At 41.1% G+C, this 72,089-nt stretch overlaps 3 protein-coding genes across 3 annotated transcripts; 1 reads left to right on the forward strand and 2 right to left on the reverse strand.

The window, feature by feature from the left end:
* Positions 1-10,933: 10,933 nt before the first annotated feature.
* On the reverse strand, positions 10,934-22,171 carry LOC139479009 (small integral membrane protein 7-like). The gene is made up of 5 exons (XM_071261738.1): positions 22,067-22,171; positions 20,112-20,153; positions 19,568-19,620; positions 15,190-15,280; positions 10,934-11,928 (listed from the first exon to the last, which is right to left on the reverse strand). Exons 1-5 carry the CDS (start codon positions 22,090-22,092, stop codon positions 11,913-11,915), a joined length of 228 nt encoding a protein of 75 aa, XP_071117839.1. The 5' UTR covers positions 22,093-22,171; the 3' UTR covers positions 10,934-11,912.
* Positions 22,172-36,444: 14,273 nt separating this feature from the next.
* On the forward strand, positions 36,445-44,464 carry LOC139478757 (uncharacterized). The gene is made up of 6 exons (XM_071261370.1): positions 36,445-36,727; positions 38,838-39,002; positions 39,969-40,155; positions 41,770-41,907; positions 41,989-42,118; positions 42,682-44,464. Exons 2-6 carry the CDS (start codon positions 38,893-38,895, stop codon positions 42,825-42,827), a joined length of 711 nt encoding a protein of 236 aa, XP_071117471.1. The 5' UTR covers positions 36,445-36,727; positions 38,838-38,892; the 3' UTR covers positions 42,828-44,464.
* Positions 44,465-65,793: 21,329 nt separating this feature from the next.
* LOC139478428 (uncharacterized protein DDB_G0290685-like) lies at positions 65,794-71,360 on the reverse strand. The gene is made up of 6 exons (XM_071260881.1): positions 71,273-71,360; positions 69,623-70,019; positions 69,143-69,434; positions 68,132-68,308; positions 66,942-67,514; positions 65,794-66,261 (listed from the first exon to the last, which is right to left on the reverse strand). The coding sequence occupies exons 1-6, from the start codon at positions 71,358-71,360 to the stop codon at positions 65,794-65,796; spliced, it is 1,995 nt and encodes a 664-aa protein (XP_071116982.1).
* Between the last annotated feature and the right edge of the window lie 729 nt (positions 71,361-72,089).

Raw genomic sequence — 72,089 nt, forward strand, 5'->3', positions numbered from 1 at the left:
CCAGAACAAAACTATGATATCTGTGTCCAATACATCACCATCGAATAACCATTTCTTGTTTGTTTCATATTTAGCCATCATCAAACATGGGTGTCTGCTTTCTTTTTCCCGGCAGTTTACTTTTTTTATATTCGGCATGATTACAATGGCATATAACATATTAATGAAAGGGTTCTACTCTTTCGAAGCGTCATGACGTGTTTATGAGACGCATAATAGATAAACTGACTTCAGATTTACGAGTGCTTCCCGCTATACCTTATTTGGGACTTGGCCAGATATATTTTCAATGCTTCCTTTGTCAATGTTACAGAAATATCAACATGTGTTTACAGAAAATAAGATGTACGAAATATGGCCAGTCGAACCCGACTTAAGTCTACAGGATTCTCCAGTCCGTTCACACAAGATGGCATGGCTTTACTAGGAACATTAAATTGAACTTTAAGGACGGACTTTTCAGGTGAGCTCAAGGCTTCAATATTCAAAACGATCCTATTTTAAATGCTGACGTCATTGTTTTAACTCAAATGAAAATCGTACTTTTGATGGATGGAATATATGTCTGTTGACGCATCTGCTGTTTACAGAGCTTTTAAATAATAATTAAAAACCAACGGACGCTTCGCCGTGGGACTTCGAACATCTACCGTGAAGCAAGGTACGGTAGAGCGCGTGTGCCTTGTAAGCATTTGTCTAGCAAAGATGTTTGTTCATCCCACCTTGATTGCAAGTATCCCCGATGGAATTTTAAAGTTTAATCAGCATTAACATTGCATTTGATGTGACGCTTCAGTGAGCTCTTTGAGACCGAGGTCTCCAAGGTCATGCTTCTGTTAACACCAGGTGGCGACTCTCAATAATATATCGAGACAGCCAACGGTGTGTTCTACCAAGCTGATAGACAGGCGTCTTCTCTTCTGAAGTTAGCATGAAATAGAGGCACGTTACATGCTTAATGGGACCTTGTATCAACAGTACAGTGGCTGGGGATTCACCAGCATCTAAAATTGACATCGCAATCAAATTTGTTTCTAACGTAAACACTGGCGACGTATATCTTATTCATATTAATTATTTGAAGGATTCGTGAATAACTAATACAATAACCCCTCTGTTTGTGTGTGTGGGGATGACGCACCTGCTTATTGGTTTGTGAAGAAGATACATAAAACATGAGTTGGACAACGAATTCCGCACGGATTAGAGGTGTCTCGCGGGATGGCCGGTCATGAACTTAGAGAAGAGGGGAAGGGGCGGGTGGTCTAATGAAATATAGGGAAGGGTGTGAGGGTGTGGGGAGGCAAGGTGACAACGCAATGCGGTGGTAAGTAGAGAGGATGGAGAGTGAGGGAAGAGAGGGGTGATGTGTGCTATGCGGTAGGGGGGTAGAAAGGGACCCCATTAAAGTGGAATGGTTGGAGTGGTAAACGACAAGCCAAGCGTGTGGTGGGGGTCGATGGGCTGATTGATAGCCAGGGGAATATGGGGATCTGTTATTTGGTTCTTGATTTGGAAAAGGGAGAATTCTGAATCTTATAATTACGTAGGACATTCAATTACGCTACACAAGTGGACACCAAACGCATTTAATATATGTCAGCATTATTGACACTATGCTATTATACCAACCATTAACTAGACCCCTGGTACAAAGAGATCGTGTAAAGCCCTATGCTTGAGAGGATATAATATTATATTCTTGTTTTCTTGGGTGTTTCTATCTCGAATATATTGCTAGTGCACGCCAGTGATGATATGACAAGTAGCCTACAGTAAGGTATGTACTGAGCATAACAATGGGATATGACAAGTTGACACAGTGATGGCATGACTAGTAGACCCAGTGATGGTATGAAAAGAAGACAGATATGGTATGACTTGTAGACAGTGATGGTATGACAAGTTGACAGAGTGATGGTATGACAAGTTGACACAGTGATGGTATGACAAGTTGACACAGTGATGGTATGACAAGTAGACGCAGTGATGGTATGACAAGTAGACACAGTGATGGTATGACAAGTAGACACAGTGATGGTATGACAAGAAGACGCAGTGATAGTATGACTAGTAGACACGGTGATGGTATGACAAGTAGACACAGTGATGGTATGACCAGTAGACACAGAGATGGTATGACAAGTAGACGCAGTGATGGTATGACAAGTAGACGCAGTGATGGTATGACAAGTAGACACAGTAATGGTATGACAACTAGACACAGTGATGGTATGACAAGTAGACGCAGTGATGGTATGACAACTAGACACAGTGATGATATGACTAGTAGACACAAAGATGGTATGACAAGTAGACACAGTGATGGTATGACAACTAGACACAGTGATGGTATGACAAGTAGACGCAGTGATGATATGACAAGTAGACACGGTGATGTTATGACAAGTAGACACAGTGATGGTATGACAACTAGACACGGTGATGATATGACTAGTAGACACGGAGATGGTATGAAAAGTAGACGCAGTGATGGTATGACAGGTAGACACAGAGATGGTATGACAAGTAGACACAGTGATGGTATGAAAACTAGACACAGTGATGATATGACTAGTAGACACAGAGATGGTATGACAAGTAGACGCAGTGATGGTATGACAAGTAGACACAGTGGTGGTATGACAAGTAGACGCAGTGATGATATGACAACTAGACACAGTGATGATATGACTAGTAGACACAGAGATGGTTTGACAAGTAGACGCAGTGATGGTATGACAAGTAGACACAATGATGTTATGACAAGTAGACGCAGTGATGGTATGACTAGTAGACACAGTGATGGTATGACAAGTAGACACAGTGATGATATGACAAGTAGACACAGTGATGGTATGACAAGTAGACGCAGTGATGGTATGACAAGTAGACACAGTGATAGTATGACAAGTAGACGCAGTGATGGTATGACTAGTAGACACAGTGATGGTATGACTAGTAGACACAGTGATGGTATGACTAGTAGACACAGTGATGGTATGACCAGTAGACAGAGAGATGGTATGACAAGTAGACGCACTGATGTTATGACAAGTAGACACATTGGTGGTATGACAAGTAGACACAGTAACGGTACGACAAGTAGACCCAGTGGTGATATGACAAGTAGACGCAGTGATGATATGACAACTAGACGCAGTGATGGTATGACCAGTAGACACAGTGATGCTATGAAAAGTAGACACAGAAATGGTATGACAAGTAGACACAGTGATGATATGACAAGTAGACACAGTGATGCTATGACAAGTAGACACAGTGATGATATGACAAGTAGACACAGTGATGATATGACAAGTAGACACAGTGATGGTATGACAAGTAGACACAGTGATGTTATGACAACTAGACGCAGTGATGGTATGACAACTAGACTCAGTGATGTATGAATAGTAGACACAGTGATGATATGACAAGTAGACACGGTGATGTTATGACAAGTAGACACAGTGATGGTATGACAAGTAGACACAGTGATGGTATGACAAGTAGACACAGTGATGGTATGACAAGTAGACACAGTGATGATATGACAAGTAGACACAAAGATGGTATGACAAGTAGACACAGTGATGGTATGACAAGTAGACGCAGTGATGATATGACTAGTAGACACAGAGATGGTATGACAAATAGACACAGTGATGGTATGACAGGTAGACACAGAGATGGTATGACAAGTAGACACAGTGATGGTATGACAACTAGACACAGTGATGATATGACTAGTAGACACAGAGATGATATGACAACTAGACGCAGTGATGATATGACTAGTAGACACAGTGATGGTATGACAAGTTGACACAGTGATGATATGACTAGTAGACACAGAGATGATATGACTAGTAGACACAGAGATGGTATGACAAATAGACACAGTGATGGTATGACAGGTAGACACAGAGATGGTATGACAAGTAGACACAGTGATGGTATGACAACTAGACACAGTGATGGTATGACTAGTAGACACAGTGATGATATGACAACTAGACGCAGTGATGATATGACAAGTAGACACAGTGATGGTATGACAAGTTGACACAGTGATGGTATGACTAGTAGACGCAGTGATGGTATGACTAGTAGACACAGTGATGATATGACAAGTAGACACAGTGATGATATGACAAGTAGACACAGTGATGGTATGACTAGTAGACACAGAGATGGTATGACAAGTAGACACAGTGATGGTATGACTAGTAGACACAGAGATGGTATGACAAGTAGACACAGTCATAATATGCCAAGTAGACACAGTGATGGTATGACAAGTAGACACAGTCATAATATGCCAAGTAGACGCAGTGATGGTATGACAAGTAGACGCAGTGATGGTATGAAAGGTAGATGCAGTGATGGTATGACAAGTTGACACAGTGATGGTATGACCAGTAGACGCAGTGATGGTATGACAAGTAGACAGTGATGATCTGACAAGTAGACGCAGTGATGGTATGAATAGTTGACACAGTGATGGTATGACAAGTAGACAGTGATGATATGACAAGTAGACGCAGTGATGGTATGAATAGTTGACACAGTGATGGTATGACAAGTAGACACAGTGATGATATGACAAGTAGACACAGTGATGGTATGAATAGTTGACACAGTGATGGTATGACAAGTAGACACAGTGATGGTATGACAAGTAGACACAGTGATGGTATGACAACTAGACACAGTGATGGTATGACAAGTAGACACAGAGATGGTATGACATGTATACAAAGTGTGAATGTGGCTAGTCTACTACCGGTTGATATAATAAGTACACAAGGAGGTGAATAGCGCACATTCACACAGGCACATTCGGAGAGGTTCTTGGTCATTAATAAGTTACAACCACAGATGATTATCAGTCATACGAGGCTGTACATCATGAATTATAACGCTCAAATCAAGGTTAATTACGCGTAATCGCCTGATTAATTGCCAGAGGTTCCAGGGTGTCAACCCAACGGGATAAGGCAGCAGAACCATACGGTGTACAATACCAAGCTTCTTTTCAAGTAGTCAGTGGAATTACTCCTCGGGAGGGGCCATGCAACTGTCCAGTGTGCTATTAGCGTGTGTACCCCTCCACGCCACCCCTGCCTATCACGTGGTCGGGTCCTAACCATCGCACTGGCTTGTGGCTGTTGTGCGCTGGTATGTCGTTAATAAATGATATAGCTTCATCGCAGTTTATCAACTTTAAAGGTGGCTTTTGACTGTATCATTCATCTGTTCCCTGGTGTAGATAGTCACAGTCAAGGCTGTTCTGTTGTTTGTTTGTTTGTTTGTTGCCGCACTCAGCAATATTCTAGCTATATGACGGCGGTCTGTAAATAATCGAGTCGACACAAGACAATCCAGTAATTGACACCATGAGCATCAATCCACGCAATTGGGATCGATGACATGCATCAACCAAGTCAGCGAGCCTGACCACCCGATCACGTTAGTTGCCTTTTAATACGGCTAACGTGAGTTGCTAAAGACCTATTCCAACCCTGATCTTCACGGGTCGGAGGCTGTTCTGAAAACCTCAAATAAAAATAGGATTTTTGCCAAAAGGGTCCAAGCCACATCAATATTATTTCACTGAAGAGTGATGCCTTCGAGTTCGATACATTGATTCATGGTGGCTGATCAAGCACCTGGATTTAATAACTTCATCCGCAGACATATTGATTATACTGAAAATATTACTTAATACTGTTATCACTCGAAAGTGTTCAAAATGGAACGTACTACCGTTAGATAAAGCGAGTTTTTTTAACAGCATGCTATCGTCTAGTTCGTAGGAGCTTACATGCACAAACGATGCATCTATCACTTATTTGAAAACCTTTAGGGTTTTTCCCAAATTACTTTGGTTTGTTTCCTGATCAAACAAATCTTCATTCTATCGTTACGAATTCCATCGGCTGTACTTGCAGGTTGGAATCCTAATGAGGACGGCATGATACACGCATGCTCTCACGCCAAATCTTCACTTTGACACTTATCAAAAAAGGCCTGGTCAAACCCACCAGTATGGGTATGATGCTGAAAAACCTAGACATATGATCGGGGAGAAACGGAATTCGAACCACGATCATAGGTTTCTGGCGTAGCCAGGGGACGTAACTCTGCACAGCGAATTGCGGCGCCTAAGACGACTGGGCCACCACGTTCACTACCTTATAAGTAATTTTGAACACTGACCCGACACAAACTGGAAGGGCTGTGGTGTAATATGTTCTCCATCAACTTCTGATTTGTCACTGTCCCAGACCTTGACGTTTCATCCACCGTTGCCTTAAAGGAAGACATCAAGCGATATCCAAAGGCTGGGAGATTCAACCTAACACGTGACCGACAAAAAGGTCACGGTAGAATTAAAAACCTTCAGCACAGGTAACCAGAGCAATAAACGAACGGTTAAAACTTGAATTATGAGTTCAGCTACCAGCTATAACTACAAATCTCAGTTCGCCCAATGAAGCATGATAATCTGAGCCTAATTGTGGGATAAAAAGGCGATTGGAATGAGCGCTCCCGTGACTACCTTTAATGTGCCACAAAATAAACTGATGGAAATATGTACACTGGAGGAACGAATGGTTTGTAGCGCCTGTCGGTAGGCATAGCTGATCAGGTATTCCATGGCGTTAGTGCATTCAGTACATGGTCGTTCCCGTGACAATACAGATATGTAGGATAGTATAGATTCCGCTGCAGATCTACTCAACGGGAGGCTCAGGAGACATGAAATAAACACCGCAAGTGCGTATATGGCATTTACACGGGGGCAACTTATTGATATCACAAATTCGAATTTCAGCTATCAATAACAAAAGATATCAGTAGCAGTTGCAGGTTGGAATACAAATGACATACATGCTTCAGTTAGATTAACACTCATCACACAAGGCCTGGTAAAACCCATGAGCACGGGTATGGTGCTGACAAACATAGAAACATGATCATGACGAACCGGGATTCGAACCCACAATCCTGAGTTTCTGGCGTGCCCAAGGGTCGCAACTCTGCACAGCGATTTGCGTGCCTTGCACGACTAGGCCAACATTGCCCCCCAAACATAATACTTATACAAGATCATATAGACTCGTATGGCAAGATTTGTTTGTTGTGTTACTCGGCGCTCGGCAACTATCCATCAATGGCCGCCTGTAAATAATCGAGTCAGACAAACCAATGGTCGACAGTGTAAGGAACAGCCCGTATACAATGACATGCAATCAATTAAATCAGAGTCATATACTCAGCGTCATTATTAAAGGGTCATTTACATATACTGATGGAAACGAATAAGGGAACAATGAAAAATATAGCGAAAGAAATTTTACTGTCAGTAGATATGAAATCGCGCGCATACAAATTCAACACGTCAGAATGAAATGTTGAGATGAGATTGTGTTCATTTGGTAGACAGTGCATCCGCCATATAGCTGGAATATTTCCGAGTGCGGCGTTAAACAACAAACAAACCATGCTGCATTTTAACATGAATACCCCACTCAGAAACAGTATACTGTTGTTTGTTTTGTTTGTTTGCCTTTCAGCAATATTCCAGCTATATGACGGATATATGTAGATAAGCGAGTCTGGACCAGACAATCCAGTGATTGACATCATGAGCTTCGATCTACACTATTGGGATACGATGACATACATCAACCAAGTCAGCGAGCCTGACCACCCGATCCCGTAATTCGCCTCTTACGACGAGCAGTCACATTTTACTGCAAGCATGGGTTAATCTCTTCTCACCCGAATCTTCACGGGTCTCGTATTGAAGTAAACGTGGGCTCGGGTGAATTATTACAGAAATATACTATAAGATGATATTCACTATAAACACAGCTATCTCACATTGTGATGCTGTTGGACCTACAAAAGGACACCTCTGGGCGAGAGGGTCACGGTGCACTTGCCCTTCCTTATCGATCTGCCTTGTCTCCAAACATAACCTGTTTCCCCTTGGGTCAAAAGAGTTTCCGTTTACAACTAGAAAGCGTTTTCAGTACTTAAACCAGAGCTCCAGTGGCACTGAAGCTCACTTTTATCGGATGAATTGAGTGGGGATGTGCTAAACCTGATTTGGATCCTTAAACTTTATTCTAAAATATCCAATTGTCATGTTTATGCTGATAAAGTGTTTGGTGTCAAATTCCCAAACCAGAAATCCCTGCCATTTCTGTATCATATATGAAATTCATAAATTATGTTGTTCTATCAGTCACAAACTGTCACAGCCTCTAAAATCAACTGACATCGCTAACATCACGCTCTCCATCTGATCGAACTATGATAGTACATCAACTGAGTGCGATCCTGAAAATAATACTTCATTTTTCCTTCCAACACATGATGAAATGGTTTTGTGATCCGAAACTAGCTTCCACGGGAGACGCTGCTTGACTGAAATTTCACCACAACGCGCTGCCGACCACTGGGACATTTTCGGTTAATTTTTTACACAAAAGACTCTCAGGTGAGTTTCTGTATTTATCAGTCCCAACTGGCTTACACAAATATCATTTTGGTGAGATCAAGTCATGTCTCCTGGGTGATATCGCTTCAATGAAACTACATCACGCTGCATTGCAGACCATTGTGACCTCGTCGGTTACCATGACATAACAGTCAAATGACATCACTTATCACTCCCTGCCACCGAAGCTGCATGCTTAGCTGTACTGCTTTAACTAAAGACACTAGTTATTACCATTTACAAGTTAAGAAGGTTGAAAGAATGACTTTGGATGATAAATGAATTCACCCTTGTGTCTTTTGACATCAAGTATATCAACACTCGTGCGCAAAAAGAAACAAGGGTGAGATTTTCTACATCACATCCAACTTACGACATTTGCAAGTCACATAACTGACGTTACATGTATGGGCAGCTAATAATGATATTGAGGTTGAATCTGCTTTTATTTTTTGTGATAAACACACAAATGATCTACAAGTGTCTCGTTTTGACGAAGGTGAAGGTTTGCGATTCACATTACCATTAGAAAAGTCAAAGAAACTGTCCATAAAGTTCAAAGTAGAAGTAGGGTTATCAAAAGACAACTATTTATTATACTTGATAACTGGACAAATAATTAAAGCTTTTATTTTATACTGAACCGCAAAAGAAACGTCACCCCAAGTAACATTGCATGAAAAGTTGTCATTTAAATATCTGGGTATTTGTTGTCCAAGTTTCTAAAATTTAACATTACCTTGTCTAGAAAAATAAAATTGGATCACAAAAAACCGAAAGCAGATGACAATAAAACCGATCGCCCAAACGCATCACGGCAACGGCCATGGTAACCCGATGCACGTGCAAATTGAAATGCACATGCGTTCCCCCATTTCTTGCCTTATAAATATCCACCCAGATCGGATAACATTCATTCGCTGTTGAATTGCTACCACATGCCAAGATTGACAAGAAACCAGCGACACCAAGCCCTTGGACGATTGCAAGCTTGACAAACAGCCCAGCAAGTAGCAAATGCATTTCAAGTCCACGTAAGGACCATATACAGGCTCCAGCAACGGTAACAGACCACCAACACTACAGATGACCGACCACGTAGTGGACGACCAAGGGTCACACAAGATACTGACTTGTCATGCCATTTTCTCAGAGACTGGTGTTGTCTTTCACTTTAAGAACATTTGACACTTTAATTTCAATCTTGATGATCAGTTTTGCCAAGTTTCATCTTTTTAATATGTTTCAAAGTATGTTTACAGTTTTTGGACCCATTGATTTCTCATATATCTATCCATGGTGATGTTTCTTTTGCGGTTCAGTATATTATCATCTTTCAAAATCCGTTCTTCATACTGATGATTTGTTGTCACACTAGATGACAAATGGTACGTTGACAGTCATTTATTTATATGCAAGTGCACATCCACTCATGGTGGGTCAGACACGGTGCACACAAGATGGGGGTTGTTCAAATGATGATACAAGCATGAAACTCTAAGTTTCCCTAAGGTGACTGACAATGCACATTCTGTGCTTCCATCTCCTGGAATGTCCAAAACATCAAACAAGGGCCATAACTCTGGTCCTTAAATTCCCATCCTTGTATTCACAGCACTTTCAGAAAAAAGAACGGGTGGACAGGACGTATAGATTTGGGCTCCTGGTGGGGATTATAACCTTTCTGACGCAACTAATCTTACAGTGTGGCCATGATGTATAGAGCCCCATGGATGCAGAGTGACCATGGTTTCACGCCACTTTTGTCAATATTCCAGCAATATCATAGTGGTGAAACATGAAATAAGCTTCATTTCCAAGGATTTTACACAGAAATGTGCGTCCATTAAACACAAATGTATGGAATGGATGCAGATCCACAATAATATTTATTGTACCAAATTCTTGACAAGAAATATGAAATTAAAATAATTATCACATCTTGCAGTGCAGCACATTATTTAATTACTTTACACCAGCCTCATATTTCCTGAAAGGACCCTACAAATTAAACTGTTGGGGTCCCCTGTACCAATGTGGAGACTTAAACCAGGCCTCGCCATGGGGAGTGAACGGTGTATTCACAGGCCTACCCCTCTGTCCCTATATGCAACCACAGTGGCTCCAATGGCAAACCTAGGTCAGTTTCATCTTTCTTCAGCCATGTTTATTAAAAGTTTGTTTCCAAAGCAAAGCGACTTGATCTACATCATGAATAAATATAAAGACTGGTAGCAAGTGTTATAAACTTTAAAATGTTATAAAAAAAGTTACATAATTAGTGAAAAACATTTTTTAATATTTTTTTTATCTTATTTAGCCCACATGCTCTGTTGGTTGAGGTTGGAGATGACAACACAAAACATATGGATGGCCCAAGATGCCACACAAAGATCAGAAACAAAACCATGTACACAAATGTTATATTTTTAATGATATGTACAAGGAAATGCATGATGGTGTAACATACAGTGTGTGAATCATACATATTTACACATGCCCAGCAGAAGTAGCACAGGAACCCCATCTACCATCTGGCACAACATGACACTTCTTCATCCTGGTGGCAATAGCGCTCACACACTGGGAAGTATTTATCAAAACAATAAAGAATTGGTACAGATGTTCAGAACATTTCATCCATGAGCTATCTAAAAACCTGGCCAATCAGCCACAAACAATGGCCCTCTCTATGTGTCTAATGTGAATGAGTGAGTCAGTCGGTTTTAAGGCTGCTTTTAACAGAATTCCAGTTATATCACAGCGTGTCAGCTTAATTTGGGAGGAAAGCCTGAAGTGATGCAGGTCTTGGACGTTTACCACTTCGGTGAAACCCATGAGCACGGGTATGGTGCTGATAAACCTAAAACCGGGATTCGAACTCACAATTATAGGTTTCTGGTGTGCCAAAGGGACACAACTCTGCACACTGAATCGCAGCGCCTTAGATGAAAGGAGCACGGGACCATCCGTGCCCTCCTATGTATCTAAAGCAATGTCTTTAAGAATAAGTCCCAAATCAATATCATTTTTTATCAAGGCCATGTCACAAATTGTACATACCCTTATGCACCCACCCACCCCAAACACAGTTTTTGTGGCCCTCCATTGATTCCACAGACTTTCCATGGACTCTCAAAGATGCCACTTAAAGATAGTGCCTCTTTCCAGCAATACCCAACTTCTCAAGTTCTTAGTTATACTGCTATTCAGTATTCCACCTGGAATCAAAAGTCTGCTCTTTGAGACTTTGAAAGGCTTCCCATAAGATATGTCAGCTTAATTCTTTAAGTCACAACCCTGTAACCATGAAGGGAGAAAAACTGCAGCTGTCTGGACGGGACTCCTAGTCCAAGGGAGGCAACTCCTGTCAGCAGTCTCTCCTTAATTTTCCTCAATGGCCAAAGAATCTGAAATAAATTACACTGCAAATGAATCAGTCAATACAATGATAGATAGTTTACAGGTTTGAACAATCAACTATTTTGTAAGCCAGGCTACAAGCGATTTTTTTCAACCTCAAACCAACTTTAACTGAAACTGTTTTTTATTAGGGAGTATCTACAGTAAGTAGACAAAGGAAGGCATCATTGGTTTGTTGGCTGGTTGGTTTGTTGTTTAACGCCACACTCAGCAATAGTCCAGCTATATGACGGTGGTCTGTAAATAATCGAGTGTGGACCAGACAATCCAGTGATTGATATCATGAGCATTAATCCACGCAATTGGGATACGATGACATGCTTCAACCAAGTCAGAGAGCCTGACCACCCGATCCTGTTAGTCGCCTCTTACGACAAACAGCATCATTGGACTAGAACAGTATATAAGAGTGCTGATACGTGTTTACAACTAAACAGAAAGAAGCATTCTCATACTCATGGTATAAACATATTAAACATTATAAGAGCTCCTATTTCAGCATTCTGCTCTGTGAAAATATATGATAATATACACGATACACATAAACTTGTAAGATTCAAAAACTGTGAAGATGATTGATGACCTATATGATAATCTTTTCAAGTATATTACTTCTTTATCACGTATGTGAGGTTCTGATTTCATATGTCAGTAAGTAATGTCATATTGTAATATTCAGGGGGGCAGTTGAAGACACAGGCAAAGAAATAAGAATCCTTTCCTAGCTTTTATGTAGTAACCTACTGATACAGTCTGTGACTTAATCCACTAGCGTGACTAGTCTGAAGTAAAAGTCCTGCAAAATCATGAACTGTTTGATTGCCATTTTCTGGAAGTTGGTAAGCAACAATATAGACAAGAAATTGTATGGATGACAACTTCTTTATTGTATTCGGATGCAACGTTTCGGTAAAGATTGAAGTGAAGTAAGACAGCACAGTCCAGGGCTTGATTTAGCTATACAAAACATGCACCAGTGCAACCTGATATTGACAAATGAACCAAATATCTAAGTCTACATGCACCAAGTGCAAGTAGAGCTACAGATAAGCTGCGCATTTGCGTAAAATACCCCCCAAAATGATTCATAACCCAATAACTTTCAATTACCTTGTGTACAGAAACTCATGCATTAAATGAAAAACTCAAATGTATAAAAACAGCACATGTACAACGGAGCTAATTTCCAAAACACAATTACAAACTCATTTACTTTCCAAATCAAGCCTATATTTAGAACCGTTATAAACATCTAAAGCATTTCAAGTTTTTTAAATCTCAAATGTTTACTCATTTTGGGAAAAACCCAATAGAGTAATGAATAGATGAGAGAAAAAATATGGGTTCCCAATGAAAAATATAATAACCCAATTAAACTAGAAACCTTTGAGTGAAAACTCAATTGCTCAAAAAGTTATCTGGAGCTCTGAGCAAGTAAAAAAAAAAAATATGTGTCTGACTCATGCTTAATTGTTCACACAACACTGATCTTTGTACACATTACCTCCAGGCTATACTTACCATACAATGTACTACATAAATAATTGCTCTGTTATGTGTAATTGGTCATGCTTTGGGGCTTGACATCATCAAACTGTGGACACGTCAAGATCATGTTCACATGTTCCAACAACGTTTTACAGCAATATGTCATTAATTTATTGACACTGGTAGCAAATCAGGCCTATGTTTCGACTTTGATAAATTAATGGGACCAGGGTGCAACCTTTTTTTTTGTCTAGAGCGTCTTGGTTTTCATGCCAACATGCACCTGGTGCAAGGTAAATCCAGTTGGGGCGACCAGGAATGGCAGCTGTTTCCACAGATGTCCGACCACACATGAACTGGCGATGCCAGTGTTTAACAACGTCATATGATGGGGCATCTTCCCCATAAGTTGCTTTCATTTCATGGAAAGTTTCTTTTGGTGTGTGACCTTTCAAATATAAAAACCTAATCACTGCTCGGTATTCTACTGGCTCCATTGTCACACCCTACTTGATCATAACACCTGTAAAAGTGGTAAGATTAATAGTTCGGTGCTGCAAATTCAGACATAACCCATAGATACATGTATCATTATACATGTGAAATTTCAACCAAATATGATAACCCTAAGTGGTTTAGGGGAAATCTTTAATGAACACCCCTTGTACATTCTAATAAGGATTAACTTGAGGCCCTATCGCTCACCTGTATATTTACGCAATCATGACAAAATCTACATTTGCATTGTACATGTATATAATACTGCAATACGGTCTGCCCCACCATTTGTACAATTTGGATCCTCACCACCGGAGAATGCTTTTAACCAAATGTGGTTGATATCTATCTCTAGGGAAGAATTTGTTTAAGGCAATAGAGCCAAATTACCCCTATTTGGCCCTGCCCCTCAGCCCCTTGGGGAGTCAGCCTCTCCATTTGTATAATTTCGAATTCCCACCACATAGGGATGATTCCAACCAAATATGGTTGATATCTATCTCTTAGTTCCAGAGAAGAATTTATTTGAAGCAATATAGCCATATTACCCCAATTTGGCCCCACCCCTCAGCCCCTTGGGGATTCAGCCACTCCATTTGTACAATTTTCAATCCTCACCACCGGAGAATGTTTCCAACCTAATATGGTGGATCTGCATCTCTTAGTTCTAGAGAAGAAGTTGTTTAAAGCAATATAGCCATATTACCCCACCCCTCAGCCCCTTGGGGGTTCAGCCTGCCTATTTGTACGATTTTGGACGCCCATGACCTAGGGATGCTCCGGTCAAATTTCGTTAATTTCCAATTAGTGGTTCAGAAGAAGAAGTCGTTTGAAAAATTGTTGACGTACGGACGACGGACGGAAGCAACAGTATGGCATAAGCTCACCTTGGTCCTTCGTACCTGGTGAGCTAACAAAAACAACATGAGAGTATACATGAACGGGATTAACAACAACAGTATAAAGATATACACCGAAACGTTGCATCACATCATAACAGTGGTCATCCATAAAATATCTTGTCTTGACTGCAGCCAAATTATGTTCAGTCTTGTGAGCCCAGATAATATAAGTCCACACACTAAAATTAAAACATAAAAACAATGATCCAAAAAGTCAAATATGGGTGAGAAGACACAAAAGTTTTGGCCCAGACTGCTGATATAATCATGTGTTTTTCAGGATATCCTAAAGAAACAAGTGACTCTCATTTGACATTCCTGTGAAAGGAAACAGGAGACATGAACATTCTCGGGACTCACACTATCATAAGAAACATGATGAAGATGTTCCACATGGCAATGAAGATCCTGAGGTGGCGGAGACTCAGCAGGAAGCTCCGGACCTTGTCTCCTGAAACAAACACAGTTGCCATGGAAACAGTCTAAGGAGAAACACAAGACAACCAATGCAGGACATTGTCTACAATATATTTTAAAGTCCTGATCATTTTGTGAAAATAAATAAACTAAACAAAAAGATATTTCAGAATGTTTTTTTCATATTTCAAAATACTATCTATACATAAATGATGTCACTTGAGCAACTGGTCTTGCAGTTTAATCTACTGTATGCACAATTGTTTTGTTGTGAACTCGCAATACAGCATTAATAAGAACATGAGGATTACGGTTTTAGTGATTTTCAGATCATTAGTGATGTATTAGGGTGTGTCTATCATTGGTGAGAGACAGGAAAGTAGAACTGTGGTTTGGGTTAGACTGAGTCAGGGCATACTGTGTCGTGGGCTAATCAAACTGTGATCGGAATACGTCTGTGACCAGGATCCGGATTGTGTCCGATTGGAGGAGTTTCTGTATCACGTTTTCAGATCATTAGGTTACGGTTGGCAGGGTCCATAAACCAACTAAATAAGTCCACGTAACAGGAGCTGTAGCTGGTCAAATAGGGTTAAATTTGAAGCTGCACTGGCGCCAGATAATCAGTTAAAAAGGAATGTAATATGTGAGCATTTTTTATATTAACCAAAGAGTAACCATGTATTGTAACCAAAGAGGTTATTGAGGTTATAGGAAAGGGGGACCACAACTATCTTGAGAATAAAAGTTTACATTTCCAAAAAGAAGAGAGAGAAAAAAAAGTCGGACCAAAGGTTGACCTGAGTAGCTTGTGTAACCCTGTAAGCAATGTATGGTGTATTGTTTGAGAGACTTGGACATGTGACTGAACTGGGGACCAGGTTGTGTCTACCAAGCTCCAGGCATTTAGAGCTGGGAGAGAGTTTTTGAGTTGGACAACTGAGATGGGTCCAGGACAGTCTCACACTCACTTTGTCCCTGTATTGACCATGTAAGTCTACGACATTCCCACCAGTGGAATCATGTGATGTATTCGGATGTGTCCATCATTTGTGAGAGACAGGAAAGTAGAACTAGAGCTAGACTGAGTCTCTGCATACTGTGTCGCTCACTAATCGAACTGTGATCAGAATATGTTGGTGACCAGGATCCGGATTGTGTCCGATTGGAGGAGTTTCTGTATCACGTTGAGTATTCACCTTTTCAGCTTTGCGATATATATATGTTAGTTTGCCAGATTATAATTGTCAGTTGTGTAAATATTGAGTAATTGTAGATTTTGGTAATAATTAAATATTCTTAATAGCAAAACTTATTTGGTCCTTCCTTTTTGTTACTTGAGGTGAGTGAGTGAGTTTGGTTTTATGCCGCTTTTACCAATATTACAGCAATATCACTGCAGGGGACCACAGAAATGGGTTTCACACGTTGTACCCATGTCGGGAATCGAACCTGTCGGTGTGACGAGCGAACACTTTAACCACTAGGCTACCCTACCACCCGTTACTTGAAGCAGTGTGTCACTCGTAACAGGAACTAGATTCAATGGTTAGTGTTGTTATCGTGTGTTGTTTTCAGTCTGACCATTCAGCGCTCTAATGAATACGTTGAGGATCACAAAGTCATCAGTATCCCCACCCTTTTAAATATGTGCATTAAAATTAAGAAAACAGTTTACAGAGTAACTTGAAAGAATCAAAGGTTGGAAGTATACAATTTGCTTTTTTAACTTGTTTCACAGATAATCCAGTGACTGTTATTTTGAGCAACAAACCAAGCCATCAGAGTGCATATACACACAACCTACCAAGTCTCTGAGCACCCATCCATTGAGTTGCCTCTTACAATGAGCACAGGTTATTAGGAACCAATTCTTGCCTGGATTCCCCATGGGTTTCCTATTCAGCCACTTCTTACTATTAGCAGTGAGGTGTCGGGGACACATTCTACCCAGGTACCAGTGTGTAGGGCTGGGATGGGTAACTCGGGTATCCGGGTTGAGTGAGTACTGAGTAGGACCCGGGTACCCACAAGACTACCCGGACGCGTGGTTAGTCACGTGATATATTGTTTAATGACAAAAATTATCTAGAACTCTATGGTTACACTACACATGCTACAAGTCACTAATGTTCGCATTTCTTTCTGACTGTGCACCCATTCCTTCAGATTTTTCATATGGTTGAATAAAGATATAACTTAATTCAACTTCAGTGTACGAATGACCAGATTGTTTAATATGTGTATCTAAATCGTTTTGACAGGGCTATGCTAAAAATGTTCCCAATCGGACATTTTTAGACATCTCCTGAGGCCTACAGTGGGTACCCAGGTAGGGTCGGGTAATAGGGGAGGTTAGGTACCCGGGTAGTAAATTTGGACTCGTTACAGCCCTACATGTGGGGCAATGTTATTTTCACAAAATTTGTAAAATATTTCACTTAATTGCATTGGCAGAATTGTTTATACAGCTAAGATAACGAGAAAGACTCTTTTCTAGCGTAAGATGCTTCTAGTGACAATCATGTTCAATCACTCAAGCATCACTGGTGAGCCATGAGACCCAGTCGTCTAAGGCCAACAAGTTGCTGTGCAGAGTTATGTCCCTTTGGCTTTCTTGAAACCTTATGTGGGTTGGAATCCAACAATCGCCCACATTACGTTTGTAGGCTTGTCAGCACAACCCACATAAGGTTCACCAAAGTCGTAAGTAAATATCTTAAGACCTGCATCACTTCAGGATTTCCTCCCACATTCACCGAACATGTTGTGACACTGTTCCTTTGTTTGTTGTTTAACAAAACACTCAGCAGTATTCCAGCTATATGACGGTGGTCTGTAAATAATCCAGTCTGGACCAGACAATCCAGTGATTGACATCATGAGCATCGATCCACGCAATTGGGATACGATGACTTGCATCAACCAAGTCGGCGAGCCTGACCACCCGATCCCGTAAGTCGCCTTTTACAGCAAGCATGGGTTACTGAATACCTATTCTACCCTGGATCTTCACGGGTCCGTACACTTAAATACTATTCAAAGCAGAGTTAAACCCAACTCACTCACCCATCCCTGTTCATACAAAACAATAGCCAAGCATGAAACATTCCCAACACTATCCTAGTCTGGGGCCAACCTCTCGACAGACTAGAAACAATGGCTTATAAGAATTGCGCAAATGGCATTGTAAATAAACCATAGTAATGGAGTGTGCAGACAAGTGAAACACTGTATCCATGATCTGAATCATTATTGCTAGGACCGCAGTACTTCCTGAATCTAACCTCTCATTAAGCAATGGAGCATGAGTTTAATATTAATACCTCTGGGGTCTAGCATTAAAGATGCTATCATAGAACATGATTAACTCATACACTGACAAAGCGAAATACACGGCCTTGTAATGACATTATCAAGCTGATTATTATGATTATTCAACCATGAGCAGGTCATTGACCACATTTGTCAACTTAAGTTAGATATGAAACATGAAGAGAACTGTTTTGAAATTCTCTGAACACTACTATATGAGCACATAAAATCAAAGGGAGATAACTTAAAATACATTTGCAATCACAAAACCCATTTACGATGTTTCTATCAATTTTATCCCCCAACATACAAAAACAGAGAGATATGTTTCTTTTCGGTTTCAATCACACTGCAATAATCTAGCTGGTAAGATTTCTAACCTGAACCAAAGTGCATATTCACCGAGAATGCGCCAGATCATTTGCTGATGAGCAAAGCTGGTCAAACATGAAACCCAGAAAAAAAACATATACATGTATATAGTGATTAGAACACCCCTAAACTGTCAGAAATCCTACTATCAGTCCTCAGGATATCTTTACCATTAAATGAATCGGCTAATGCCAATTTCTATCTCTGACAAGGCCATGGTTCAGATATATATGTGTATGCTTCAAAAACTGTTGAGTGTGTGATTATTGATTAACCACACACCAGCTATTTGGCAGATATTCAAGCGAGTCAAAAACAGAGCCACAGAGATGTTGAAAATGTAAAAGTTGACGACACACGGACAGACAATGGGTAATGTGTCTTTCAGACAGATGAGCAAAATTAACTCAAATTCACTGAACTCCTTGGCATATTATGGCCCATTTGAAGTCAGTGAAATATAGCAAGGAGTGATATCAGTTCACCACTCAAAAGACTTTAGAGATGACACAGTTGTTTCATATGACAATAGATAATCTTTAGATCTGACAGACTAACTATAGCCATATGAAAATATCAGGTGTTCTTTAAATTCTTTTGAGTGGTATATCGTCTTATAATCCAAAGCTCTTACCAACTGTTGGATCCCGTTCAGCACCAAATGCTCCCTCTTCTTGCGTCTTTTTTCTGAAAATCAATTCATTAAGTTATCACTTTGGAAGATTTAAATTTATCTGCAGTTTATATCTTAAGCAAAAACATTCCTCACAACTATTTGATAAACTTGGATTATTATTTATTTGTGTGTCCAGTTTTGGGAATTATGAAACAAGATGATATTCCACACAACAAAGGAAGATTTATCAACTGCCACAAGCTTCTTTGTATTTCATATTGTTTTTAATACAATGTTGATGCTGATTATTTGACAATTTGAATGAATATGATAAAAATCCCGAATTGCTGATGTTGTCAAACTTGAAGATCCCAACAACCCCATGCTTAAGCATGTTGAGGAAGTAAGATTTTTATCCCACATCAATCTTTTGAACTTCAACTTGACAAGATGACAAAGCCAAAACGAATGAACAATTCAGAGTGACGTAATGCTACACACATAGGAAATATTTCCATTTAATCGTGTCAGTTCTTTCATTTATCCCTGTGTGTGTACTTACAATTTGAAGTTTAAAACTGCTCCTGCATTCATGAGGAGAGTTCTGGAAAATGAAATCATGAAATCATTCAAAAGTTTTTAATGCATTGGAATGAATACCTCATATGTGAGAATGCAGGAAAACAACTATCTGTGCATCAACCAAGTCAGTGAGCTTGACCACCCGATCCCGTTAGTCGCCTCTTACGACAAGCATGGGTAGCGGAAGACCTATTCTAACCAGAATCTTCACAGGTGCAAAGCATCAGTGAGTGAGGTATGTTATAAAATGCTTTAGACAGCCATGTCATCATGATAGAGCTGCCTTGGACAGTTACGTCGCCATGATAGAGCCTTGGACAGTTTAGTTATGTTGCTATGATAGATAGAGTCATGGACAGTCTTGTTGCCATTATAGAGCCTTGAACAGTCATGTTGCCAAGATAGAGCCTTTGACAGTCATGTCGCAATGATAGAGCCTTTGACAGTCATGTTGCCATGATAAAGCCTTGAACATTCATGTTGCCATGATAGAGCCTTGGAAAGTTATGTCGCCATGATAGAGCCTTGGACAGTTTAGTTATGTTGCTATGATAGATAGAGTCATGGACAGTCATGTTGCCATGATAGAGCCTTGGACAGCCATGTTGCCATGATAGAGCCTTTGACAGTCACGTTGCCATTACAGAGCCTTGAACAGTCATGTTGCCAAGATAGAGCCTTTGACAGTCATGTCGCAATGATAGAGCCTTTGACAGTCATGTTGCCATGATAAAGCCTTGAACATTCATGTTGCCATGATAGAGCCTTGGAAAGTTATGTCGCCATGATAGAGCCTTGGACAGTTTAGTTATGTTGCTATGATAGAGTCATGGACAGTCATGTTGCCATGATAGAGCCTTGGACAGTCATGTCGCCATTATAGAGCCTTGGACAATCATGACGCCAAGATAGAGCCTTTGACAGTCATGTCGCAATGATAGAGCCTTTGACAGTCATGTTGCCATGATAAAGCCTTGAACAGCCATGTTGCCATGATAGAGCCTTTGACAGTCATGTTGCCATTATAGAGCCTTGAACAGTCATGTTGCCAAGATAGAGCCTTTGACAGTCATGTCGCAATGATAGAGCCTTTGACAGTCATGTTGCCATGATAAAGCCTTGAACATTCATGTTGCCATGATAGAGCCTTGGAAAGTTATGTCGCCATGATAGAGCCTTGGACAGTTTAGTTATGTTGCTATGATAGAGTCATGGACAGTCATGTTGCCATGATAGAGCCTTGGACAGTCATGTCGCCATGATAGAGCCTTGGACAATCATGACGCCATGATCACAGAATGTCAGCTTAAGGCGTACAAAAAAATTAAAAATAATATTACCTGACCCACTGTTATATATAAAGTGACGATCCTAACTTTGAACAGACGAAAGGCACACTTGATTATCAGCAGTTGTAGTCATCCAACAATCATAACAAAAAATGTCTACCACAATGACAGGATGTCACAGCTAATTAGGTTAAATTACACGAAGTTGCATAACTTATCAAAGCGATTTGGACAACTATGTCAACAAGGCACCATACAGATAATCAACACTATATCACTAAAACACTGGGTAAAAATAACAGCTCTGGTTTCAGGGGTGGGAGATCTATTTCTTCAACTAAGCCTATATATGAATCTATTGACTGGGGTGATAAATACAATAAATAAAATGTCATTTTCCGGATGATCAGCAGATGTCTACGATGTGTTCAATGGCTGATAATGGTTTCAACCGCTAGCAAGTTTAATTACAGACAGCCTCGGGCTTCAGTTCTGCGGTGTAAATGAGCACTCACTCGCACAGAAACAAACATCAGAAACTTTTCTCAAAATTCTACACCCGTCGATTCATTTAGACATTATCAGCCGCAACAAGCGGCGAGTAAACCTGTGCTGCAAGTGTTAGAATCTGACAATGTTCACATACCCACATATTATCAAGTCTGATATCATTTCTTATCAGTTACGGCGACGAGTTCTAAAACGATTTCACTTTCCAGCTCTTCTGTTTACTCCAGCCACGGTGTACAATTCCCACTGCCACCTACAGTCAAGGTGAGATAACTCTCATATGTATTCCCAAACTGCAGTCCGTTAAGAAAATATTGAAAACACATAACGTTCCGAAATTACCTTATATAAAAAAAGAATTAAGAAAATGTATCTTCCTTTCAAAGTTAATTTCATTTGTACAACTTGATTCTTGTACAAGAGAAACATAGTTTTAGATAAGCGATTTTTATGTATATCATTTACTTCCTGAGATCAGAGTCCACGTAAATATTTTACACTCCCTGTAAAGTAATTTCGTTTTCCCCCCTTTGTACCATACTAGATAACAACAATATACATGTTAGTAGAAAGGTCGCCACAAGTGTTAGCGAAAATTTCATGGACAACGGTATAAGGATCTATACCGAAATGTAAAATACTGTAAAATAACTTTTAAAGAAGTTGTTATCCATAAATTGTGTCTACTTTGTCATCCGCCAACTTCTAAGAAATGCCCATCAAACAATTCACAACAAATATAACAAGTTGTAAATATATGTACTTCCTATCCAATTACCCAAAGGTCCCATGGACATTTCAGAAGACTGCATTACAAATAGAGCACGGTGTTGTAGAATAAAGTTCAATTAATTTAGAAGATGGCTCGAATCAAGGCTGTAGTTTGACAAACTCAATTTGATTCTTGTTGTGTACAATAAAAAGCCTTATCATAACATATCGGTTTACTTGGTCTGTGGACTTTGACTTGTTACCAAAGACTGGAAGCTGTTCAAAACTTTGATCGTGTGCTCAGTAGGGCGTTAACCTATCCGTCATCAAGCGAGCTCACAAAACGTCACCAGGCTGAAAACAGTCGCCGAAACACAGCAAACATAAGGTTAAGAGAACATAGCTGTTGTACTTGTATCAAATACACCACCATCGAATCATTTCTTGTTTGTTTCATTTTTAGCCACCTTCAAACATTGGTGAAAACCTTTGACCATCAGTGTACATTGGTCCACGCAGTTGTATATGAATATATTATTATTAGGAAACATGTGTTGGCTAAATCACCGCCTATCATGTGGGTTAAAGAAAATACTTCTAGACCAAGCACTTAGTGATAAAAACAGTCGACTATATGAAGGTGTATCATATGACCATTCTGGAGTGAGTGAATGAGTAAGGTTTTACGCCGCTTTTAGCAATATTCCGGCAATATCACGGCGGGGGACACCAGAAATGGGCTTCACACATTGTACCCATGTCGGGAATCGAATCCGGGTCTTTGGCGTGACGAGCGAACGTTATAACCACTAGGCTACCCCACCGCCCCTGACCATTCTCGATCTTGACACAGTAATTAGTGTCCCTGTGTGATAAGGAGACGCTTTAATCAGTGTTGTGTGTTATTCCCAGATTGCTTGCATCATAAAACACACCATTAACAGAGTCGAATAAAACATTGTAGGACATGGCGAATAAGGTAGCTTTTTCAAACAGGACGTCTAGTTTAAAGGGAGGCCATGTTGGTTACAGTCTGTTGCACACGTCTCCACAACACCAGACGTCTTGGCAGTGTAATTTGTACCTTGTGTGAGATTTAGACATTGTAATTGGGTAATAGGTTATTGTCATGTACATCTTAAGACGAGAGCTGTTTAATGAAACTTGAATTTGCAGACCACTTGTTTTTTTAATAAAACTTGAGTCAGCAGACGAGTAAAAGGTATGAATAGTTTAATAAAGCCTGAGTTAGCAGACCTTACAAAGTGTTGTTCTATAGGGCGTAGGTTGGCAGAATGACCTGGTTTAACTTGCATGAACTGCGATTGACCCGAACCTGGTCTCGCTGTGTCATGAAGGTTGTAGTGTATTAGTATTGTGTTTCGTGACGTACTTAGTTTGTGGTAGATGTGTGAAGGATATGGTGTGTACTTTGTTTCCATCACAAACATTCAATATCCCTGTCATGACAGATCAACTACAGACATTTGAAAAATAAGGATGTTCTTACACTTTGAGATGTATACATAAAATGACAAATTCAGTTCGTAAATATGAACATATTTTTATTATGCTAAGTTTCACGATGATAATATCAGTCTCAAAGTGGCATGACAATGTTATATGATCATCATGCTATAATGCCAGCAATAAAAGCTTGCAGAAAACAGTCAGCGGGCATAGCGTGCATGTAAAATGAGTATACGCCTCAAGTCAATAAATTAATAAATTAAAAACAAGATAATAAATAAATTAAAATCATGGAATCTCAAATGAGACGTTTTGAAGCAGAGTATATACATGTACAATTATAGATGAACCCATGCATTGCGTTGTACCTGTTTGAAGTAAAAGACTTCTGAATGTACGTATACAATGGTATGAATGCACGCCTGTAAATATCCTTTGTGGTGCTTTATGTTTGGAAATAAATGAATATTGTAATACAACCATTTGCCAAATGCACGTCAAAACATGGCACAGTTTATACAGGCCCTGAAACAGTTCTTAAAGTTAATCGGTAATCCTCCTTTGCACACCTGATACCGTCAAAGTTGACTGTTGTTCGTGTCTTAATCCGTTCTATTTTCATCACTGGGAAACAGCACAGCTGATATTTGTCAATCACTACCTCCTGCTTGGGACGCCCCACCGCCCGGAGTTAACCCAGCCCATTGTGATCACGTTGTATCTCACAAGCCGGAGGCACGCTCTGTTCATCCTCGGCGCACAGAAAGAGATCACTTCCTGTATACAAAGACACCGCCAAGCTGTGCCGTAGGCAAGGATTCACTATCTGTTTAATCAAAATACGTCACATGTATTATGTAACCAGGAAGCCGAATGAACTGGTGTTGCGAAGTCGGCGTGGACTCCACGTGTCCATGTGTGCGACAGGGAACGCACCTGCCTATCCACGTGACATCATGATGGCTGTTCTGTCGATGTCTGAACAATCATTGCCTCGGGAGTATTGTTCTCAATATCCATCTCTTCATCCTCGCTGTCGGTGATGTTGTTGTCAACGAAGTCGGCGACATCGTCCTCCTGCTCTTCCCACTCCGTTCCTAGCTGTTTCCGCAACGCCATCACCTCGTCAGCCTTTGCAGCGGCGTAAATGTGGTACATGTCGCGCATGTTCTCTGCGGACATCAGACGCATGCGCAGAATGTAGCGGTAAGACCGTCTGTGGTCTGCACGTGCTTTGAAGTAGCGCACCTCCAACGAACGAATTTTCCTGTTGATCACAGTAACTTGGTCGCAAGCACGTCGAAACCGAATCTCCGCACACATAACCCTGACCGTCAATTCTTCTTGCGTGAGAGGCAAGTGCCCGGATGATGGAAAAGAGTCGTGAATTTCTGTGGTCTCCATGTTGTTTCTGTTCTACTACCCGAGTGTTGTGAACCTCTCGAAGCATCGGTGTCTTGGTTAATGCAGTCAGGTGGCCACGTGTTCCTTCGTGGAGAATGACCTCTCACCCAATGACATCTGCTCGACCTGGCCAGGATGTTACCTCCTTCACCCTTATTACGTCACGACCCCTGCTGTCAAAACATGTCGCCGGGGTAATAACTTTGGCTCAACTCACTCAATCAACCGGAATCTCATTATGCTAATTTGCATAGTTTCTAATGAGCCGTTAATGAGGCGACGTGTGTACGGGTGACGTACCTTCCCGTCTTGCTCCAGTGACTGCTGGCATCCCAGCCAATCAGCATCATCCCGCTGGACATCAATGGCCTTGGACATTGACAGGCTTGGTTATTGTTTGGTTGTGATGTCGGCGCTCTGATGAAACACCTGTATCTGTTGTCTGTATACAACAGTCAGTACATTGACAGTTTATCTAGTAATGTTAGCATGAGACTGACACTGACGCTTATTAACCACTCCGCTAAAACAACAGTGTGTTTAACAGGTAAGCTATGGCGAAATATTGTTCCACGTTACAATGAGTGTCATTGGTGAAAATGTGTATTTTTTATTACTTGCGGGTGTATTCTTATTAAAACCCGCTTGGCAAAAGAGATCAATTATTACAGTAGACACAATTATAGGTAACAGCTTCTTTAATATGATATTTAATAAAGATGAAAGTATACACTTGGACTTGACAAGAAAATTACAAATGTCATTAAAATGTTACTAGGCTGAAAACAGTGGTCATTGCAAACTTAAGGTACAAAACATGACCATGATACCGTCAAATACATCACCATCAAATCATTTCTGATTTGTTTCATTTTTTGCCACCATCAAACATGGGTGTATACTTTCTTTTGCAAGGCAGTTTATTAACGTGAAAGCAAATAATGTATTAATCATTCACTCCCTAAACACGCCACGTACGCTTGCTAGCAAAGAAGTCGTAAGGGAATATTTGATTATATCAAAGGTACTCGTAGATAAAAATCTTAAGGGCTTTCAATCCTTTCATCATCCCCAAGAGATGACAACAAAGTGAAAGCTTCGAGAACTTTATCTTCTCTCAAAGACCAAACATCCGTATCAATTCACACATTCAATGTAAAAAAAGATCAGACTTGGTCAAATTAGACGAGTATATAAAATACGACGATCCTAGCTTTATAAACATAAATCGTCAAAAACAAGCAACTGCAAGTTAGTAACATAAATTGATAAGTCGTTTAAAACAAAAACTGGTCGCAAGATGACACTGTCAAATGAACATAAAACGCCAGAGAATAACCAGTCCCGATTATCCTACGAAACAGATTCAAAGGCAAAATGGCGGTGAAAACTACATGTATTTTTCGTTGACATCAAAATGCGGAACTTATGGACAAATGGCTCAACATAGAAATATGTTTATATGAACTGATCGTAAATTGATATACATCATACCATGTTGAATGGCAAATAAAATGGGTTTAAACGATTTGAATCAAACTTGCATGGACTCATTTGCTCGAGCCGAGTCCTCCTTTAAGTGACATCATGTATAAATTCCTTTATTCACCCCTATTATCAATCTATGATTGTATGGATCTGTAAATATACTACAAGAAAAAGAGTTGAGCTCGTCCTTTTTCAGGACACTGATTGTTTCTCTTATAAGAGCACTGAATGTTTCTCCTATAAGAACACTGAATGTTTCTCCTATAAGAACACTATATATTGCTCCTATAAGAGAACTATATATTGCTCCTATAAGAGCACTATATATTGCTCCTATAAGAGCACCATATATTTCTCATATAAGAGCATTGAATATCCTTTATAATGAAAGATAAGGTATTCCATGCAAGGCGATATTGGTGTTGAAGATGAATTTAACCTTTTCCATGTATGTGAGTATTGTGATTTATTCAATATCGTTTATCTCTATCATGCAGTGTAAGAGCACTGATGCTCTCAGAAATATCTCTCTGTATCATGTAAGTGAAAATAGAAACATCAAATTGTAGGTCTGATATAAAACGCATGGTCATTTTTGTATATATTGGTCTAGTGACATTATATAACCGATTTCTTTACTTGAATATAAAATAAAAATGTCACTTTGAAAACAAAAACATATCTGATTCGTCTGTAAAATAATACACGATGCGCTTTTTTTAATGTTTAATTTATATGGAAATGTATTGTAATCAGTGCTTTATATTTTCTCAGGTATAAAGTCAAGCATAACAATATGCACCATTTGTTAAGTACAATCTCGTATTATAAAGAAATGACGATTAAATAAACTGAATCGGTTTTAGATGGTGATCCGATTTGGACAACGCCCTCTCACTACATAAGCGTACAGAACAATGAGTCATCTGATCGACTCCAGCAGGGGAATTCATCACTGTGTGGCTGGCATCACCAGGACCCCGGTATTGTTTACTAATTACCCAGCTTTGGCGTAATGCTCTTTTGAAATGCAAGTGGTTTGTCTCCTTCCTACGTAATTACATAATGAATCGTAGTATTGTGGTTCAATACTTCCTAATTAACCCACATCGTTGGCATTTGATAATTCTTATGTGAAACAACTTCATATATTCGCAATTGATCTCACAGGATTTTAGAATTGTATGTAGACTGCCATGGAAAAGAAAATATGCACATGAAATATAGATTAACCAGCTTGATAACGGTGTTAAAACTTGCACGTCGCTCGTAATTGTAATAAAGAAGTTGTTCATCCATCGGATCCTTACTTAGTACTCCAACTTATTAGTGCCTCTCAAACATGTCATAGTTGTCGAAACTGTGCATATTACATATACCGATTCCATTGCAAGATGTGGTACAGATATATGGCATAACCCGAATATTGTTATATTCTACACTATGATCAAGTCCATGACCAAATATGCTATGTTTGACGAAAACTTTGATAACAAGCGCCAACAAGTCTTAGGTGGTCGTATTTGGGACAAACTAACAGAAAATGAAATTCATCTTCAATCACATTTAAACGACATTGCTCACATATTCTCATTTCTCTGGCTCTGTTTCTGTCTGCCTAAAATAAAATGTTTGTGGTTTTTTTTACCGTATAAGTGATATTGATAAGGTGCATAATAATGTTAAACATGTCCGTGTTCCTTTGGTTTTTGGGGCGGTCGGGTAGCCTAGTGGTTAAAGCGTTCGCTCATCACACAGGAGGCCCGGGTTCGATTCCCGACATTGGTACAATGTGTGAAGCCCATGTCTGGTGTCCCCCGCCGTGATATTGCTGGAATATTGCTAAAAGCCGTGTAAAACCATACTCACTCACTCACTTTGGTTTGGTTTTACAATTCAAGTGGAAGATGACATTGAATCATCATAGCATGTCCCTTTAAACGAAACAATTCATGTACACGCGGGCCAATACCAGTGTATGTTATATAGCGTGAAGCTCCGTCAATCCGGACGGAGTCCCAGTGCAATCGTCTGGATTAACGAATCATGAGTACAGAGTAATGTCCCCCTTAATTGTATATACATATTAACAACGCTAGCCACTAAGAAAACAACTTTCTTGAGCTTTGCGGCACAAGTTTCAAACTGGCGACTTCCATTCCAGACTATTCTTTTAAAAGTATTTTGAATCAGTCATAACCGTAGTTTTGTGTTAAGCTTTAGATGTTGCATGATCAGAAAACATATTCCGCTAACAATTTCATTTTTTACAATGTGTTTGTATCGTTGTCTATCATGCAGTTGTCCGATTTTTGCTCACGAACGTTGATAGTACTTAATTTTGTTTATTCGACATACTCGTTAATCCAACATAATCATATGCAACCAACCATGTCGGATTAACTTGACTGTATATAGTCCGGGTTGATTGGCTTCCAAACTTACGGGGTTCGGGTTAACGAGGTTTCACTTTTCATTCACTCCTGTATCCGAAGCTGTTTTTAAAGAACACTGAACAAGACATTAAGGAAGTTTTTTTTCTTATGAATTTATAAGTACAACTAGATAGTTGCAATAGTATGATAGGTTATTGTTAACTCTGAGTGAGTGAGTGAGTGAGTGAGTGAATTGGGTTTAACGTCGCTTTAAACAGTATTTCAGTTATATCACGGCGTTTGTTATCTCTGAAATCAGAACTATAAAATGGACCCTCATTGTGTCTTTACAAGACGTTTATTACCACAGTTATTTGGTTATCACATTGTTTTTTAAGCAGGGCGGTGGGTAGCCAAGCGGTTATAGCGTTGGTTCATCACATCGATTGAAGTTCTGGGTTCGAGTCCCCATATTCACGCCGTCTTATATAGTTAGAATATGGCTACACACGGCCACAAGAAATTAATTTGTGGCTTTTCTTGCCCGGCTCACTACCCGTACACAGATGCCCTGAACAGCACTTTATATTGAACAGAAAAAACACATTTCACATTTGGTACCTTGTATTTTAGTCACTTAAAGCGACGGCTCCGTGGTCTAGTGGATAGAGCAGTTGCCCGGAGAGCGTCAGGTCGGTTCTATCCCCGACTGCATCATAAGACGTTATAAGATGGGACTTAGATAGTACGAACTAGTACAAGCAGCCACACACACGCACGCACACACGCCGACATGCATGCACGTCACGATTTAAATGCAATAATCTTGAGCACGACGTTAAATTCTCCATTTCAACTCGATTAAATCAATGAAAGAGTAATGATCGCGTTTTACTTATAAGGCAAATTTGTTAATATGTCCCCACAAAATAGTGACATTTCTGGCAATCTGTTATTGAGTGAATCAAGCAAATAATAATATTGACTAAAATATTCAGTTACTTTATTAACCGACTGATATACTTTTATCGCATAGCTACCCACTAACTCTCTGTCCAACATCAGTCAACGAACAGAAACTTTAAACACCTTTCCACTTGCATATTCTCTGTCCATCCTTGTAACCCCCCACTGTGATACACCTGGACACCATCCTCTCTGTACACATGTCCACTCTTATTGTCATAGAAACCTCCCTTGACCACGATTCCACGCTTGACCAATAAGTCCTCGAAGTATTGGCAGTGACGGTCAATGGATGGACTGGCCCAAAACACTATCTCATTAAAAAGCCTGTTGAAATGCAATTAAGCCACTTCCAGTGTGAAAGTATGACATGGTTCAAATGGCTTAAGACAGACAGTCAGGATCAATTCTCCAACAGCATATTACTACTGCTATCCGTGACTATAAGAAAGGAAAGACCTAGTGTCGGTACACCCATTACACTTGAGACACAACTCAATCACTTGTATATACGTATGAGCGCGGTCCGATATTTGCACTAGGACTGTTCATGTGAAATGCGGCGGCGGAAGTAGGTGCACGCCAAGTACACCGCCGCGACGTCGCTCTCGGTAACGTCGGCACTGCTCTAGGTCTGAACTTCCTTCTGGGGAGGGACTGGGATCGTCACCATTGAGGAGGGAGTGTTGCAGACTCTGGTGGAGGCTGTTCCTGGGCCTTCCCCTACCTTGCAGATCCATGAATTGTTTGGACTCTTCGTCATCCGAATCCGTCTGTTCATTGTCTGGTGGAAACACTGGACTGTCTTCTGAAATCGCTGACATATTATCCACGGAAGTATTGGCTAGTTCCTCTGATAATGAGTCCTGTTTCGGCTCCTGATTGGGCGGCGGAATTGTACAAGCGGGGAGCACTAAGCTTTCATTACTGGAAGTCCTGTCTGTTGGCCTCAGAGGCACCACGTCATCTTGTGGATACTGTTTTGTTCGATAAACTCGCGACTTCCGGCGTTCATTTGGAGTGTTAACGATCACAGATCCAGCCAACAGCTGAGAGCGCAGGCGCAGGACATCTTCCTTGACTGCTTGGCGCCGGATATCGTCTGATCGCTTCAGATAGTTCGAAATCTGGGACTCTTCTTCTTTGGAGGTATGTCGACGACGCAGGTGTCCGGCAATGAAAGCCACGATGCTCATCCCATAAACCAGAACAGTTGCGACAGTGAACAGCATCGCACCACGGCCATCGTAGACGCGTGTTGCAGTTGTGTTGGTGGCCAGATCAAGGGTTACCTCTTCCAAAGTTTCATTGCATGGGGTAACCGCCATACTTACCTCCGCACTGACCCTATACCACGTGTGCTACCTTATGCTGGCATTGTGAGATCCGTCACTTTTTCTTTAGCCGCACAACAATTGGTTGATATATTCTATTAAGTCGGTACTGTTATTTGTAAAAGCGTATTCGTTTACAAGGTTTCGCTGAGTGAACTGTACACCTACATGACGAAACATGACGCTCGGATACGACCCAAGCAAATGTGAATGATGAGACAAGAAAGCATGTTTTAGAACTTGATCAATGCGGGTATTTGTAAGCTGAAGACGCCCGAAGACCTCCGCGAATCAACAATTGATTTCGCGCCATTAATCGCTCTGCGAAAGATCCTACAATTAAACGCTACCTTTTAATATACCCCACAAAGGCAATGGTATCAGTCGATGTATAACGTGCAGCCTCTCTCATAAAATATCTTTATAATGTCCCTAATGTTCATACTATGTATATTATTATGTCCATAAAACTATATAATTATGTCATAGCGATGCATATTATATCAATAATTATCATGATAATTAAATACAAAATATGAGAATTTTCCAATTGAACCTTAATCTGTAAACAACACGACGAACATATGATTCAGCTTTGTTGTTGTTGAAATACCTGTAAGATATATTTATCAGGGGTCAGGGCGATGATCTGTGAATATGTGAGAAAACTGGAGTCTATTAGGACGTCTTTGATAGGCATTTAGAAGTTGTTTTAGCTAAGATCACATGAGGTGGGGTGTTAGTGCAATACATATAATCAAAACTCAACTCAACTCAGCCAGAAATATTCACATAGCGTTATTTGGAGCACTCATATTGAATGGTTTTCTCTCGAGCGAGACTGTCAGCGTATAACGTTACCATAACGGGCTATTGTGAGGTTGAATGCCCCGGGGTAGGAGCGACCCTGCTCAATACAGGCAAGGATTATGATAGCGTATAACGGTGGCAGCAATAATAGACTCACGACTGTTTGTACAAAAACTTGTCAATAAGTCATATCCCCCAATTCCCACACACTGCTTCTATTGTAGTATCACCTTGGTGCAATCTCCACACATTTAATGGATTCTAACTGCTGAAGTTCTGTGTCACTACCCACATCATGCAAGTCGGGGGTGTATGTCTACGTCAGTCAGAAACACGGGCGACAGCTGGATCAACGTTCCCTCCAAACGTTGTGTTGGAATCCAGGCTCTCCGCTGATACAACGACCGACAATAGTAAGTTCTTAATATTTCCCAACGCAATGCAAGCAGAGAGATTGCGTATGTGATTGGACACCGGAAGTTATTTGTAAGCTTGATGTTAGGCCGAGATTCGAGAAATACCGCCGACATAAAGCTGGTTCAAGTTCCTTTCTAAAAGCACTTGCTGGAACAGGAATGTGAAGGTGACAACACGGAGTAGATGTAGTTTGTAGGCGCGGGATGACGTTGGAGTTGATGAGGTGAAAGATGACGCAGGTCGTATCTAACGCTGTTCTCAGGGTGTTCGTGGTAATATGTGCTGTCGTGTATATCACAGAGTGTACGCCTGTCCTCAGCCATACAGCTGTTCAGGGAAACACAACTATTCCGGACACTGCCATCAATAATGCGACAGTGTCAGGTACTAGTAGATTACATTCGGGAAACGTTACACATTCACTGAAGGTGAACACTACCAGCAAGCCGGGATGTTTGGAGAAGCCCACGACCGCAAAAATGAGCGTTGTAAACGATTATGACGAAGTTGGTGCGAAGAACTTCATTGTCGTGACTGTAGTGGTGTACGCCTTGGTCGGGATGCTGACGTTGCTGCTGCTAAGGGTGTGTCGTCGGGCACGTCGAGTTCACAAGAACAAAGACAGGATGGAAGAGCTAGTCAACAACTACCTCCGGGTGTCTGGCGTGCTCAAGGATGAAGGGGATCGGTACCGGATGTTGTGCGAGGCACAGAGGACGGCCTTGACATTGACCTCGATGTCGAGATCGCAGCGACAAGAGAGACCTCAGCGTAATATTCCTGTGGAACTGGACAGCGAGGAAGGAAACATTCCGTTTTGTGAAGTCGGTGGTGGCAGTGAATTGTCTCTGAATGGTATCAAGCATGCAGAGACATCTTTCTCAGAATCTCCCGACCATGGCGGACATCAGACGCATCCACTTTTAGGGAGGACCCAGCAGCGAACATTGACGCCAATAGACGAAATCATAGGTGAAACTACATAAAATGATATATTGAAGCATTTTTACAAAGGAGCAGTTTTAAGGTTCTACTGGAATATGAATGTTTCAATAGAGATGTTATACACCAGCTGAAACATGAAACAATGATGTACAAACTTATTATTTCTTTGAACCTGAATGTCGCTAATTTCAGCGTGGGGGATGATAAGTAAGTGAGTGAGTGAGTTGATCTGAATGAAATCCTAAGTGACAGGTCGTCGAGTTTAACAACTTGGCGAAACTTAGGAGCAAGGGCATTGTGCTGGCAAACTAAGGATAATACACAGACAATCGAGCCCACGATCAGCGGATCCTGGCACGACAAGGAACACAACCTTGCATGGCGATTTTCAGCGCCTAACACTTGGCTACTGATAAAAAATAAAATCGACAGTTGGACGTTCGACATCTCAGCGTGGAGATGATGGTACTGGTACCCACATACCTCGAGCAGCCAACCCGTCTTTGCATCTAGACAAGACCAGATAGGGAGACCAACAATCTTGTTCCCTATCCCGCACCGCTTGTGTCCGGTAAACTCCGGACTCGGAACGATTGTCCTTTTGTACGAAGGATCCGATACGCCAGCTGTTGTGCAAAAAACAATGTTATGACGTCAGAGAAAGGGGAATACTGCAGCGCTGTGCGGCGTCAGGCTACAAAAACAAACTTGTTTTTTTGCAAAATTCTGTGAATGGCGGGTGACACCGATAGGGCAGGACATGGTTACCTTTTTCGAGAACACCTTAGTCATCACTGATTTTCAGTGATCTATTCCTATATTTCTCACCTCTATTTTGCCTTTTATACTTAACGAAATCTGTTTCGTCGGATAATCGAGACTGGCTATTCTCTGGCGTTGAGAGAGGACGAGATGGTACACCTAGTTGTATTTCTCGAATAAAAGCCCCAGAGCAGATTTTAATTCCTTTTCTGTGACCAACATTTTGTTTGCGTATTCTGATAAAGATGTATTTCGTTTACAGCTATTGTTATTATTAGAGCTCAACTTCATCCCATGACACGTGATCGTGACGTCAATATTTTGCGTAGCTTAGCATGCCGATTCGCTGGTTTACCCTTCTCGCCTTCGTGCCTGTCGATATGGATGGTTTCTCATGCCTTCACCTATCTCGTTCTACTTGATCATGCATGACAACATTTGGTTAGATTACAAATGGGACATTCAGCATCGTCACACATGTAAGATGATCTCAAACATTATTCTAAAATATTAAACTTTATTAGCATGAGGATCAACCCAGAATTATATTGGTTAGGGAATCAAATTTCAGAACCCGTTTCTATTAGAAAAGGAATATTTCAGGGCGATTCTTTTAGTCATTTGCTTTTCTGTTTATCACTAAATCTTTTAACTGTTTGCTTAGCAAAGATGAAGGTTATCACCCTGGACCTATTTAGAACGGATCCCCAATACCCCTAAGACTCCACACTGAAAAAAATGTATTCTCATTGTCGACTCCTTTTCTAATGATATCGGCATGTCCTTTGGATTCGACAAATGCAACATTCTTTACTGAAACGTGGCAGGGTAGAAGAGGGAGCATCAGTCAGAATTCTTGGGGCAGGGGTTATTGACCATCACTGGGAGTCAGGTCTATACATACTTAGGGACGCATCTTAGGGACAAACTCCAGAATGCCCATATCAAAAACAATGTTCGGGAAGATTACAAATGTAGACTGAACGCTCGCAATAAATTTAAAACCATAAATACTTATGCTGTACCCGTCCTTTCCTATTTGGTGTTGTTGATTGGACGAAGCAAGAAATTCAGGGTATTGACAAACTCACACGAAAAATGTGGCAGACAAGAGATCCCACCACCCTGGCTCTTCCAACAATCGCTTATATTTACTAATCATTATGGGAGGGCGTGGTTTGCTTAACGTAAAGGCTCTTTATGATATAATTGTATTGTGCACTTTCGCACACATGTATTTGTCTGACGATCCTCTTTTGAAGCATGTCAAGACTCATGATGAAAACAAGGCACAGTTTTCTTAAACGAGCCAAGGATGTGGGACATAATCTCAATGTTGATTTTGTTGAAGGTTTTGTACTGCTGGACGGTTCAGAAATGAGTGTCAACCAAGCGTAGTGCCATATCAAATCGGCCCTGACTCTGAGCGACCACTGCATCGAGTGTGTTGAGAGGATCAGTAACCCTGTAGAGCGCGCACACACACACACACACAAACACACACACACACACACACACAAACGTGCATGCATGTCGTTATATAACTGAACTAATCTTGAACGCGACGTTGAACCCAATTTCACTTCACCTCAAAGCAGTAAGGATGATTCAGTAGTGTAGTACACATGTACGTTTACTGTGCAGCCTCTCTATACTGCGGTGCGGTTCGATGAGGAGTGGCTGTCGCCCCTCTCTATTCAGACGGGACTTGGAGTTGAGACAGTCATAAAGACGAACGCCAGTCATCACAACTGAGCCCAACACACTATGGCGCTGCGTAATCAGCTGTTCAGTTAAAGTAGGTCACGAGGACTGTCGCCCAGTTAGACTTGCACAAGTCTATAAGGAAATGATTATTAGTTAAATCATAATTCCTAGATTATAAAAATAGTAAGAACAAGTTGTCCCTCTATATAGACTGGCGCTGTTAGTGTTGTCGGCGTATCTTGACTTGCCAATTATAGGGATACAATTACTATCAATCATTCAGTAGAGACTTGGAGCAAGGCTATCGCACAGTTTGCACGTCCGCCTTGCCTCGACCCCTCGGATGCCCTGGGTCCTACCCCACCCAACACGACACCCGCTACCCCCGGGGGTCCACGGTGAAACAAGGTAAGCAGGTCGACGACACACCTAAATAGTTTAAGTTGTGAAGTTTATGCAGCCTGCGCAATACTCTATATATAGGTCTGTAAATGTGATCATGAGTAACACAAATATGCCCGTCTTTCATCATATTCCGTGTAAGACAATATGAATTTAATGACGGTTTTAGCACATATCTTTATGGCTTTTGTCACTCAAATGTAGCTTCTATTGGAGTACATGTGAATATTGCCTAACCTAGGGTTGTGGGGACATGTGCGACACCTGCGCTTTGTGATGTTCTCGCGACACACTTGACAAGCCGAGATACAGAGACGTTTGGCATGATCACCTGCGTATCCGCCGCCATCACTGTCAGCGTTATTGATCATCATCATCATCATCATCATCATCATCATCATCATCAGGTATCATCTCACCACCGGGATCGACCTCAAACATCTATTGACTAATGATTTGATTCTCATTATCGTCATCTTCTTCATCAACGCCATGTATCTACAATACGTAGATGAAGTGGTTACAATGTAGATGAAGTGTTTACAATGTAGATGAAGTGTTTACAATGTAGATGAAGTGGTTACAATGTAGATGAAGTGTTTACAATGAAGATGAAGTGTTTACAATGTAGATGAAGTGGTTACAATGTAGATGAAGTGGTTACAATGTAGAGGAAGTGTTTACAATGTAGATGAAGTGTTTACAATGCGTAGATGAAGAGGTTACAATGTAGATGAAGTGTTTACAATGTAGATGAAGTGTTTACAATGCGTAGATGAAGAGGTTACAATGTAGATGAAGTGTTTACAATGTGTAGATGAGGTGGTTACTCTGTGGATGAAGTGGTTACAATGTGTAAATGAAGAGGTTACAATGTAGATGAAGTGTTACAATGCGTAGATGAAGAGGTTACAATGTAGATGAAATGGCTACAACGTGTAGATGAAGTGGTCACAATGTGTAGATGAAGTGTTTACAATGTGTAAATGAAGTGTTTACAATGTAGATGAAGTGTTTACAATGTAGATGAAGTGGTTACAATGTAGATGAAGAGGTTACAATGTAGATGAAATGGCTACAACGTGTAGATGAAGTGGTCACAATGCGTAGATGAAGTGTTTACAATGTAGAGGAAGTGGTTACAATGTGGATGAAGTGGTTACAATGTGTAAATGAAGAGGTTACAATGTAGATGAAGTGTTTACAATGTAGATGAAGTGGTTACAATGTGTAGATGAGGTGGTTACAATGTAGATGAAGTGGTTACAATGTAGATGAAGTGTTTACAATGTGTAGATGAGGTGGTTACTGTGTGGATGAAGTGGTTACAATGTGTAAATGAAGAGGTTACAATGTAGATGAAGTGGTTACAATGTAGATGAAGTGTTACAATGTGTAGACGAAGTGTTTACAATGTAGATGAAGTGGTTACGTTGTAGATGAAGTGGTTACGTTGTAGATGAAGTGTTTACAATGTAGATGAAGTGGTTACAATGTGTAGATGAGGTGGTTACTGTGTGGATGAAGTGGTTACAATGTGTAAATGAAGAGGTTACAATGTAGAGGAAGTGGTTACAATGTACATGAAATGGTTACAATGTGTAAATGAAGAGGTCGCAATGTACATGCATGAAATGTTTACAATGTGTAGATGAAGTGTTTACAATGTAGATGAAGTGGTTACAACTTTTTGATGAAGTGGTTACACTATGTTGATGAAGTGGTTACAATGTGGATGAGTTGGTTTTAATGGGTACAATGTGTCTATGAAATAGTTACAATGTGTGATTTCGCTGTGTCATCACATCCCGGTGGTATTGATCGTTGTTCATTCTATCAACCCCTGGTTTGTCTCGTCAAGACTCATTTAGTGATAGCCCGTTGGAATATAGATGAAATAATGCTCAAAAGATATCTACGCATGGATGTTACTTATGCCCCGTGACAAGACAACAACGTGCGCATGAGTACTGTACATTCAGGGCATAACCACTGGAGCGAAAACATGTCCTTATCGGTGTCATATAACGGGCTGTTATCAGGATACATAACTCTCTATACCTCCGTGGGGGTTATCGGTCAGTGAACTACATATCTTCACCTTTAATACCCCCAGCTCCCCAGCCCTGGACACAGTAAGGGGGAAGCTGTGGTAGACATGTGACGCCAACATGAACACTGAGTTCGTCGGAATCCCCGAGACAGGCAGGCGAGAGCAGGGCGACAGCAGACGACAACTGGAGGCGAAGTACACCGGCACATGGTCTGCTCTGCTCAGAGGGTGAGAGAAAAGGGTCGTTATGTCTCGTGATAGAAACAGCTGACAAAAACGAGTGACCTACTTGAAGGGGTACTGATAAAAGTGGCACAAGTCACATTTTGAGCCTTACTTATTTTCATTGTCCAATGATAAAACTACTTATCTTACCTACATGTAAGATTGTTGAGATCAGATTGATTCACGTAATCTTGACAAAACAAACCGAGGCTCGTACAACCTATCCCAGGAAATAAATTCCTTAGCTGGACAATAAATCCCTTATTCACAGCTGCGCGTGGATTTCTTAGCGGGACCCCCAACGAAGCAAAATACTGCACGTTGTTTTCGAGTAAATGAAATAAAAGCGACAATACTCTTTCCATATTCCACTATTCGTCACGTGACTCAACAGAAGTTTGCTTCAGCTCAATTCAACAGCTGTTTTTTATCAATATTCAATTTGTTTTAAATGTTTTACAATGACAGATTGAAACATGTCGGCAAGATATATTCGTTGCAGCAGTATGAGGCGGCGTCCACTGCATGTGAATTACACACGCTTCATCTTAAGGGAGTTTCGATTTATACGTAGATCGGAAGGTAAAAGAGAGTATACACTTGAAAATTTGATTTGACAAAAAGATTTCAAACGCCAAAGCGTTAATAGGCTGAAAACAGTCACCGAAACACTGTTCAAAACACTATCCTCACACCCCCTTTCCCCCAAACGCTGTTTCCTCCCTGCATGTGCATTCTGTTGTTTCTTCAGGGACGGTCGGGTAGCCTAGTGGTTAAAGCGTTGGCTCGTCACGCCGAAGCCTTGGGTTCGATTTCCTACATTGGTACACTGCGTGAAGCCAATTTTCCGGTGTCCCCCGCTGTTTAATTGCTGGAATATTGCTAAAAGCGGCGTAATACCATACTCACTCACTCACTCACTCCTTTTTTCAGCACGTATGTCATTAATTCCCGCTGCATGTTTTGTAGGCCTTTCGTCCAGCACAACTTTTTGGTGAGGTGTGGAGACTGCCTGCGCTCATTCAACCCAAACAGCGATCAGTGGGAGAGATTCTGGCGGATATTCCCAACTGGCGGATATTACACACGTGCAGGGGATGCGTGCGCATTCATCGCTTGGCTGCTGTTCATCATCATACCATTTATTGCAGTAGGGGTGAGTACAAGACCATATCCTTGCATATATCCTAACATAAAATACTCGTCAATACACCACAGGGTTGTGTACACTACCGAGTCCCTCCACCGCGTCCCTCCACCGCGTCCCTCCATCACCCACCAATGTCAGGACCGTTAGTAATCCACATGGCCCTTAATGATGAATGTAAAATTGGAATGAAACATTATAATTATTTACTATAATAAAGAGTAGAAGGCTCTCATGTAGTGTTAGTGATTGACTATTGACTGTGCATAAAAGTGTACAAAAATGTCTCATTTCTCCCCCCCCCCCCTCCCCTCCCCTCCCCCAACACACACGCACACACACCTGTAGACACTGATTGATATTGCTTATATTTGCTCCCATACACCTCCCATCCCCATGAAATTCCTTCCTAAACTAACCTGATTTTGAATGATTTCACTTGTCAACTTGTCTGTGTAAGAAATGTGTGCAGACTGAGAACATGCAGTGAGACAAAGGGTCAACTTTGAGGGTTAGCTTGGCTTATCAGTTGCGCGCGTCATGGCTTGGGTTTTTTAAGGCTTAAAACATGAAGGACACATTAACTACATTTAATCTATCTTAACTAATGATTAAACATAAAAGTTGAACACGTAAAAGCAGATACTGAAGGTGAATAAAATAAATATGTACAATGTTGTATCTGTCACACTAACGTAAATACAAGAACCCGTGGAACCGTACCGTAGCCGGATACTGAAGCAATGTGTAGTGTATGTGTAATAATGCAGAAGTATTGCATATGTTCTGAACGCTCATTGGTCCAACCACTCGCTGGTTTACCTCGCTCTTGATTCAGGCTGCGGCTTGATTGGTTGGTTATAAATAGCGACTACACTGCAAATCTACAGGTATATACGGGTAGTGAATACAAACCTTATGAGGCATTGACGATGATCAAAATAATGACTTTTTATGTCTCTTTCACTATCAGACATAATTCTTTCTATATTTAAAGCCAAGAATGTGGCAGCAGATTTAGTAAGTCTATTTCTAATGATTGTAGGTGGTAGCAATTTGATTGAGGGGCATGCAGGGCGTGGAGTCGTCCCACAGATGACATCCATGTCAGCTTGCTAACGGGGTTAACCTCTTTGGTCATGTGGACAAGGCGTCTTACCTCTGATCAGAAGGTCCGTGGTTCGAATCCCATAACGGGATTCGGAAATTTTATGTAATTTTATGGCCGCTACATACGACATTGAGGTGTGGTAGTGACCTTGACATCTGTTAACTAAGAGTGACCCCCCTTAGTTGTGGTTGGTTATTGTCCGTCCCAGCACTTGACACCTCGTTACCCTCAGGGTTTTGATAGCTCAAACTGCTTGGAGCTTGTTTACGGTTGTCGATTCACAACTTGATCCGATTTTGAACGTCCCTGGCATTTACAATCATTAAAACTAATAAATTTACTAATTGTACCGCCACATAACAAGTAAAAACTAGTGGTTTAAAAATTAACCATTGAAAATATTCTCGTAACGGGTTTTAGTTCGCGCTCGTAGCCGAAGTGTAAATCCCTGTGAATTATTGACGGCATTTCCCCCACTATTCCATTGTTAAAACTTTTGTTTTCCTTGACAGGTTGGGTGTTTCTGCACAAACAGGATTAACATAGTGAACGCTGTTGTCGTCAGCGTAGTTATGACGTCACAGCTGGTGATGTCGTACGTGATATTCAAGAACGACAAGAAGTTTAAACGGCTGTGGTGCGTGGTTAAAGTAAGTTTGTTTCATTATCTATTAATTACTTGTTAATTTAGTTAATGTCACGTGGTCTCATGCTGCATCGTGTTCTTGCAGGTGAACGTGGAGCAATACCTTGGTTGGCAAAACCAGGTCAAGGACGTGACCTTGGCAAATGTTAACAACCTTGACATTTTGTCTGCTGGCACACGCAAAAACCTCATCAAGAAATTAGCCAAAGAGCCAGGTTCGCAATGCTCCTTTCTTACCTCGTATATGTTGATTTATTTAATTTTGAGTACAATGAAATCAGGAAAGGTCAGCGTTTGAGTGTCTGGAATATATTCTATAAAATATATGTTGCAATCTCTAGAAACTTATGCTTGAATGCTTGTCATCGTATTCAGGCCGCTTGGATCGGTGCTCATAATATCAATCACTTAATGTCTGGTCCAGATTTGATTATCATATTGTCATTATCATGTAACTAGAATAGTGCTCAGCGATAGAAACTAACAGTTTTAGCCCACTAGTCCTTATGGTGATTACATACAGCAAAACCCCTAAAAAGGGAAAATTTCTACTAGTTCTTAGGATACCTTAACTATTGGGCAGTTTGGCAAGGCCTATAGACTAGTGCCAATTTCTTACGCTGGTGCTAAGTGCGGCGTTAGACATCAGGAAACAAACATTAAAATATAGTGTTAAGCTTATATTGTATCTGCTGTTCAGGCGTTATGGATGGATAATAAGAAGCTTAATCACTCTAACTCTGCAGGTATTGTCTTGATGGCTATTTTTTATCCTCAGATGGGGTCACAGTGATGATATACACCAACTCCTTCTGGAAAGGCTACGTGTTGTATCCAGTTGTCTCCCTTATAACGTTATCCGCCCTTGACCTTGCTGCTCTTATAGTTCAGCTGGAAATGATGCGACGGCCAGACAGCAGGTGAACCAACCAAGCGGTGATATTTTCCGTCCTAGGATTCACCTGCAAATCAAGAGGTGACATTCCTGACCATGAAGGGACCTCCCCGATCAAGTGATGATCTCCGCGGCTACAAGGCTGATTGGTCTTCTAACGGGAGATTTGAGATTGCCAATATAGTTACACCGGCTTGGCCGCTTGGGATTACACGAGTTCTTGAGGATATTAAACTGCCAACACTTAAACATCTGGTCTGATGATCGTTCGATCATAGCTCAGAACTTGCCACGGACTTGGATGTGTATTCATGGACACATGGTTGATGTTTACAATTATTTTCTTGTTTACCGTGGATATGAAAGCATTGACTGACAGTATTGTTGCCTTAAGAACAATTGTGTCTTACGAGTGTGGATACAACATGGCTTAGCATATGGTGTATCGTGGCAATTGTGGAGTTGTATCACATTTACTATCAAAGGATTTCCATGTGGGGATTCCACCTCAGAAGATGTCCCTTGTACCCAGTGCCTGTCTCTCCGTAGGGATGCTGAGACAGACGATGTCCCTTGTACCCAGTGCCTGTCTCTCTGTAGGGATGCTGAGACAGACGATGTCCCTTGTACCCAGTGCCTGTCTCTCTGTAGGGATGCTGAGACAGACGATGTCCCTTGTACCCAGTGCCTGTCTCTCCGTAGGGATGCTGAGACAGACGATGTCCCTTGTACCCAGTGCCTGTCTCTCCGTAGGGATGCTGAGACAGAAGATGGCCTTAGGACCCAGTGCCTGTCTCTCCGTAGCGTAGCCAGGGATGAATATGTCACCAACACCCTATCACATGAGGATTTGGAGGTCACTCTGACCTTGCCCTCATACCGCGATGTCCTGGGTCGTACCTCCAAACACATGTTTGCATGGCCTGGACTAGATAATTCTCAGATCACAGAATTTATTAGGGGCATTACTGACTACGTCGTAAAATAACGTTCACTTATTCACGTGAAACTTTCACTTTAAAAAAAACTGCCGGGCAAAAGAAAGTATACATTTGAAAACTGGATTTGCCCCCAAACTTACAAAAGTAATCAAAGGCTGAAAACAATCGCCGAAACACTGCAAACTTAAGGCCAACAAGACAAATCAAATACATCATTATCGAATAAACTTTCCTTGTTTGATTCATTTGTAACCACCATCAAACATGGCTGTTTATTTTCGTTTTGCACGGCAGTTTGGTCCTGAATGACGACCACAAGGTTGTAGGTGAATCAAATCAAATCACTGTGAGTATCTGAGCACCGAAATCAATGTATGACAGATATTACTATTTATTCTAATGGTTGTGTTTACATAGCCATATATACAGACGATTTATACTAATAGTTGTGTATGTATTTAACATAGCCATATATTACACAACTATAAGAATAAATAGTCTCATATATCTATATGCCTTCAACTCATGGAAACTAGTTTGTGGGTTATATGTAGTTATGTAGTTCATTACACAATGACGTATGAATTTTATGTACGTTTTAAATGATCTTACCATGGTTTACTTTTTTATGTGTTTTATGATATATTTTTTATCAATATTTAATATGCTTCACGCATCTCACTGATGCATTGTGCCACATGTCATTTTAACATTTGAAGAAATACCGAGGCAATAAAAGTATGAGTAAAACCTATAAATGAGCTTATGTCATGGCAAGTATTTCTACTTTGAAATCACAAAGCCTAAAACATTTCTCGAAATCCCAATGATACATTATCCCACATATAAACTACAATATACCCAATTCCTAGAGACTACTCTTTGAATTACTTACCGTTACATACACCGTTTGATTGGCATTTTTATAAGTTGTAATTCAAAGACATTCTGTTTGTCTGCAAACTCAAATTGCATGATCATCTAGTACACCAATCTTTCCCTTGATTGACCTAAGACATTAGTTAATTACACCGTCTAAAGAACTAGACTGTTTGAAACATCATTGTCCCTTTCAAAATGAGTCGGCTGGATTATCAATACGTTGGGCATTATTCAACCATACGGAAACAACAATGCAGATTGTGGCCATGCTGGGAATCAAACCCGGAAATTCGCCGTTGAAAGCTAATGCCCTAAGCCAGGTTCACACAGTGCCGATTATGGTTCCCGTTTGAGATCAGACAGCGCTACGACACGAAAAGTGAGAGTCGGATTACTATCCTCAATTATCTGGAATGTCCTATCATTGTCTGAACGCAGTCGTATACGTTCGTAACAGATAAAAGTCCAGAAAGGTCGACCAAGCACTCCCGACAGTATGGTGCGTCCCGTAACATTCGGGAAACGCAGTCGATTTTGTCTAGTCGGATTACAATCGTGACTATATCGTGACAGATTCTGCTGTAACGGATCAAAATCGTAACAATGTCCTGTGTTGTCTGAACGGTGTCCTGTTGATCGGGACGCTGTCGTGATGAAGGGGCATGAATTGATCATTGCCGTTTCTTGTCGATTAAGTCCAGATTTTGGCGAATGCAGACCGTATTTGTCGGTTCACTGTCCGGTCACTGTCGGACCTCTGTCGGATCGCATTCGGGAGAATCGGGACGCTGTCGGGGCAGATTCGGTCGTTTTTTTACGGAAGATACAAATCAGATCAGATTCGGATTGAGAACGACAGAATCGGGACGAATTCGATAGGAATCGGCTGAATCGGGACGCTTCCAGAACAATATCTGATTGTTTGTGAATTTCCCGCCACGAAACACAGGATCTTGATCAGACTTTTGACAAATTTTAATCGGGAATGGTCCTATCAAGAAAATCCTGAATGTGTGACTGAGCCCTTAACTATAACGCTAACCCATCGCTCCAGCCCTTCCTTTAGTGGGTTGTTTTAGAAAAAAACATGTCAAATCAGGTTTGACACGTTGTATATTTCACGCAGGTGTTCTCCAGCATTGTCACGTGATGCCATGGTTACGAGTTGAACCAATCAGGGCTCACTTCCGTTGCACGATTTTTTGATGCGCGTTAATTCTGGACTCCGTGGTGGAAGCAGACGATTTTTGTTTGAAACTTGCACCGTAAAATTAATTTTAAAAAGTTTGTGAATTGAATCGGAGATGAACATGTTGGGCACTTCGTCATTGGTGGGTCTATTGGATACGCCCTACAATGAACGCTGATTTGGAAAGTTTCGTAGTGATGAGTGTTAGGAAGGAAGTGTCCCCGCGAAACATCTTCAATATGCTTTCTTGACCTGCTATGGAGTTTGAGGGAACCTTGGAAATAACGATAAGGTCAGTGCTGAGATAAATAATTCAAATAATTCGCGTGATAAGTATGAACGCCAACGAGTAATTGCCCAATTATCTGATAACAGCTTTTGAATAATTTTACGTATTTGGCTTGACATTGTAAGCATGAATTTCCGTAAATGTTAATAATCCTCGTATCAATGAATGGAGTAAATAGGTTGCACGGCAAGCGGATGTAAAATCACTAGCCTACTGTGCCATCCCTGGGATATACACTGTATGACGAAAGAACAGATGGAAGCGATATACTCATAACGTTTCATCTTTGTTAATTCAAACCCTACCCGTGAAGATTCGGGCTAAAATAAGTCGTAAAAGGCGTCTATGCTTATCGTAAGAGGTGACTAACGGGATCGGGTGGTCAGACTCGCTGACTTGGCTTATGCATGTCATCGTATCCCATTTGCGTGGATCGATGCTCATGATATCAATCACTGGATTGTCTGGTCCAGACTCGATTATTTACAGACCGCCGTCACATAGTCAGAATATTGCTGAGTGCGGAGTTAGACAACAAACAGACAAACAATGAATACAGCAAAACCAAGTTCACCGGTCGAAGACGGGTCACCTACTTCGGTTACAAGTCGTAAGTCGACGCTAATATAAATAAGTCGATATTTTATCTATATCGATTTAAGGTTTATATGTCCTGCCCTTGAAGGGTATGCCAAGACGACCAAGGTGCCTGGACATGGGTTACACACTACAACTCCCCGTGGCCATTCTGAGAAAACCATCTTATGCTGGACCTTCCCTGTGAAGAATCTGGTCAGTAGATATTGGGGTGTATTTTGCTGGTCAGGATGTTCCGCATTCATGATGAAGTGTAAGAATGAGTTGCGGGTGCTATCCACACCCATTGATACCCAAGTTGCCGTGGAAAGGCAGCTGTAGTGTCAGCCGGCCAGGGGATGACATTCACTTTGTTTTGTTGAAGAGAATCCTGAACAAGTCGAGCAATATGAGGCCGGTCGTTGTCATGTTGAAAGGTAATGCCTGGGCCATGACGACGCAAAAACGGTAGAACAACAGGGCCGATGATCTCGTCGCGGTAGCGCTGTCCATTGAGATTTCCTCTAGCACTATCAAACGGGTCCTCTGTCTTGCTGTAATCCCACCCCATACCATAACGCTGCCGTCCCCGAACCGATCTTTTTCCATGACAAAAAGATTGACGTAACGTTCACCTCGACGTCGGTACACTCGAATCCCTCCATCGCTGTGGCTGAGGTGAAAACGAGACTCGTCAGTGAATAGAACTTGTCCCCACTGCATGGCCGTCCAGCGTAGATGCTGTCTGCACCAGTGTAGACGTGCTTGACGGTGGTTTCCTGTTTCCTTCTGGCGACAATCCCTGCACATCTGAGGCGACGAAGTTCGGTTTGTGAAGATATTCGTCGAAGGCCAGGGATGCTTCTTGCAGTCACTGTTGCTGGCTGAAATCGATTTCGTAGGTGTGTTCGAATCCAGTTGTCTTGTCGATTATTGGTTACGCGTGTCCTGCCACTCCGAGGATGGTCTCTGACTGCATTCGTCTGTTGCCAAGGTTGCCATAAACACCAAATGGTGTTTCTGTGGACGTTAAATTGTCTTGCAACCTCACTTTGACTCGATCCTGCTTCAAGCATACCAATTGCTCACAGACGCTCATTTTCGGACAGGCGTGGCATTTCGTAATGTTGAATAATTGCATGATTTTGTTGTTTTTCTGAATGGTTGTTGTCAGCACGATGCTAAACAATGCATATGGAATCCCGTTAACTCACATGTTTTTATACCCATTCTTGGGTAGTGACATGCATGGTGCTTGCATAAAAGTCAACTCTTGCATGGAATGCATGCTTTTCTGAAGCAGTTGCGTTTTTGTTATTTGATTCAATACATGCTCTACAGTATTGAAAACTAAAAACTTTACTTGTTTGAAAGATACACGAAAGATGTTGAGTGTATTTTACAACTAAAATAGCATGTGTTCATTTGGGTGGGAATGGTGTTACCCAATGACAGTAAAAACAACGGTTAACTGCGCTGTTTCTGCATAACAATGACATAAATGTGTACTATATATGGCAGCGCTGCAAACGCTAAATGAGACCCCGGGGGGTCCAGAAAGTCCCAGCTAATCGCTATACAGAGTTACGTCCCTTAGCCGTGCCATAAATCCTATTATCGTGCGTTCCAATCCCATATTCGCACTGAATATGTTTCTAAGTTTGTCAACACCAATCCTCTGCTAGCGGGTATCATAAAAATGGTAAACGTCTAATATATGTATCATTTTGGATTTTCCTCCCACATAAAGTTGACAGCAGTAATTTAATTGAAATACTGATCAAAGCGGCGTTAAAAAAACTCACTCACATCCAAGCTTCCTGTTTTGGCGATAGGTTGCTGGTTGCGACGGCGGCTCTTATCGCCCGTCGTGGCTACAACCTGAAGGAAATATTTACCGGCTCATGGGTACGGCCTATAAATAATATAGTTACAATCTCTGTACACTGGGACCACAGGCGACCCGGCCACCTCTGTTACACCCAGATAAAAGATAAGAGAGGAGATATGTCACTTTACACTAAAATTACCATGTACAGGATCTGTGTACACTTGACTCAATACGTTAGTAAAATCCTTTTAAATTGTCTCTCTTGTAACCGATGACAGGTAATCAAAGGCTCGTAAAAATATTGTATGCATGATAATTGTTTGTTTGTTGTTTAACGCCGCACTCAGCAATATCCCAGACATATGACGGCGGTCTGTAAATAATCGATCCTGGACCAGACAATCCAGTGATTAATAACATGACCATCGATCCAAGCAATTGGGATACGATGATATGCATTAACCAAGTCAGCGAGCCTGACCACCCGATCCCCTTCGTAGCCTCTTTCTTCAAGCATAGACGTCTTTTACGACAAAGCATGGATTGCTGTAGACCTATTCTAACCCGGATCTTCACGGGTGACACAATCAATGCCCGGGCCCCCTTTAACCGGAAACCTCGCATTACGGGCGATTCTTAACTGGAAAACCTTTGTACTATACACCCATAATTCGTAATGATATACATTTGTTCTCAATGACGATGCAGTCCGGATTAACGGTGTTTCGGTGTATACAGTGTAGATATTTCTACGTAAGATCAAGGATACATTAGTATCCGTTAGTCCGGACCCCGTCACTACGAAAATCCGTCTTGTTCCTCCCTCATTCGTTAATACAGCTGGTTGGTATTTGATTATCTCACAGTCTGTATTAAAGGGGTTTCACTGTGAAGATATTTCTACGTAAGATGAAGGATAAACCTAGTATCAAACCCTTTAGCGCGGAAATTCTCCTTCCTGGTAACGGTACAGTCGGAACTTTCTGGGTTTCACCGTTTCACTGTAGACATGAAAGCGTTAGATGATTGATGCACAGTGAATGCAGACTTCAGTGATGACGTTGTTCGGTATATGGAAACAGCGAAATGTCCTGTCTGGACTGATGAATGACTGTGTGATAATAAGACCGCTCAAGTCATCTCATTGGCTGCCCTGATTTAAGCAACCACAGCCACGCATTTAAAGGAGGACTTCTGATCAATTTGCCGATCATTTCTAAATCAAATGTAATAAGTTAGATGTATGAAACTGTGATGTAATATTAGTGTCAGATTTACTGCTAAAAGGTTACAACATAATAAGCTAATGCGTATAATAATAATTGTAACACAACACTTTATAACAAAGCAGACAAACTATGTGGGGTATAAGTGACTTGAGCAAACTTGTTCGGACTGCCAGTGAGCCCGGGCGTAGTCCCCCTTTAAGACAGATAACTATTCTTAATACACGTGGTTTGAGGTAGGACGACTAATTCCCATTACTGATTTATCTATGTGACCCGGATGACAACGTCGTAACGGTCAGTGTATACGCTGGTTGTAACGACCACGTTATGTAAGTTGTTGGATGGTCAACGTTACCCTTCTGGACAGGGTGGACGGAGACAACAGCTGTTGTACCACGACATCAGCCCCACCCTAGGCGGTTGTGTACAGTGGTTACCATAGCAACTGACAAGAGCCTCCTATCTGGAGTATTGTTTCCACTGCCAGTGTATTCTATGAGAATGTCGCTATCTGGAGTTGGGCCGTGTATCAGGTCAGGCTTGATAACGTATCTAAGGTGGGTGAAGTCACGGTTTAGACTGCTCTGTCGAGACCGGGTGGGACTCATCTACCCGCCACATGGCCCACGGGAGTGGATATACCCGACACCACCACCCCATCCTGACGACGCCGACAGGTATGACAGCCACCTTAATTTGATTAACTCATTACATATCCTCAATAGTGACAGGTGTGGCTGTTTAGACAAACGTGAAATTTTATCAATGTTTAATTTCGTTTTCTTGAATTGTTTTACGTGAATATTCAAACTCAGCGTTTATACAAAAAATATATATACATCGTATATAATTATATATGCGTGTGTCTGTCTGTCTCTGTGTGTTTGAAGCACTGCTGGCTGTTAAGTGAGAGTTTATTATGGCCCCTCCATAAGGACGCCTACCAATATTAGCTGAAGTGGGACGTGTCTAAGCATATAGCACATAAATCAGCCGGCAGTACCTGTGTGAACCACACCTGTTTCAAGTCGTTATGGAGCCCGTCAGGTTCCCTGCGTTCCAGTTAACACTTGTAATACGTCACTGTCATGTCAAGGTATAGTAACACATTTTATTCAATCTTTAGTTTCAGACGCAAACGAAGTATTGGCATAATTCCAAATTCATTCCCTCTTTGCCCTTTTAAACGAACGAATATGTTTTAGTGATAATTTATGATACTAACATCGTCGGTTTGTCGGTTTCGTATCATCAATGTCGTGGTATTATTTGTTTTGTGAATATCTATGAAGGATTCTGCCAAGTCATATTCAATACGTGGTTTATCCCCGTTTGTGGAGGCTGGTGTACAGTCAGATAGCAACTCCTTAATTTATGATGGGTCCCGTCTTTATCTCAAAGACCACATTGACAGTGATTAATCTACAGTAGCATTTTCCTGTTGACTGTTGAACTGGAGTTATGTCCCCTGGGTCGGCATGAAAACGCCAGTAGTTCGCTTCCACGGGATATTTCATCAACACTATCTACATCGGTATACAGCTGATCTAATTAAATAAGAATTTGACTACTTCCCTTTCTTGTTTTACTACCCTAGCATACCTATGTGCGGATGGTCATTCTTACTAAGTTATGGCTTATTTGTGAGGCGGCACGAGAGCCGAGAAGTAAAAGTGTTCGCTCGTCGCGTTCGATTACCTTCTTGAGCACAATGTATGGACTCAATTCTTGGCGTTCTGCGCTATGTTATGACTCGAATGTATCTAAAAACGGTAAAAACAACACTCACTCACTGGGGGCCTTTGATTTGTTAATTTTAAGGAATGTGTGTCTCAGACGCCTTGTATGGGTGTATACGCCGCAATTCGCTGTGCAGAGTTGCGTCCCTTGGTCACGCCAGAAACCTATGACTGTGGGTTCGAATCCCTGTTCGCCCCGATTATGTTTCTAGGTTTGTCAACACCATACCCGTGCTTGTGGGTTTCACCGAAGTTGTTAACGTCTGAGACCTGCATCACTCCTCACACATTAAGCTGACACGCCGCGATATAACTGTAATACTGTTAAAAAAGCGGCGTTTTTGACCTAACTCACTCACACACTCACTATACCTGAAGACGAGACTTAATGACAGATACGGCACCTCACAGGGTCGGTGATCACGACCACGGGACCACATGGCTCAGTTAAACCCAAGCATCAATATTCATCTTATCAAAGTCATCACACTAGAAAACAAACAAATGAATATCAATTCATGTCGAAATCTCACAAAATACTCTTTTGAAAATGTATCTGTTTCAGAAACATGCTGATACAAACATTTTTTTATAGACTTTCAATACTGGAACCTTTCTACTTTAGTTTACACTGTAGATTCACTCATTTTGATAAAATGTTGTCTCACAACGTGGCGTGTTACTCCGGCAAACGCCCAACAATGCAAAACTACATCCTTACTTTCATGCCTGTATACTATAACTGCCAGCTTTAGGGCAAGACGTGACGACTCCTGTAGACAATTCCTCAACACTCGCGCTCTTCCTCTGCCTATACACGAATAGTTAATTACATATTATGAGCATGCCTTTTTCGTTTCCGATTTATTTTGTATTAAGCTCATTTCCGTTCCGAAGTTGTCTTATCTGATCCGCATTTCAACTATCGTAGTAGTAGTAGTAGTAATAATAATAATGATAATGATGATGATGATAATAATAATAAATTATGAAAACCGTAAAACATCGCAAAGGATGTACTGTTGCACTATTCATCAGTCATTACAGCGAGTCGAAGAGATTTTTAATTAATATATACATTCATAGCGTGCATATTTGGTTTCGTATAGACGCATATAATATGTATGAAGTGTCACAAGTGTTGTTAATATATGAAGTTTCTTTAATGTTCGAAATTAAAAAAACCCTCTCACTTATCATCCTCGGTTATCCAGCGTATTATATATCAAATATCTCAACGCTATAGTTTATCATAAAAGAATGGAGACATTAACACAGTGGATAATCGAGGAATCTCGCTCAGCAGCCCGATGAGCGAGTGAAGCTCTCGTATAATACCTAGGTAACCATGATCAGTGTTTATGCTGTTTCAGACATAGAGCTGAGCAGTCATTATTCCAGCGTGAAATGCACGTGCATAAATTATCAGACCTAATCATTACATCGTTGACACATTAACCTTTTGTCGTAGAGCAGAGCTTTTGTACAATTTGAGTTATTCCCTTTCCCGCAACTCATGCTTGTCGTAGGCGGCTAACGGGATCGGGTGGTCAGGCTCGCTGACATGGTTGATGCATGTCATCGTATCCCAATTGCGTGGATCGTTCCTCATGATGTCAATCATTGGATAATATTCGGCTGGAATATTGCCGAGTGTGGTGTTAAACGAACAAAACAAATAACTCAAAGGATAATAAGGTTATTTTAATCGATTCTCATGATATCAATCACTGGATTGTCTGGTCCAGACTTGACTATTTACAGACCGACATCATACAGGTGGAATATTTCTGAGTGCGTCGTTAAATAACAAACAAAGTGATAATTATTTTATAAAGACATTCACAGGGAAAAGTAATTACAGAAGTACTATCCCTGAAAATGCATACATCAGAATAATCCTAGAGAAGGGACAATGCTCTGTTCAGAAAAAAACGCTTCCCATGCTTTAATGTAAAAAACCTGTATTCACAGCCCTTCAGTGGCGCTGACCGTCCCAGTTGATGGCTTATATTATATAAGTTTACAATCGCGCCTATCAATGGCCTAGGTTGCACCCTCTGTTCTGGACACATGGGCATAATGTCGCAGGCTCTTATCTGGGTGTGATGGTGCTTACCTGGTACGTTGTGGCGATTGTATTCAATCATATGACCTATGCACACGTGTGACGTCAACCCTTAAAACAGAGTTACAATGAATGACAGCAGAGATATGCCCAACAATGCAATGGCGTGTACGAAAGTCTTCAGCCGTTAGATTAGAGGTAGCATGTATTATGGTTATATCCGACCGTTACGTGAAGGAAATTGTGATTATCTCCCCTTCACCCCGAATGTATTTGAATATGTTTCCGTTCCCCGTTCCCCAAAGCGAACTAAGCGCTGAGACCACCAAACTTTACATATGCGAGTTATTACAGCCACAGCGCTGAATTAGTTATGTTGAGCGGAGCCCTGGGTCTATCGCAAACACTGGCGTTAATGATATTGCAAACACTGGTGTTAATGATATTGCAAACACTGGTGTTAATGGGACGACTATTGTAAGGAGGCGATGGGGTATCATGATGGTTAAAGCGTTCGCTCGTTACGCCGAAGACCCGGGTTCGCTTTCCCACCTCGGTGCCCCCACTCTTTGCTATTGCTGGAATATTGCTATTAGCGGTGTAAAACCATACTCAAGACGAGCGCTCTGTGGGCCCCTGCTCCAGTTTGCCTTGCCTCGGGGTAATCTGGAGATGGGCCGCGGAACAGAGACTGTGTCTAACTGCTGGCCACTGACCATCCATACCCCACGAATACCATACGACCATGTGCCGATGTTAAGGAACTTTAATATTTTCATTTTCAAAACTATCCATGAGCAGACATTAATTAATGAACAGCTATTGAGATTGATTGTTAAGCATATGCCTACCTAGAAGCATATATTGAAATTGCAGTATTGTGACTAATGCATCGTACACCGTGGTACAAATGTACAACAGCAATGTCCACTCAGATCTGTTTCTTTATCCTCGTCAAATAGATTTCATAAATATGTGAGCCTGATTTTAGACCATGTATATCATCTAAGTATTTAACACGAAGCGTTCAGTAGTGAAAAACACGGAACTAGCTTGCAGTAGCTGATAAAACGGTGGATAACCGCTTTTCCACTCTAAAAAACATAAAACAGTTTTACTTTACTGCATTTAACAGAACTGATGTAAACACGACAGTTTTGCTGTTGTCATAAAGGAAGTCTACTGTCAATCTCATACGGGGGTTGTTAAACACCTGTTCTTTGTCTCATGCCGTGCCTAGCTATGATGTAGCCATGGACGTGTTTCGAGATATACTAGTACACTAAGGTATTATTTTTCTAAGGAGAAATCATCTGATTTAGTATTTTGCCGAAAATAATATCCGTTAAATGTTTCATTTGAATTTGGCGAACAATGATATGCATTGAAGATAGTCCCTCTTTGTGCTGGCTTATCATGGCAGGGTCAGAATGTGGGTGGTGTTTGCTACCGTCGGATTCACCAGCGTGTTGACATCAACAGACAATACACATCAAACACCGCCAACATCCCTGTCCGTTAGTATGACACAAGGCGGGGTCCTGTGATATCGCTTTAACACCGACGGTTGGAATCCGTCCCTTTGTGTAATAGAGTGAGTAGTTATAGTAGAAGTAGCAGCAGCAGTAGTAGTAGCAGTAGCAGCAGTAGTTGTAGCAATATCAGCAGTGGCAGTAGTTGTAATATCAGCAGTAGTCGTAACAGCTGTTGTAGTAGTAGCAGCAGTAGTAGTAGCATCAGTTGTAGTAGTGGCGGCGGCAGCAATAGCAGCAGTAGTAGTAGCGGCAGCAGTAGTAGCAGCAGCTGTTGTAGTAGCAACAGTAGTAGTAGCAGCAGTTGTAGTACTGGCGGCAGGGGCAATGGCAGCAGTAGTAGTAGCGGCAGTAGCAGCAGCAGTAGTAGTAGCGACAGCAGCAGTAGTAGTAGTAGTAGTGGCAGTAGTAGTAGAAGCAGCAATAGCAGCAGCATCAGATTGGAATTTGTGGTTGGTTGTGTATCGTCGCATTTTTATCGGCGTGCAGTAGTGGTAGTAGTAGTAGTAGTAGTAGTAGTAGTAGTAGTGTGCAAATATGTACATTAAATCCAATATTTGCCCCCACGCGAGATATCACTTGGGTGAAATTAAGCAATAACTCTTTAGAGATATAGCTATAATGAAATTACATCACAATGCTTCACAGACCATTGTGACGTCATCGGTTATCATGACGTCACAATCGAGTTACATCACTTATGTGAATAATTTTGATTTCACCCTTGTCACTTTTGATATCAACAATATCAAACACTTGTTGATGAGAGTAGTAGTAGTAGTAGTAGTAGTAGTAGTAGTAGTAGTTGTAGTAATAGTAGTTTATAAGACTTTCTGTTCAAAGTCATCACTTTCACGACTGAAGTTAATGTATGCCTCTTCCAAACATGGTATTGCTTATGTCCCCTGTAAACATTGCCACGCATACTTAAATGTACCCATATGCATGCCACTATTCCAGTAGATAGTATATATCACAATAGAGGCTTCTAGTTATATTGACCCACATCGTCATAAACTTCTTTTAAAAGACGGACAATGTTTGTTTCGCCAAACACAAATCATATGTGTAAGTATCCTTGATGGTTATGTACACACCAGCACGCTACTGCTGTACTGCCCTATTTCAGTCCCTACGACGCCAATTTCCCGACCCTGTGTGTTAGTACTGACAACCCACTTGGCTAGTACTGTACTATTTGTTTGTATTGTGTAAGTTCAGCTGGTAGCGTACTAGTTGGCTTACACTTCCCCTTTTGCCTAGTATGCACTGAAACAGGCTATAGGACATCCTTCCCCATCCCTTACGCTACACCATCACATCATTCATACATTATTATATTACCCCATCAGAGACTTAAATACTATACTATCACACCACAGATATAATATCATGCTCTGGAATAATTCATATGAAGCTTCACCAGCACAATAGTGATTACGACAGAACTCTCATTCACAGTTAGTATTGACTTGATAGTGACTTGACACCAGCATTGACTTGATAGTGACTTGACACCAGTATTGCCTTGATAGTGGCTTGACAACACCATTGACTTGTTGGTGATTTGACACCAACACTGACTTGATAGTGGCTTGACACCAGTATTGTCATGACAGTGGCTTGACACCAGTATTGCCTTGATCGTGGCTTAACACCAGTGTTGCAAAAACAGTGGCTCTTCGGCAAAACCATCTTATAACTCCAAATTGCCCATTTCAACAGAACTGTGAATCACACATGTAGTACTGTAGATACAGTTATATACATGACGTATTTATAGAACCATGAAGATCCGGGGTCTTCAGCAACCCATACTTGCCGTTAAGGCGAGATAACGGTATCGGGTGGTCAGGCTCGCTGACGTGGTTGATGCATGTTATCGTATCCCAATTGCGAGGATCGATGCTCATGATATCAATCAGTGGATTGTCGGGTCCAGACTCCAGTACGGCGTTAAAGAACAAAGTTATATGCATGTTGTTATACGTGGTCATACATTATTGTCAAGTGGTTATAATCATGCATACAGTATAATAATGCGGCCTAGGGCATGAGGTTCTCAGCATGTTGTACTGCAGTTCTATCCATGATGTTCTATGCAAGCATATAGTACATAACATGCGATTTTATGCGTTATGTTCCATAATGCATGCATACAGTACAATATGTACGGTTCAACGCATGGTGTTCTATGTATGAATATACATGTATTACAACACATGAAGTTCCATACATGATGTTCTATGCAAGCATATAGTACAACACATGCGGTTCTACACATTATGTTTCATTATGAATGCATACATTACATTACATACGGTTCTATGCATGAATATACATGAATTACACATGATGTTCCATACAAGATGTTCTATGCATGCAATACGGCGCATGTAATCATAATACCGACACCTCGTTCTACGTTTGGTTTAACGAATCGACAAGATCGTAGTAATGTGCACCGAGTTGACGGTGGAGATATCGACGTATCAGTAACGTGCATTCTCCACCAAAGTTTTGGATTCGAAAACCTTGTGTCACATGGTATGTCACGTGGTCGTCCCTGGTAGCACCGCGAGGACGTGTATTTCAGAGCTCTGTTTACCAGGGATGGACATTGATCGCTTGTTGTGTCATAATCAAACACAACCTCCATTGACAAACTGAGGCTGGAACACAAGCCCTCGCCTGTCACACGGTGCGTATGTGTGCGGGCATAGGCACAATATTGGCACAGATATGCTTCAACTATTTTTAGAGTCGAACAATGATAATATTCTATAATCCTTGAAAAGAACACAACTTTGGATGTGTTTTGGCCTTGATGTAGCACATGTATACAATTGAAAACATTCGACAGATACATTTTAGTGGGTTTTCAAACCTATATTTGACACTTTAACTCGTGATGTATTATTTATACATCACGCAATGAACAAAAAATAACTTCTTTAGTATATTGTTTTGTTTTGTCTTCATTGTTGACGTCGATTTGTAAACGCATAACTTTAGTAAACATGCATTTATCGAATCGTCATGACTTGGATAATAAGTACAGAGAACATAATCATGTAGCCAAGTCCAGTATTTTGTGAAAAATTGAAAACAAATAAAAAAACATCATATATGTGCTTAGTAAGACAAAACATGTCCACAAAAGACGATACTTGGGACACTGTTTTCCTAACCAGAATTAGTTTTAAGAACTACGGTTTAATTATTATGTTAACTGTCGGTGTTCTTTTTAAGATATCATACACACAATACATGTCAACGTATAACGTGTAATACAATTTCAACAATTCGCAATGCTTGGATCAAAGAAACACTTCATAAGATTCACTGATTTCTTTACCCAGACTAAACTTTTTATGATGAATAAATGATTGTGTTCATAAATGGGTTTTTTTAATATATGACTAACAAAGAATATAATTATAAAATGCACTTCTTTCGTAACCAAAATAAATAACATATACAATTTAAAATAATTAAATAAGGGTTTTGTTATTAAAAAATAATATATCTATGTTCATGAAAGACGTAAAAATACGTTACAAATGTATGATATAGGATTTTTACCAAATAAATAAACGTGAAAGAAGCGTTCTCGTAAATATATTGTATGTCTAAAAGTGTAGATAGTTTGGATGAAAATATATAACAAATATCAAATTGAAGTGACCTTGTTAATTGTTGCAACATGTTGCAAAGCGCGAACATCAAACTCATGATTTTTTCCCATTTAATCTCACCTTATAAACTTTGTCTTGATTCATCTTAGCTCATAGATTTGGCACTTTTGGGGCTAAAAAAACCCAATGGAAATACAAAAAGAAAAGACTAAACCAACATTGTTTACTATGTTTAGTTGTGTAGAATAAATCTAGGCGTTCAGCTGATTTGCACAAAATTCAATTTGACAATAGGATCATGGTTATTATGTGTTCAAATGTTTGAACTAAACTTGGTCGAAACTCATTTGCCATTGTCAAATCGATACGTTTTGTTTTCGTGTTAAGGAGACGGGAATTTATGTACATCTGAAGCGAGGTTGTTGCTTGTTTCCACCTGAAATACAAACACTGTATTGATCTGTTGATTCCCTCTCGACACACACGGTGTCACTGCCCCCCCACCCCTTTCATACCGTATACCTTCTCAAGGTCCCACCACACCCCTCAGTTTTCAAGCTCTTTTTTCGAAGAATGTGTACCTGGTGATCTGTACCAACCTGAAACGTGCGGACACAACGCCTGATACTGGAATAGATGTATGACTTGGAGATGGGGCATTTTTCCACTGAATTTTCGGTATACCCTTTCAGTCACAATGTGTCATATCTTACCATATAGCGGGATGTGCCTTACTGGCTTCATATATCATATTTAAGCTGGGCAGCAAAATGAACTGTACCTATCAGCTATCACCTATTTTGTCACATGTTTGATTTTCAATTGAAAATATCCTAAGTTAGCGATGATATATCCAATAGACTTAACTGTACTGGCGCTTGGTAAGCACTCTAAGAATACTTCTACATTCAAAGCTTAATTTGATTTACATTTTATTAAATTAATAAATATTAGTTTACTACACAAAAACTAATGGGTATCTCAGACATCTTATCTTTCAACAAAAACATAAAAATATGCTTTTTTCGGCCCAAATTTACATTTCAATCATGGTAGGTAGTCGTGTGGTTGCAAATTCATTCCTTACTCCGTCTTCATTGAGCCAATCTATTTTACACCAAATACCCAGTCACAGGTTACTTTTTACAAACTTGCAGGAGTGAGAGATGGTTACATGGACGTAATATAATTTAACAACAGTTCTTTCAATTGCATAAAAACACTCTCGGTATAGTTTCTTTTGCACCTCAGTGTATATCAAATGTAAAGGCCCCGCCTATTCATATTACAATTCTATGTGTTTACGACATGTTTATTTTCAGAACATCAAGCGAACAATTTATTTGTTTTGAAAAAAATGAGGGCAAATTATTTCACACAGTTGTTTTCGAGAACACTTCTATTTTTCTTATAGAAAAATTGACTGACCATTTACTTTTCTGGAAATATTTGGTCATGTCTTTTTAAGAGTGATAGAGTGAATAAGTGATTTGGGCCTTACGCCGCTTTTTGCAATATAACAGCAACATCATAGCGAGGGACGCCGGAAATGGGCTTCACACACTGTACCCATATGGGCACTCCAACCCTGGCCTTCGGTGTGACGAGCGAACGCTTTAACCACTCGGCTACCCCGGCAACCCTCTTTTTACAAGAAGGAGCCGCACAGTTGTATCAGGACCCCAGTATGCCCAGCCAACCATCTGTGTGGCAAACCAAAGGCAAACTAGTCGTTTTCATTCAGTCAATATCTCTTTTCTGTCAAGCAGTAAAACCCAAGCTCCATCCACGAGTTATACACAATGGATTCATGTTTACACTTAAAGGGGCACTAAGCTCGGGTCAGTTGGCAGTCCCAGCTTGTTTGATTCAGGTCATTGAAACAAAATGTTACCCGTCTGCTAACTCATGTTGTATAATGTTGATCAATTTACCAATAAATATATCCTGATTACATAGCAACAACGTCATAGCAATGTCTTAATTTCACGCAAGCCACAAGTAACATTTATATCAGTACTGAAAATGCACATCAAAATATGTATCTTTTTCGTGGACTTTAATAGTTATGGTTACAGCCCAACACACTGTACCCATTACATTGTATTCTGTAACAGGGTTTCTTTCAAAGATATTCCATTTGTATTAATTTGTATTATTGTATATTGTTTGGTATTGTGTACAGATGTGAATTAGGTTAAGCACAACGGACAATATTCTAGTTATCAAACACAACTGTTTTGATGTATAAATAATTTGTGAAAATCTTTCTTCGCTCAAAAAACACAACATTCCACGTTTTCATGTGAAAACTGTGTCATGTTTTCATATGAATTCTGCGTGTTGTGTCATGAACAATGTGTATCGTGTTTCCATGTGAACAAAGTGTATAACGTTTTTAATTTGAACAAAGCGTGTCATGCTTTCTTGTGAATACTGTGTGTTATGTTTTCATGTGAAAACCGTGTGCCAGGTTTTAAAGTGAACTAGGCGTATTATGTGTCCATGTGAACACTGTATCATGTTTCCATGTGAACACTGTATCATGTTTCCATGTCAACACGGTATCATGTTTCCATGTGAACACTGTATCATGTGTCCATGTCAACACTGTATCATGTGTCCATGTCAACACTGTATCATGTTTCCATGTCAACACTGTATCATGTGTCCATGTGAACACTGTATCATGTTTCCATGTCAACACTGTATCATGTTTCCATGTCAACACTGTATCATGTGTCCATGTGAACACTGTATCATGTTTCCATGTCAACACTGTATCATGTGTCCATGTCAACACAGTATCATGTTTCCATGTCAACACAGTATCATGTTTCCATGTCAACACTGTATCATGTTTCCATGTGAACACTGTATTTTGTTTCCATGTAAACACTGTATCATGTGTCCATGTCAACACGGTATCATGTTTCCATGTCAACACTGTATCATGTTTCCATGTGAACCCTGTATCATGTGTCCATTTCAACACTGTATCATGTGTCCATGTCAACACGGTATCATGTGTCCATGTGAACACTGTATCATGTGTCCATGTGAACACTGTATCATGTGTCCATGTGAACACTGTATCATGTGTCCATGTCAACACTGTATCATGTTTCCATGTCAACACTGTATCATGTTTCCATGTCAACACTGTATCATGTTTCCATGTCAACACTGTATCATGTGTCCATGTCAACACGGTATCATGTGTCCATGCCAACACGGTATCATGTTTCCATGTGAACACTGTATCATATGTCCGTGTCAACACGGTATCATGTTTCCATGTCAACACTCTATCATGTGTCCATGTCAACACGGTATCATGTGTCCATGTCAACACGGTATCATGTGTCCATGTCAACACGGTATCATGTGTCCATGTCAACACTGTATCATGTTTCCATGTCAACACTGTATCATGTGTCCATGTCAACACGGTATCATGTGTCCATGTCAACACGGTATCATGTTTCCATGTCAACACTGTATCATGTTTCCATGTCAACACTGTATCATGTGTCCATGTCAACACAGTATCATGTGTCCATGTGAACACTGTATCATGTTTCCATGTGAACATGGTATCATGTTTCCATGTCAACACTGTATCATGTTTCTATGTCAACACTGTATCATGTTTCCATGTCAACGCTGTATCATGTGTCCATGTCAAAACGGTATCATGTGTCCATGTCAACACAGTATCATGTTTCCATGTCAAGACTGTATCATGTGTCCATGTCAACACTGTATCATGTTTCCATGTCAACACTGTATCATGTGTCCATGTCAACACGGTATCATGTGTCCATGTCTACACGGTATCATGTTTCTATGTCAACACTGTATCATGTTTCCATGTCAACGCTGTATCATGTGTCCATGTCAAAACGGTATCATGTGTCCATGTCAACACGGTATCATGTGTCCATGTCAACACTGTATCATGTGTCCATGTCAACACTGTATCATGTTTCCATGTCAACACTGTATCATGTGTCCATGTCAACACGGTATCATGTGTCCATGTCTACACGGTATCATGTTTCCATGTCAACACTGTATCATGTTTCCATGTCAACACTGTATCATGTGTCCATGTCAACACAGTATCATGTTTCCATGTCAACACTGTATCTTGTTTCCATGTGAACACTGTATCATGTTTCCATGTCAACACTGTATCATGTGTCCATATCAACACAGTATCACGTGTCCATGTGGACACTGTATCATGTTTCCATGTGAACACGGTATCATGTGTCCATGTGAACACTGTATCATGTGTCCATGCCAACAGTGTATCATGTTTCCATGTCAACACTGTATCATGTTTCCATGTGAACACTGTATCATGTGTCCATGTGAACACTGTATCATGTGTCCATGTCAACACAGTATCATGTTTCCATGTCAACACAGTATCATGTGTCCATGTGAACACTGTATCATGTTTCCATGTGAACACTGTATCATGTGTCCATGTCAACACGGTATCATGTGTCCATGTCAACACGGTATCATGTGTCCATGTGAACACTGTATCATGTGTCCATGTCAACATTGTATCATGTGTCCATGTGAACACTCTATCATGTTTCCATGTCAACACTGTATCATGTTTCCATGTCAACACAGTATCATGTTTCCATGTGAACACTCTATCATGTTTCCATGTCAACACTCTATCATGTTTCCATGTGAACACTCTATCATGTTTCCATGTCAACACTCTATCATGTTTCCATGTGAACACTGTATCATGTTTCCATGTCAACACGGTATCATGTTTCCATGTCAACACTCTATCATGTTTCCATGTCAACACGGTATCATGTTTCCATGTGAACACTCTATCATGTTTTCATGTGAACACTGTATCATGTTTCCATGTCAACACTGTATCATGTTTCCATGTGAACACTGTATCATGTTTCCATGTCAACACTGTATCATGTTTCCATGTCAACACTGTATCATGTGCCCATGTCAACACTGTTTCATGTTTTCACGTAAGAACTAAAAACTAAATTTTCCTGTGAACACCAAATACTTTTAGGCATAGTTAAATTACCATGTTTTCATTTCTGTTTATATCATGTTTCATTAATTCTTTCAATATTACGTTTTCATTCGAACGCTTTTTTACAACATGCAATGTGTTTATGCATTTTACAATCATTCATTGTAACAAATTTTGACCTTAATATCACAAACAATGTGTAAAATAAAAATGATATTCATTGTAATAATATATTGTGCGGTTTAAAATAAACTGCAAGCAATATGTTTTTAAATCATAGTTCTGTTCGTCTTCCTATTTTAATACGTGAATGTTATTTATAAAAAAGCCCACATATATGTTAAACATTTTATCAAAATAGCCAATGTCATGTATCTGTTCTTTTCAATTTGTTGACTTTTCTTGTATACGTCACTTTTCATTAATCCCTTCCATGTTGTGTTTTACATTTTACAATCATCTTTTTTTTTCAACATTTTAACGTACTTTCAAAAAGAGACAATTGCCTATCATGTTTTATAACACTATAATGCGTCGTCACTGAAGGCAAATGTACCAAGACCTCCCCAGCATGTTGTGAATGGGCTCTAGCTGGACTGACCTATGACTTCATAGCCCAGACATGTCAAACCTCCCTCACGAGACTTCCTCGTGATATTTCCCGTCATGCTAGATATTGGAACATTATTATTATCGTTGAAACTGTTGTCAGACTGTTTCATTATCATATAGATGTCTGTCATAATACATTTATTTATTTTTATAAATTGAGTTGTTGGTTGTACGTACAGCTCACAACCAATAAGCAGCAGTCCCAACAACATACGAAAAAACATCAAAATATAAAAGTTCCCAGAGTATGGATGCGTCTGTATCATCGGAAAATCCAGTCTTGGGTGATATCCAGTCATGTGGTGTTAAATCACAGTATCTGATATCGCGTGACTTGGGACATCTCGTGTGGGGCGAGATCGATTCATGCGGCGGCCATGTTGTAGGGCTGGTGAATCCTTGCTTAACCATGTGTGCACAGGGGCGATGGGTTTAGAGCGCCATATAAGTCTCTTATGCTTGTCGTGTGAGTTAGTGGAGACAAGGCACGCTAAATCTCCACAGTAATTCACTAATCTCATATCGCCATGTCAAACAAAGATACTGTTGTTCAGTCGTTTCATTTTTTTCTATGAATAATATTTATTCTATCATCCAAGTGATGATGTTAATATGTGAATGTATGTTCGTTCTTGTTGTATTCATAATGATAGTAAACATAGTCAAATATCCATTATAAACACCCTCTGGATCTGAGTAGAAACAGGGACCTGAATACTCTCTGTATTGTTAGCGGTGTTGAACAGGACTTGTACTTAAACCCGACCCACGTGATGTAATGACTTTATTTTCAACATGTGGACACTTCCAAGTGAACCAATAACCTCCATCTAGCTAACTATAGGCAGACATGTAAAAGCAGCAATAGTTACAACGATGGCATTCAAGAGCGCCCCATCTTGACTTGTGAAGTTAATGGTGATGAGAGAATAATGGTCAAAACTGCCTTGGAAATGCTGGGATATATAAAGCCGGTTAAATGTATAACGACACATAATCACTAACAGACATGACATATGAAACCTATTAATCAACAACCCCGCCGTGATATTGCTGGAAAATTGCTGAAAGCGGCGTAAAACCCTATTCACTCACTCACTACTAATCAACAAGATCAAACGGCAGGTTTTAGTGCTTGTGTCTCTGATGATATAGCAGAAAGAGCCAGCGAGTGAGCGAGTCCCTTTAAACATATCCGCGATATCACTTGTCCCCATCACCTTTATCCTTTTCCCCATCACCTTAATCTCTGTCTCCGTCACCTTTATCTTCGTCTCCGTCACCTTTATCCCTGTCTCTATCACCTTTATCCCTCTCCCCATCACCTATATCAAACTCCCAATCACCTTTATCAAAATTCCCATCACCTTTATCCCTCTCCCCATCACCTATATCCAACACCCAATCACCTTTATCAAACTTCCCATCACATTAATCCCTCTCCCCATCACCTTCATCCCCGTCCCCATCACATCTATCCCTGTCCCCATCACCTGTATCCCTCTCCCCATCATCTTTATCCCTCTCCCCATAACCTTTATCCCCGTCTCTATCACCTTCATCTCCGTCTCCGTCACCTTTATGCTTGTCTCTATCACCTTTATCCCTCTCCCAATCACCTTTATCCCTCTCCCAATCACCTTTATCCCCGTCCCCATCACCTTTATCCAACTTCTCATCACCTTTATCCAACTCCCAATCACCTTTATCCAACTCCCAATCACCTTTATCCCTCTCCCAATCACCTTTATCCCCGTTCCCATCACCTTTATCCAACTTCTCATCACCTTTTTCCAACTCCCAATCACCTTTATCCCCGTCCCTATCACCTTTATCCCTCTCCCCATCATCATTATCCCAGTCCCCATCACCTTTATCCCTGTCTCTATCACTTTTATCCTTTTCCCATCACCTTTATCCTTTTCCACATCACCTTTATCCAACTCCCAATCACCTTTATATCCGTCCCCATCACCTTTATCCAACTTCCCATCACCTTTATCCCTGTCCCCATCACCTTTATCCAACTCCGAATCACCTTTATCCCCGTCCCCATCACCTTTATCAAACTCCCCATCACCTTTATCCCTGTTCCCATCACCTTTATCCCTCTCCCTATCACCTTTATCCCTCTCCCCATCACCTTTATCCCTGTTCCCATCACCTTTATCCCTGTCCCATCACCTTTATCCCTCTCCCTATCACCTTTATCCCTCTCCCCATCACCTTTATCCCTGTTCCCATCACCTTTATCCCTGTCCCATCACCTTTATCCCTCTCCCCATCACATTTATCCCTGTTCCCATCACATTTATCCCTGTCCCCATCACCTTTATCAAACTCCTCATCACCTTTATCCCTGTCCCCATCACCTTTATCCCCGTCTCCATCACCTCTATCCCCTCTCCATCACCTTTATCCCATCCTCATCACCTGTATCCCTGTCTCTACCACCTTTATCCTTTTCCCCATCATCTTTATCCCTCTCCAAATCACCTTTATCCCTCTCACCATCACCTTTTTCCAACTTCCCATCACCTTTATCCTATTCCCCATCACCTTTATCCCTCTCCCATCACCTTTATCCCCACCCCATCACCTTTATCCTTGTCTCTGTCACCTTTATCCTTTTCCCCATCATCTTTATCCCTCTCCAAATCACCTTTATCCCTCTCACCATCACCTTTATCCAACTTCCCATCACCTTTATCCTTTTCCCCATCACCTTTATCCCCTCTCCCATCATCTTTATCCCTCTCCCCATAACCTTTATCCCCGTCTCTATCACCTTCATCTCCGTCTCCGTCACCTTTATGCTTGTCTCTATCACCTTTATCCCTCTCCCAATCACCTTTATCCCCGTCCCCATCACCTTTATCCAACTTCTCATCACCTTGATCCAACTCCCAATCACCTTTATCCAACTCCCAATCACCTTTATCCCTCTCCCAATCACCTTTATCCCCGTCCCCATCACCTTTATCCAACTTCTCATCACCTTTTTCCAACTCCCAATCACCTTTATCCCCGTCCCCATCACCTTTATCCAACTCCCAATCACCTTTATCCCCGTCCCTATCACCTTTATCCCTCTCCCCATCATCATTATCCCAGTCCCCATCACCTTTATCCCTGTCTCTATCACTTTTATCCTTTTCCCATCATCTTTATCCTTTTCCACATCACATTTATCCAACTCCCAATCACCTTTATCTCCGTCCCCATCACCTTTATCCAACTTCCCATCACCTTTATCCCTGTCCCCATCACCTTCATCCAACTCCGAATCACCTTTATCCCCGTCCCCATCACCTTTATCAAACTCCCCATCACCTTTATCCCTGTTCCCATCACCTTTATCCCTCTCCCATCAACTTTATCCCTCTCCCTATCACCTTTATCCCTCTCCCCATCACCTTTATCCCTGTTCCCATCACCTTTATCCCTGTCCCATCACCTTTATCCCTCTCCCCATCACATTTATCCCTGTTCCCATCACATTTATCCCTGTCCCCATCACCTTTATCAAACTCCTCATCACCTTTATCCTTGTCCCCATCACCTTTATCCCCGTCTCCATCACCTTTATCCCCTCTCCATCACCTTTATCCCATCCTCATCACCTGTATCCCTGTCTCTACCACCTTTATCCTTTTCCCCATCATCTTTATCCCTCTCCAAATCACCTTTATCCCTCTCACCATCACCTTTTTCCAACTTCCCATCACCTTTATCCTTTTCCCCATCACCTTTATCCCTCTCCCATCACCTTTATCCCCACCCCATCACCTTTATCCTTGTCTCTATCACCTTTATCCTTTTCCCCATCATCTTTATCCCTCTCCAAATCACCTTTATCCCTCTCACCATCACCTTTATCCAACTTCCCATCACCTTTATCCTTTTCCCCATCACCTTTATCCCCTCTCCCATCATCTTTATCCCTCTCCAAATCACCTTTATCCCTCTACCAATCTTCTTTATCCAACTTCACATCACCTTTATCCCTGTCCCCATCACTTGTATCCAACTCCCAATCACCTTTATCCCCGTCCCCATCACCTTTATCAAACTCCCCATCACCTTTATCCCTCTCCCCATCACCTTTATCCCTGTTCCCATCACCTTTATCCCCTCCCCATCACCTTTATCCCTGTTCCCATCACCTTTATCCCCTCTCCATCACCTTTATCCCCTCTCCATCACATGTATCCCTGTCTATCACCTTTATCCTTTTCCCCATCATATCTATTCCTCTCCAAATCACCTTTATCCCTCTCACCATCACCTTTATCCAACTTCCCATCACCTTTATCCTTTTCCCCATCACCTTTATCCCCTCTCCCATCATCTTTATCCCTCTCCAAATCAACCTTTATCCCTCTACCCATCACCTTTATCCCCTCTCCATCACCTTTATCCCCTCTCCATCACCTTTATCCCCTCTCCATCACCTGTATCCCTGTCTATCACCTTTATCCTTTTCCCCATCATATTTATTCCTCTCCAAATAACCTTTATCCCTATCACCATCACCTTTATCCAACTTCCCATCACCTTTATCCCTGTCCCCATCACTTGTATCCAACTCCCAATCACCTTTATCCCCGTCCACATCACCTTTATCCCTGTTCCCATCACCTTTATCCCCGTCTCCATCACCTTTATCCCCTCTCCATCACCTTGATCCCCTCTCCATCACCTGTATCCCTGTCTCTATCACCTTTATCCTTTTCCCCATCATATTTATCCCTCTCCAAATAACCTTTATCCCTCTCACCATCACCTTTATCCAACTTCCCATCACCTTTATCCTTTTCCCCATCACCTTTATCCTTTTCCCATCACCTTTATCCTTTTCCCCATCACCTTTATCCTTTTCCCCACCACCTTTATCCCTCTCCCCATCACCTTTATCCCTCTCCCCATCACCATTATCCCCGTGCCCATCACCTTTATCCTTGCCTCTATCACCTTTATCCCTGTTCCCACCACCTTTATCCCTCTCCCTATCACCTTTATCCCTCTCCCCATCACCATTATCCCCGTCCCCATCACCTTTATCCTTGTCTCTATCACCTTTATCCCTCTCCCATCATCTTTATCCCTGTCGCTATCACTTTTATCCCTCTTCCCATCATCTTTATCCCCGTCTCCATCACCTGTATCCCCGTCTCCATCACCTTTATCCCTGTTCCCATCACCTTTATCCCTGTCGTTATCACTTTTATCCCTCTTCCCATCATATTTTTCCCTCTACCTATCACCATCATCCCCACCCCCATCACCTTTATCCCTGTCGCTATCACTTTTATCCCTCTTCCCATCATCTTTATCCCCCTCTCCATCACCTGTATCCCCGTCTCCATCACCTTTATCCCTGTTCCCATCACCTTTATCCCTGTCGTCATCACTTTTATCCCTCTTCCCATCATATTTATCCCTCTCCCTATCACCATCATCCCCACCCCCATCACCTTTGTCCCTGTCGCTATCACTTTTATCCCTCTTCCCATCATCTTTATCCCCGTCTCCATCACCTGTATCCCCGTCTCCATCACCTTTATCCCTGTTCCCATCACCTTTATCCCTGTCGTTATCACTTTTATCCCTCTTCCCATAATATTTATCCCTCTCCCTATCACCATCATCCCCGTCTCAATCACCATTATCCCCACCCCCATCACCTTTATCCCTGTCGCTATCACTTTTATCCATCTTCCCATCATCTTTATCCCTCTCCCTATCACCATCATCCCCACCCCCATCACCATCATCCCCGTCTCAATCACCTTTATCCCTGTCGCTATCACTTTTATATAAAAAAATGCTAAACGTTTTTTTGAATGTTTTCTCACACATAATTTAAACTTTCTTTGCTTATCTTTATTAAACACTTGCGTTACCATAGATACTCTTGCCATTACAACGCTCACAGTGAACAGACAGGGCAGATTATCAGCAGCAGGGTTGGGAATACTTTGGATAACGACTGGCCACGTGACGAGATATTAAAGATGGGCAGAATTTTTGTGTATGGCTGACTAGAGCAAGGCGGGTCAACCAGAGGTTGCCTTTGTCGATTGTTGGAGTCCCAAATCCACGTGACATTCGGGCAAGGGGGGAACTGACAGGAGGGGGTACAGATCGATATAGCCGCTCATTTACCTGAAGCTCACATGTAAACATGGGTTGGAGAGACGCTTCCTGAAAAACTCGGGCAGTTGTGAACTGAAATGACCCTGAGGCTGCCTGATGCCTTCCTCTCACCTTCACATGGGTCTCCCTGTCTTGAAGCTACCCTAGGTGTTACCTTGGTAGCTGGGTAGCCCCTAATCTCACCATCACATGGGTCTCCCTGTCTTGAAGCTACCCTAGGTGTTACCTTGGTAGCTGGGTAGCCCCTAATCTCACCTTCACATGGGTCTCCCTGTCTTGAAGCTACCTAGGTGTTACCTTGGTAGCTGGGTAGCCCCTAATCTCACCTTCACATGGGTCTCCCTGTCTCGAAGCTACCCTAGGTGTTACCTTGGTAGCTGGGCTAGCCACTATGGCTAGCACACTAGCACACTAGTGAAGTGATCCTTGATGAACGAGGCAACCTTTCTAGAAGAGTAGTGTGGTGGAGTTTGAGGAGCGGGTTAGCTCGTTCAACAGACTAGTGTAGTTGAGTTTGACGAACGAGGTTACTCGTCTGACAGACTGGTGTCATGGTCCTCGACGAACGAGCTTACTAGTCTGACAGACCAGCGTAGTGGTATTTAATGAACGAAGTAGCTCGTCTGACAGACACATATAGTGATATATAATGAACGAGGTTCCTCGTCTGACAGACTAGTGTAGTGGTATTTAATCAACGAAGTAGCTCGTCTGACAAACATATATGGTAGCATTTAATGAACGAGGTTACTCGTCTGATATCGGAACTCTCGTATTTCTTTAACTTGATATGTTCCAGCAGAATCCACATCGGCAAATGGTCTGTCACACGTTGACATGTCGAGCCAACACTTAAATCAACAAGCAACCGGGGTAGACTAGGTCTTCAGCAATGCATGCTTGCCGTAAAAGGGGACGATACTTGTCGTAAGAGGCGACAAACGGGATCGAGTGGTCAGGCTCGCTGACTTGGTTGATGCATGTCATCGATCACAATTGCGTGGACCGGTGCTCATGATGTCAATCACTGGATTGTCTGGTCCAGACTCGATTATTTACAGACCGCCGTCATATAGCTGGAATATTGCCGAGTGCGGCGTTAAACAACAAACAAACACAATTAACAAGCTACACAGCCCGTTGTTGATGATCGCAATGGTGGAGATGATGGCGATGATGATGCTTTATTATGATAGTGTTGAGCAACATTTACATGAAATTATAAGATGTTACTTACTAATTACAATCTAATCAAGGACCTTGCCGTGCATTGTTCCACGATGCCAGCTGATCAAGGGATGCATGTCTGGACAGTAGTTTGTGTGAGATTGTCATAATGTCTCCTCCTAATCAGCTAACAGTAATCCCCATTGACATACCTACCGTGTGTCGGTGGGAGTTTGGAGGGATAGGTCTCTAGTGTCTACACGGAGTTGCTGTACTCACGGTAATTCTATCCTAACACTATACTGTCATGTGTCCTTGTACACCGTGTCCAGTGAACTATATCTCATGCTCAACGTACTGAGTCAGTCTCGTGGTGTGTCAATTGCCAAGTGTCCATTGTT

The sequence above is a fragment of the Haliotis cracherodii genome, unplaced genomic scaffold, assembly GCF_022045235.1.
Source record: "Haliotis cracherodii isolate W230 unplaced genomic scaffold, xgHalCrac1.p SCAF_4, whole genome shotgun sequence".
Taxonomy (NCBI): Eukaryota; Metazoa; Mollusca; class Gastropoda; order Lepetellida; family Haliotidae; genus Haliotis; species Haliotis cracherodii.

Excerpts from the sequence above, each read along its gene's own strand:
- LOC139479009 (XM_071261738.1), bottom strand. The coding sequence starts at position 22,092 with ATGATATCAGACTTGATAATATGTGG. Across the intron at positions 20,154-22,066 it reads TCAGACTTGATAATATGTGG|AACTCTCCTCATGAATGCAG; the intron begins GTATGTGAACAT and ends TTCATTTTCCAG. Across the intron at positions 15,281-19,567 it reads TGAACGGGATCCAACAGTTG|GAGACAAGGTCCGGAGCTTC; the intron begins GTAAGAGCTTTG and ends TGTTTGTTTCAG.
- LOC139478757 (XM_071261370.1), top strand. The coding sequence starts at position 38,893 with ATGAACACTGAGTTCGTCGGAATCCCCGAGACAGGCAGGCGAGAGCAG. Across the intron at positions 40,156-41,769 it reads TACCATTTATTGCAGTAGGG|GTTGGGTGTTTCTGCACAAA; the intron begins GTGAGTACAAGA and ends TTTCCTTGACAG. Across the intron at positions 42,119-42,681 it reads GAAATTAGCCAAAGAGCCAG|ATGGGGTCACAGTGATGATA; the intron begins GTTCGCAATGCT and ends TTTTATCCTCAG.
- LOC139478428 (XM_071260881.1), bottom strand. The coding sequence starts at position 71,360 with ATGTCAACGTGTGACAGACCATTTGCCGATGTGGATTCTGCTGGAACA. Across the intron at positions 69,435-69,622 it reads GGTGGGGATGATGGTGATAG|AGACAAGGATAAAGGTGATG; the intron begins GTAGAGGGAAAA and ends TAAAGGTGATAG. Across the intron at positions 68,309-69,142 it reads GAAGTTGGATAAAGGTGATG|AGGGATAAAGATGATGGGAG; the intron begins GTGAGAGGGATA and ends GGTGATTTGGAG.